The following is a 72,089-nucleotide window of genomic DNA, read 5'->3' as shown; positions in this document are numbered from 1 at the left end:
AAGACTTTGTCTTTACCCAGTTGTACCTTCTGTAGTTCCTTCTCATAAAAGGAACCCTCTAAGCTCCCTGTCATAATCTTTTAACTTGTAGACAGGGGGTATACGCGGTAGACATTCGGTAACTGTGAACAACTCATCGCTGTAGCCTTGCTCATATTTTTTATCCCCGCAACTTGGATATATGTACCATGTCCCCCACTATGAATTTAAAATCAATTGTTTTCTTACGGCGAAGGGGGAACAAACCATACAGATTTTTAAAGACTTGAAAAGAGTTTTCAGAAGCGACCTTGGAGGGCTTCATCCGTATACTCTTATGGTAGCTGTAGTTGTAACCCTTTACTAAATCTTGAATTATATCTGTGTGTTGTGAGCTGTAAAATATTTCCACATCCTCTCCTTCAGAGTTCTGTTAAAGTGTTCAACAACTGAAGCTTTCAAATCCGAACCTGTAGCAAAATGTACAATATTGTGCTTCTTCATGAGTTTCTGAAAAGTATTATTAAAAAAGTATTTTCCGACGTCAGTCTGCACTTTCTTGGGGGCTCCTCCTTCCTACAAGATAGAGTCAAAGGCCCGGGTCACCTCAGCCCCACTCTTATTTGTTAAGACCCTTACAAATGCTATTTTAGAGAAAAAAATCTATAACCGTTAGCATGTAGCGATTTCCATCATTTTTATTTGCAAGGGCCTGCATTTCACATAGATCCGCCTGAAACTGGGACAAGGGATGAGCAGAAAAAACTATATTTCGTGGAAATTGTTTTCGCACAGGTTTATGCAGACTATAAGCATCCTGCTCTGCCAACCATTCATTCACTTGAGCAGCGCCTAACCGGCTACCTGTTTCTTCGGCTATAGCTCTCTGTAAACGCTCCTTACCCCCATTAAAACCTGTTGGGGCTAGGGGGCAGTATTGAGAAATGTGAAAAAAACATGTGCCCATTTTTAACTGCCACCTACACCAACTCAGAAGCTAGGATATGCATATTATTACCAGATTTGGATAGAAAACACTATGAATTTTCTAAAACTGTTTGAATGGTGTCTGTAAGTATAACAAAACTCATATGGCAGGCAAAAACCTGAGAAAACCTGAGAGAAAAAAATAATTTTGTGGCTGTACTATTTTTTTTGAGGCATTGTTTAATAGATACCACAGTGAGAAATGATTCATTTCGCAACTCCTACGGCTTCCACTAGATGTCAGCGATCTTTATAAAGTTGTTTGAAGCATCTATGATGAACAGAGATCGAATTAGAATGCAGGGAAGTTGACGTCCCTGGGATGTCGTCACTTCCATTATTGCCTGCACCTTTGCAATCATGAGACGAGACATTTTTCAAAAACGTTTTTCTAGACACAGGAGAGGTCGGGTTGAAACATTACTGATGTTTCACGTTAAAAATGGCTCTACAGATTGATGCTAAACAACGTTTGACATGTTTGAACGAACGTTTTTTAACTTTTTTAACTTTTCGCCGTGACTTCACACCCCCCCGCGCTACTTTTTAGTAGCCACCGAAGCGCTAACAACATGGAACAACTTGGAGTTATTTGGACATCAATTATGAACTTTGTCAAAAGAAACCACATTTGTTGTGGTCCTGGGATTCCTGGAAGTGCCAATGGATGAAGATAATCAAAGGTAAGGGATTATTGACAATAGTATTATTGATATTACATGGTTACAAGATGATGCTAACCTATATAGCCTAGCCTATTGTTCTTAGCACAGCACCCGGTTTATTGCAACTTGTGATTTCCCAGTAAAGTTATTTTGAAATCTGGCAATACAGTAGCATTTACGAAATGTTAAACTATAATTATTTGAATGACAATATTATAATTTACCAATGTTTTCGAATAGTAATTTTGTAAATTGTAACGTTGTTCACCGGAAGCATTTCAGAGAAGAAAAAAATCTGAATTTTACCGCTACTGTAAAATGCTGTTTTTGGATATAAATATGAACTTGATGGAACAAAAAATGCATGTATTGTATAACATAATGTCCTAGGAGTGTCATCTGATGGAGATTGTCAAAGGTTGGTGCATAATTTTAGCTGGTTTCTGCTTTTGGTGACGCCTGACCTTGAATTGAAAATGGATGTTTGTACTTTTGTGGCTATGTACTGTCCTAACATAATCTAACTTTATGCTTTTGCCGTAAAGCCTCTTTGAAAATCGAACAATGTGGTTAGATTAAGGAGATGTTTATCTTTTAAATGGTGTAAAATAGTTGATTGTTTGAGAAATTGAAATTATTAGATTTTTGATGTTTTGAATTTCCAGCCTTGCTAGCAATCCCGTCTCGGGGTTCATTGCTACCCCGTATCCCCAACAGACCCGGGGTTAGAGGGGGTATAATAAATGTTTTTCAACATCTGCTCCACCATCCTTCTTGCCTCTCTGAGGTACAATAACGTTAATGAGCCCCTTTCAAATAACGACATTTAATTTTAATTTTTAATTTTAATTTTTGCAAACATCCAATATTACGTATACAGACAATTCAGGATTCGTAGCAGGATATTAGTCCCCGTTTTCTCAATGATCCAAGCATGCAACACCCTGTATATTTGGTTTAGATTTACAGGCTTGTGTCGCTGAATTTTTAAAACACACATATCCATTATATAAGTATATAAACAACAAATATGATACATGTTACAATTAATTTATGTTTCAAACAAATTAAGTAAAATCTTAGACAAGGCTGTTTCTAGTTCTTCAGAATCATCCACAAGACGGGATACCAGTTGTGTCCATTGTAGACTCTCGCCCGTATGGCGTAGATGATTCATGATTTGCTCCATTTTTAGCACACGCTCTGCATTAGCCCATGTATTGTGGGTTGTGTAGAATGATACATTGTTCACTTTATTTTCAATAATTTGCTGCATAACACATGTAAGTTCTCTCAAAAGGAAAAATGTATTTATTCTCTCTAACATCGTATGCATATAGTTACTCATTGCTTTACATCTAAATAAAAAAGATGTATTGTTACTAGGCCTCTTGCGGTTTATTGAGCCAGAAAGTCACCACATCAGCCACCACAGCTTCCTTGTGTTTGTTGTCGTCCACCAGGGTATGCCGGATTTCTTTGAATTTCTCGTGGATGTAGATCGCCTACTTCAGTTCATGTAGGAAAGCCTCGGTTACCCCTGCAAACTCTGGGAATAGACGGTACAAGACCCATAAACTCCAGGGCTCTGACCATCGAAGGTATAAACCGGCTGGACCACAGTCTTTTCATCAGCTCCTCAAAATGGATGAAGTAGTACCTTGGTGGGTCGTATAAACATGGATGTCGTCGTTGGCCGGGGTGATTGATCTCACAACTGATTAATTTTTCTCTTATATACTCTCCAATCACCACGTCTAAAAGTGCGGCTACAGAGGCCTTGATGGTGTCCACAAAAATAGTACTGACCACCCCATCAAACACATCTTCAGTCGGTGTACATGTAGGGGGTGTCGGGGGTCTTGCCTGGGGGGAGTAGAATGGAGGGCTGTGAGGCATGGAGTCCTTAGGGTCTGACGTATCAGAGTCCTGGTGTGGTATATGAATATCCATGGTATTTGCTGAAATGAAGAACCGGAGGCTTTATGGGCACTCATTTTATTGTTGAACCAGTCCTTTGGTATCAGGGCGTGGTTAACGCAGCAGCCGCGTACTTAGTTTTCTTCGGGGGCTGACCCTTCTGAGGATGACCCTTCTTGGGGTTCCTTTTGAATCATAATCCTCAGGATTCGTATATATTATGCACTTCCTTAGCCGAACAATGCTCTGCCATCGTTGGCTCTGTACAAAAAGAGAGTCCAACAACTCTAACATTTTCAATTCCATTAGATCCCAACTTTTAAAAGGAATAAGCAACTTAAAATCCCCAGTCAGGCCACCATCACGGATGTTTTGGTTGCGGATTTCCTCGTTGCTGATATAGAACTCCACGCACCCACATGGAAGTCCATTCTTTGTATTTTCACTCGGTGAAATATTCTTCCTGGGGAGTCAGGGGCACCTTCCCAACGGGTCTCGTAACCCGTGAACAAGCTATACCCCTTTGTGATAACTCTCAGTTCGGGACACGCCACCTTGCGAAAAACCTGCAAGGCTTCAAGCCCATAGTCCACTCCTAAAGTCTGGTCAGTATTTTCTTCTCCTTCGGCTATGGTATAGAGTTTCACTCTACAGGCCGGGTAGTCAAACAGATAACCCCATTGCTGGCCATTAGACATCATCACTTGATCTTTCAGCGCAGTTATGGCCGGTATTTGGGTTCTATACATATTTAGAAACCGCTTTTTTGGCGCATTGTATATTGATGCTTTATACTCTGACCTTTCTCTATGTTTCAACCGAGGTCCTGCTTCCGTTGTTACGGTCATCACGGCTGTGCCACTGATCACAAAATCCATGTTTAATTTCTTTAGTAGTTTATCGTGGGCGCTTGTGCTGTTCTAGGGCTTATTTATAATGCGTCTGCCCCACCCCCATCCAATACCCCCGGACATTCCTGTTTCATAGACAACACACCTAAGGTCAATAAAACATGGGGGTGGGGGCCATACTCTGAAACGCTCAAACACATCCCCCCAGTTCAACGAGGTCCCTACACATCAATCATCATGACAACTTCAAAGGAATAGATGCAATATATGCATAAATTAACTTCATATTGGTACCTGGGACGGTAGCGTCCCACCTGGCCAACATCCAGTGAGATTGCAGAGCGCGAAATTCAAAAACACTAAATTCAAATATTTAACATTCTTGAAAATATGTGTGATACGTCAAAATAAAGCTTCATTTCTTGTTAATCCTGCTGCCCTGTCAGATTTCAAAAAGGCTTTACGGCGAAAGCAAACCATGCGATTATCTGAGGACAACGCTCAGCACACAAAACATTACGTACAGTTACCAGCCAAGTAGATTAGTCACGAAAGTCAGAAATGGCAATAAAATTAATCCCTTACCTTTGATGATCTTTGTATGGTTGCACTCACAAGACTCTATGTTACACAATAAATGTTTGTGTTGTTCGATAAAGTCCCTATTTATATCCAAAAACCTCCATTTTGTTCATGTTTTGTTCAGTAATCTAATGGATCAAATGCGGTCACAAGAGGCAGACGAAAATTCCAAATAGTATCCGTAAAGTTCGTAGAAACATGTCCTCAGGTTGTTTTTAGCCTATATAATCGATAATATTTCAACCGGACAAAAGCTTCGTCAATATAAAAGGAAAACAAGAAAGGCATGCTCTCGGTCGTGCGCCGTAACCAGCTCTGAGGACATCCCAGGGTCCACTCACTCAATGTTGTCATTCTCCCTCATTTTTGAGAATAAAAGCCGGAAACAATGTCTAAAGACCGTTCACAACTAGTGGAAGCCATTGGGAACGGAATCTGGGTCCTATCCCTTTAAATGGTGGATAGGCTTTCGTTAGAAAAACAGCCATTTCAAAGTAATGGCACTTCCTGGATGGATTTTCCTCAGGTTTTTGCCTGCCATTTCAGTTCTCTTATACTCACAGACATTATTTTAACAGTTTTAGAAACTTGAGTGTTTTCTATACAAATCTACTAATTATATGCATATCCTAGCTTCTGGGCCTGAGTAGCAGGCAGTTTACTTTGGGCACGCTTTTCATCCGGAGGTGAAAATAGTGCCCCCTACCCTAGTTAACACACACTCTAACACGTGAGAACAGGAACAGGATGTCCTGACAGGATGCCCATATATGGGCACTCCCTAGAGCACGTGATAACTTCCCGCCAGGATATCCTGACAGGATGTACATATATGGGCATACACACGTCACCCATGACATAGGATCATAAATCACACGTTTGATGTGTGCCGTCTACTGTATTCTCTCTTATAAGGTATTACAGTAAAATTATATCATCTACATTCCTATTTTGATCGATTGTCTGCTCAGGACTGTATCTGTATAATGAGCTAACATGCATTTAGTCTACCGTCTAACCACTGCACCAACCGACAAATCAATCGTACAACATATTAATCACACATTTACACACACACATTCACATGCACACACACACCCTCACTCAGACACACACTCACACACATGCAGGTCGACCTCTCATGGGCCCGTTCCCTCTCTTCCCCCTCCAGGGGACCTGATGGGCCGTGTCTCTCGGGGCCATGCTGCTGATGGCCCCTGCCTGTCTGACAAACCCCATCTGGGCTTCAGACACTGATGCTTCGTCCCAATTGGCTGCATCACTACTTTGATGCAGCCTGTACACTTCATCTCACCACTTCCACTGGCCCTGGGGGAGTTCGGTGGTCTGTTTACTTGTATGTGTGTTTGTTTATTACAGCAACCAGAGCCCTGGTCAAAAGTTGCGCACGATAAAGGGAATACGATGCCATTTGGGACGCATCATCGGTCAGATTTCCACAACCAATCAGGTCCTTCTGTACATGGCTCTGTCTTGTTTTTTCCCTGCATACTGTATTTCTGCTAACGGACTGCTTGGCCTTTGGCTCAGATTAGAAATCTACAACATGCTTAGAATGTAACCGAACCACGCTTTTAGTGCCGTAAGTTTAGTATAACACGCTTTATCAAACAAACTATGTTTTGAATTATACATTAACTCTAAAGAGTTGTGTTGGGTTATGAATCCACCTGTTATGCTCTCAACTGTAATACACTACAGTATCATATGTCCTCTGGCAGACTAGGCATATTGCATTGCCTTGGTTATACCCATTCCACACTGTTCACATTAACAGCTATATGCTCCATAGAGAATGGCACATTCCTCTTTGTCTGTCTTCTCTATTTTTATGTCACAGTCTTGGATCATATTCCTCCTTCAATGGATTCATCTAGCCCCTGCCAAGCCCTCGACACATTGGCATTGTACAGAGAAGGGAAGGGAGAAGGGAGTGTCCCCTCACTTTGAATGTGGCATCCACTCTCCCCCTAGCCAGGAAACCAGATCTCTGGGCTTTGAAGAGATGGCGGCCCAGTGTAAATGTCACCCGTGGCCCAGGGGTTGTGCGTTAATAATTGAATAGGAAACTTGACCATCCCTCCACTTCCGTTTCTTAAGAGCAAGAGGGGATGTCTCAATTACCTGTTGTTCAGCAAAACACAGCTCCCTTTTGACCAAATGCCTGATTTGAGAAGAGTAATGTAATATATATATATATATATATATATATATATATTTAATATACATTTAATAAATATGTATATATATTAAATGTAACCTTTATTTAACTATGCAAGTCAGTTTAAGAACAATTTCTTATTTACAATTACGGCCTGCCCCATAAAGGATGGATGGATGGAGGAGGAGAAGAGGAGCAGTTAGATAGAGGGGACAAGGAAAGACAGAGAGTGGTCTGAAGTCAAGATTGAACATTGAGCATTTATCCTCCTTCACATTTTTGTGAAGGAGGATAAATGCCTCAGGGGGTTGGCTGAGTGATTGGATCTTACTTAATTTGATTGAATCTTAGTCTGCATCCCAAATGACACCTTATTCCCTACAAAGTGCACTACTTTGGTCAAAAGTAGTACACTACTGTATGTAGGGAATAGGGTGCCATTTGGTATGCATCCTTGGTGTCTCAGTGATTGTATGGAAGTCCTGGCTGCATTCTTTACACACATCAGTACCTGACTCACATGGTAACTATCTACATCATGGCACCATGTGTAGCAGAGATAGCATAAAAACAATAAACATAATACAGACAGGCATACCATATGCCAACATACACAGACAAAATACACACATAAATAAAAGATGTCACAGTCACCTTGCTGCTGGCTTGGCCTGCATCATAACAACACTCCTTCATAGAAGAGAGAAAGACCGATAAAGACCATTTATAACCCTCTTTGACTCCCTCCCTCCCTCTCTCTCTATCTCCGCTATGTCCAGTAACCAGACAGTAAGGCTTGGTGATGTGTAGTGGAAGTGACACAGCCCACTGGGCAAAAACTGTTTGAAACTGTTTGTTTCTAAGTCATAATTATTTTTTTAAATCTATGTGATGACATTGGAAACTTACTGGATTTGCAAAAAGTCATCAACATAAGGGAATTATTTAACTGTCACGTATACGCAGGGAGTCAGGAAGCAGGTGCAGAAGGAGAGTTTAATAACAATGATGCAAGGCAAATGAACAAAACAGGGGCTGCGTCGTCAACATGAAAACAAGCCAGTACTACCTGATGACTGAGGCTACTGAGGGCTAAATAAAGGGAAGGTAATCAAGGTGATGATGAAGTCCAGGTGTGCGTAATGATAGGATGCAGGTGTCCGTAATGATGTGGAGCAGGTGTGCGTAATAATGGTTGCCAGGGCCGGTGGTTAGTAGACCGAAGACGTCGAGTGCTGGTGAGAGGGAGTGGCAATAGGTGTGGCATTAACCTAAATCCAATGACATGGTGTCATTTTTTTGTTTATTTCACGTTGAATTCATGATAGTTGACAACTTAACCAAATGTAAAACCAAAACTAGACGTTGAATTGACGTCTGCGCCCAGTGGGAGTGTTCACTCTGGATTTGCATTGGGAGCTCAGCAGCTCTGTGACAAAGGCATCAGCCCCATAGACACAGTGGTGTAACTGCTCTAAAGCCCTGGGACTTTAAAAGGATCCGTCTGCAGCGCTCACTGTCACGCCTGTGGATCTGTCACTGGTTACTACTCATGGGCTGCATCCCAAATAGCATCCTATCCCCCTTGATAGTACAACTTTCTTTTGACCAGGGCCCATAAGTAATAGGATGCCATTTGGGACGTAGCCACGAAGCACAACAGACTGATACTCCTTAAGCCTGGTTCTAGTTCGCTGAATCATGATGGCCATAAGACAAGCTGTCTGCCATGGACTGAGAAACTATCTATAGAGTTTCAATTGACATGTCTACCAAAAGTGAAGTTCCTTTAAAGATCAACAGCAGTCATAGCAGTTTGTTCAGTCAGACAGACAAGTGATAAGTAAAGGACAAGAAAACTGGACCTCTTTAGAACTATGTTTTGAGACCTTTTGTACACACATAATTACAGTGCTCCAAGTCACTAAAACCTTAGAGTTAGACTATATGGACATACTGTATGTCCCAAAGCAGCATAGTGCTGTTATTGCACAGTCAAGAAACACCAGGAAAATTCCAGTAATGGAATCACTTAGGATTATTTGCTTTCCTAACTAGAAATATTTTCACTAAGCTGACAAGTAGACATGTATTTGTTTGCAGTGGGCTCGATATGTAGATGTATCTCCCTTTCGTTGGCAATCGCTGCTGTGTGTGTGTGTGTGTGTGTGTGTGTGTGTGTGTGTGTGTGTGTGTGTGTGTGTGTGTGTGTGTGTGTGTGTGTGTGTGTGTGTGTGTGTGTGTGTGCGGTCAGTATGGTTTTCTAACTGAAGTCAGATGTGACAATCTGGTCATATGACACATTTAGAAATAAATGCTCACTGAAAGGGATAATAAAAAAACACAACCTTGCTTCTATACTTCTGTACAAATTCTGTTGCCATTTGCAGATCCCCACAAATCTCAGACATTTAAAATGACTTTGACTGCGTTGCAAACGGCACCCTTTTCCCTATGTGCATTTACTTTTTAGTCATATAGCAGACGCTCTTATATAGAGAGACTTACAGTAGTGAGTGCATACATTTTTCATACTTTTTGGTACTTTTTGAGCAATACTGGAGCAGTGAGCCACACGGGATGTATTTCACTACTTTTGACCAAGGGTTGGGGTCCCATTTGGGATGCACGCTTCGGAAAAAAATAATTAAGACATAAATTAGTATCTTGTGACAGACTGCACATGAGACTTGGTTCTGGGTTCCAAAAATAATCCATAAATAAAAGTCAATGTGACATTTAGGGCAATAGTTTGTAGACATGGACCTCACTGAGAAGCACGCAATCTAAAGCTGCCGCTCAGCCTAAAGGAAAACAGGTAATAAAACGGACGAATCGGGAAAGCTCCCTTAGGAGCAAGGCGCATCTTGATGTGTAGCTTGAACATGTCAGCTGTTTTGAGTGGTGACCATCTGGGGTAGTGTGTAGTATCTGCGCCTCAGAGATGTCTGTTTAAGGGTGCTTGCTGCTTGAAATAGACTTCAGCAAGTAACTCTCCAAGTGCAGTGCAGTACCTCAGATTAAAACAGCTTTAATGTTCTTACTTAATTAATATTGTTTGTAATTCATTCTTCAATTATCTTAAATCTGACACAGATTATAATCTTAAAACTCCATAACACTTCAATCTGCAAAATTGAGCTAAATAAATGGAAATTCTACAGCACATTTTGCTTAGATACAGCATGAATTATGATCGAATATATTCATTTCTTTCCATAAGAGTATGCACACCCCCAGATAAAAATATGTAACTCTATTTATTGGCATCCCACTAATACAGTTGAAGTCGGAAGTTTACATGCACCTTAGCCAAATACATTTAAACTCAGTTTTTCACAATTCCTGACATTTAATCCAAGTAAAAATTTCCTGTTTTAGGTCAGTTAGGATCACCACTTTATTTTAAGAATGTGAAATGTCAGAATAATAGTAGAGAGAATGATTTATTTCAGCTTTTATTTCTTTCACCATATTCCCAGTGGGTCAGAAGTTTACAAACACTCAATTAGTGTTTGGTAACATTGCCTTTAAATTGTTTAACTTGGGTCAAACCTTTCGGGTAGCCTTCCACAAGCTTCCCACAATAAGTTGGGTGAATTTTGGCCCATTCCTTTGGACAGAGCTGGTGTAAATGAGTCAGGTTTGTAGGCCTCCTTGCTCGCACACACTTTTTCAGTTCTGCCCACAACTTTTCTATGGGATTGAGGTCAGGGCTTTGTGATGGCCACTCCAATACCTTGACTTTGTTGTCCTTAAGCCATTTTGCTACAACTTTGGAAGTATGCTTGGGGTCATTGTCCATTTGGAAGACCCATTTGCGACCAAACTTTAACTTCCTGACTGATTTCTTGAGATGTTGCTTCAATATATCCACATAATTTTCCCGTCCTCATGATGCCATCTATTTTGTGAAGTGCACCAGTCCCTCCTGCAGCAAAGCACCCCCACAACATGATGCTGCCACCCCCGTGCTTCACAGTTGGGATGGTGTTCTTCAGCTTGCAAGCCTCCCCTTTTTCCTCCAAACATAACGATGGTCATTATGGGCAAACAGTTCTATTTTTGTTTCATCAGACCAGAGGACATTTCTCCCAAAAGTACGATCTTTGTCCCCATGTGCAGTTGCAAACCGTAGTCTGGCTTTTTTTATGGCGGTTTTGGAGCAATGGCTTCTTCCTTGCGAGCGGCCTTTCAGGTTATGTCGATATAGGACTCGTTTTACTGTGGATATAGATACTTTTGTACCCGTTTCCTCCAGCATCTTCACAAGGTCCTTTGCTGCTGTTCTGGCATTGATTTGCACTTTTCACACCAAAGTAGGTTAATCTCTAGGAGACAGAACACGTCTCCTTCCTGAGCGGTATGACGGCTGCGTGGTCCCATGGTGTTTATACTTGCGTACTATTGTTTGTACAGATGAATGTGGTACCTTCAGGCGTTTGGAAATTGCTCCCAAGGATGAACCAGACTTGTGGAGGTCTACAATTTTTTCTGAGGTCTTGGCTGATTTCTTTTGATTTTCCCATGATGTCAAGCAAAGTGGCACTGAGTTGAAAGGTAGGCCTTGAAATACATACACAGGTACACCTCCAATTGACTCAAATGATGTCAATTAGCCTATCAATTAGCATATCAGAACTACACAGGAGGATCTTGTCAAGGCAGCTGGGACCATAGTCACCAAGAAAACAATTGGTAACAAACTACGCCGTGAAGGACTGAAATCCTGCAGCGCCCGCAAGGTCCCCCTGCTCAAGAATACATATACATGCCCGTCTGAAGTTGAACATCTGAATGATTCAGAGGACAACTGGTGAAAGTGTTGTGGTCAGATGAGACCAAAATGGAGCTCTTTGGCATCAACTCAACTCGCCGTGTTTGGAGGAGGAGGAATGCTGCCTATGACCCCAAGAACACCATCTCCACCGTCAAACATTGAGGTGGAAACATTATGCTTTGGGGGTGTTTTTCTGCTAAGGGGACAGGACAACTTCACCGCATCATTTGATGGGGCCATGTACTGTCAAATCTTGGGTGAAAACCTCCTTCCCTCAGCTAGGGCATTGAAAATGGATCGTGGATGGGTATTCCAGCATGACAATGACCCAAAACACATGGCCAAGGCAACAAAGGAGTGGCTCAAGAAGAAGCACATTAAGGTCCTGGAGTGGCCTAGCCAGTCTCCAGACCTTAATCCCATAGAAAATCTGTGGAGGGAGCTGAAGGTTCGAGTTGCCAAACGTCAGCCTCGAAACCTTAATGACTTGGAGAAGATCTACAAAGAGGAGTGGGACAAAATCCCTCCTGAGATGTGTGCAAACTTGGTGGCCAACTACAAAAACGTCTGACCTCTGTGATTGCCAACAAGTAATGTTTTGCAGATGGGTCAAATACTTATTTCCCTCATTAAAATGCAAATCAATTTATAACATTTTTGACATGTGTTTTTCTGGATTTTTTGTTGTTATTCTGTCTCTCACTGTTCATATAAACCTACCATTAAAATGATAGACTGATCATTTCTTTGTAAGTGGGCAAACGAACAAAATCAGCAGGGGATCAAATACTTTTTCCCCCCACTGTACACACATTCACAAGCAATGATTTCACTGAAAACCATTCCTAGTGTCTTTTTGCTAAATATTTTTTTGATAAATGCAATTCGTATCTTCACAGAGTTTCAGCTCTCTTCCCCTCACATCTCAAGCAGAGTCACGAGTTCCAGAGTCACAAAAAAGTCCCGTGCATCAGCAAACCCAGAGTTCACACAACTGGTCCAAAAACATAACACAGCTTCTAATTAGGGCAGCCACCCCCTCTGCACGATATACCTTTTCCAGCTGAGCAACCGAAAAGCAACAGTGTTTGTTAGGGAGAGTAGGATTCCCATTAGCCATGCCATTGTTAGCCAACGAGGCTAGGTAGCCAGCCACCGGAGGCATGTGCACCAGCTCCCTCCATCCCTTCCTGGTCCATGAAGGGGGCACACCCATGCAGCATCAGCTTAGCTGAAGAAGGGGTTGGACCAGGTTGTTGTCAATTCTTCATCAGGGCAGCTACTTCCCACCGATTCTTGATTACTTCTGCCGTGGTAGTGAACATAGCCACTTCACCTCCAAATGCATAGCCTCCCTGTGGCACAGTTCTATGACTGATGCGTTGGATACTAGGTTTGGTGGCCGTCCCGGAACTAAGTCCTCTTTGTTACCCGAGAAACCCCTGGAGCCATCCAGAGACACCAAGTCGTCATCCGAACCTGGGCCCTGTATGTATCCAGCCATCTCACTATCTCCCTATTGGTATGCTAGTTCCACCTGTTCTGACCACAGACCCAAGTCTCTCTCTGCTTCCTGCACCTTGGTCCCAGCGGAGGTACCGGCATCCAGGAAAGGAAAGTTGCCATCGGTAACGCCAAGCTTCCTCAAGAATGCTACACATCATTCAAGGGAGTTTGCAAGCAGTACGTGACAATGCGCACACAGACTGGTTCGAGCGAGGACCACCTGAGCGTGTTCCAAACCGAGACAAACTACACATACAGTACGTAAATAGTGAGCATTTCAGAGAAATGCTATAACCGCATGACTGAGAGCATGATCTCGACCCCGAACCCGGCTTAGCCATCATCGTCTCGGTCACTTAGCCATATTACTCATTGCGCTAGCAAATTAAAGAATAACTAATTGTTCAAAACTTAAACTTCTGCACAGAACATCCAGGGGGTGAGTACGGTCTACCACTATGGGACAGTTTAGTTGCCGTAACGTAAGACTCATTTTCCAATTGTTTGTTTCAGTAGCGTGAATCATTCCTGTTCACACCAAGGTGAAGAGCGGAATAATTAAAGGAATGAATCCGAGCCTCACGCTTATCACCTGTGGAAGGCAGGTCTTCCAGCGAGGTGTTGATTTCATTGGCCTTGTCAGGCGTGATTGTAGATCCTTCAACTGAGATTGCGAATCCTCATAGTATGTTGTACCGAAGTTGACTGACTGAAACGGAACCCAATTTAAATTTTACTCATGGTACCGCAGCAAACTCCCTGAAACAATAATTCCAAGGCCGATGCCTATCTACAATCCATGGCGGAAAATGCCCTTCATGCAACAGAAAAAATGTCCAGCATCATGAAATAAGTCCTCAGTTCCCTTGGAACAGGCCATCATCTCCAGCTCCTGATTCAACGAAACCTAGGCTAGCGCTTGTTGAAACGACAATGGCTAGTATGTTCTCCACAGCAGCAGGCAATCTCAGGTAAATTCGACATAGATATTTAACTTGACTTTCTCTAGACTTGGAACAGGTCATTAAAATAAGCAAAAGTATTTTTGCTAAATCCAATTTGTATCTTCACAGATCTCTTCCCCTCACATCTCGAGTAGTCACGAGTTCCAGAGCCACAAAAAAGTCCAGCGCAACAGCAAACTCACACTTTGCACGATTGTTGCAAAAAACTCAACAAGGCTTCTAATTGGCTAAACCAAACCAGGTTACTTTAGTTCACATCAACGTAAAGGTCAACCTAATTAAGTGGACCACACATTAAAGAATTCAACCAACTTGACTTTTAAATGATTGCCATGTCATTTCTTTGAAGTTTGCGCATGAAAGTAAACACAATTGTTTGATGCAATGCCATTACAAAATAGGCTCTAAAGCAAAGGCTGTAGTAAAACATAGTGTTTCTTATACGTGGTACTTCATGGTTAACAGGGTATTACACATACATTCACAGGCAATGAGTCCACTGAAAACCCTTCCTAGAGCTTTCACAGAGTGGGAGCATGAGGTGCAGTTGGGGGGAGTGTCAACAAATATAGGCCAAAGGCTGCATAGTTTCCCATGCTCAATCAACCAGCAACACACACACACACACACACATCCTCTTCTCCTCTGCTACTCTCTGTCTTTCTTTACACATGTTCTCAGTCACACCCCGTCCGTACTCCGTACCACCACTCATCATCTGACTGTTTATTTTGCAATGTGTGTGTGCAGGCTGTTTTACAGTGTGGAATCCCCCCTACTACTTGGGTTAATAATCATTAGGAGTGAGCAATGCTGACTGGACCCTAATCAGAGCTAGAGTGGCCTCTAAGGGGCTCCGGGGGGCCCCACAACGGGGGCCTCTGTTTTCTGCCACTGGTCCCTTGGAAAGTGATGACTCTGGATGGCACCCTATTTCCTATAGGGTGGACTACTTTTGACCAGAGCCCTACGGGAAACCCTATGGGCCCTAGTAGAAAGTAGTGCACTATATAGGGATAAGGGTGCCATTTTGGATGCAACCTGATTGGGCTGTCCAGCTGCTAATCCAATCAACAGTACTGTAATAATAATAATGATCCTCTCCTCTCTCTGTGTCTGTCTGAAGGCAGTCAGGCTGCAACTGAACTGTGGAGAGGAAAGGGGTATTGTTACAGAGGAATAAAAAATCCCTACACAAACCCTTTAATTCATCCTACTCTTGGAGTCTGTCAGCACTCCAGATCTGTACTGTTCATCACCCAACGTAACAATGCCTGAGAAAGAACTCTCTGGCTAGGCCACACACACACACACACACACACACACACACACACACACACACACACACACACACACACACACACACACACACACACACACACACACACACACACACACACACACACACACACTGGCCATGGCTGTTAAAGCCATTAATTACAGCATAAAACAATAAGACCTCAGGGTCCTGGGTATTGGCCTACCCCATAGAGACTCTGGCCTGGATGAAGTCATTGGGAGAAAGTGTGTTTGAACCCTAAGAGACTGGAGTAGGTTTTGTGTGTGTGTGTGTGTGTGTGTGTGTGTGTGTGTGTGTGTGTGTGTGTGTGTGTGTGTGTGTGTGTGTGTGTGTGTGTGTGTGTGTGTGTGTGTGTGTGTGTGTGTGGAAAGTAGCAGGGCTGGAACATAATCCCACACAGGGCCTGGCTGACTGCAAACACAGGTCCAGGTGATAGGTTTGGCTGAGTGAGTGGGTAACGAGGTTATCTGGACACTGTCCCACAGATAGACAGCCATGACCCCCATCAGCCACAGCCCCGGCTTTAACCCTAACTCAGACCTCATCCACCCATGGCCCCTACAACCCATCCATCCTGGCCTGGCGGAAGAGAGGGGAGGGGGGAGCCCCTGGCAACATCATGCAGGATGGAGAAGAGGTGCCTTGGGCCAGACGAGCATCGGCCCACTGTCAGGCTGGGGATGACAGATCACTGTTTTGTGTGTGTGTGTGTGTGTGTGTGCGTGCATGGCCATCATTTCACATTCTGGTGTAGTCAGGGTTATAAGTTACACCAATCAATAAAGTCCCAGGTGCGCTCTCTCTCTCGAAAATTTAAATTTTTATAGCTCAAAATACTTGAGGGAACTTTTTAATCAAAAGTTTAAACCATAAATAAATGTTTCGAGTGTATGCATATTTAGCACATGTGAGTTGTGTTGGTTTGCTGTTGCTTAGGCCTAATGTGTAATATGTGAGGCTACAAGAGATCACAAATTAGTGTCAAATTCGTCATTGGAACCACTCAATATGATTGGTCATATAAAAACCTTGGGACCCAAATGCATAATGAGTGCTCTAACTCCCCCTTGCTGTGGTCTGGAGCATTGAAGCCGTAACGCTGGGTAGGTAACCAAGTCCCGCGGTGTAAGCTCTCAAATTTTAAAGGAGGAACCACTGTAGCAAACATCTGCGTGCTGATGGATTGGCCTAGTTTGCAAATTTGATACATGCTGTACAACACCTAACATCTAGCTAGCTAACAGGCTTCCAGCTGATGTTAACTAACCCTTTTTCCTGACTTAAATTTTTTTTAATGATTTGAGAAAGCAAATGAGAAAAATCCTATTATAGAAAACCAATGTCAGCTAACTAGTTAGCTATTTACTTTCTTGAATTAGCTTGAAGCTAGCCAAAGCTAGATTGAGCTAGCTAGCTGGATAGATTGACACATTTGAATTGAAGGGCCATTTCAGATTAAAAGAACACCAGCTTGGTTGATACCAAATAAAAACTAGTCAACGACATTTTTAAGTTAGGTAGCCAAGTAACCAAATCAGAGTTTGGTACGGTGGTGCCATGAGAAGAACGTCAATAACTGTCAATGGTAGTGATTGCTAACCGTAGACCCTTTTGAGCTGTTTCTCTGTACATACTGAGTTCAAAGGCAAACTCCCATGCTCTGGGTCATGACAGTGTTATGACCATATTATGACAGGTAATGACAAGTTATGTCAGCTGTTATGACACGGCACATAATATTGCAGATAGATTGTGGCTTCCATCAATACATTTGTCTGCATCATTTCCAATACCCCATATATATACTGCTCAAAAAAATAAAGGGAACACTTAAACAACACATCCTAGATCTGAATGAAAGAAATAATCTTATTAAATACTTTTTTCTTTACATAGTTGAATGTGCTGACAACAAAATCACACAAAAATAATCAATGGAAATCCAATTTATCAACCCATGGAGGTCTGGATTTGGAGTCACGCTCAAAATTAAAGTGGAAAACCACACTACAGGCTGATCCAACTTTGATGTAATGTCCTTAAAACAAGTCAAAATGAGGCTCAGTAGTGTGTGTGGCCTCCACGTGCCTGTATGACCTCCCTACAACGCCTGGGCATGCTCCTGATGAGGTGGCGGATGGTCTCCTGAGGGATCTCCTCCCAGACCTGGACTAAAGCATCCGCCAACTCCTGGACAGTCTGTGGTGCAACGTCGCGTTGGTGGATGGAGCGAGACATGATGTCCCAGATGTGCTCAATTGGATTCAGGTCTGGGGAATGGGCGGGCCAGTCCATAGCATCAATGCCTCCCTCTTGCAGGAACTGCTGACACACTCCAGCCACATGAGGTCTAGCATTGTCTTGCATTAGGAGGAACCCAGGGCCAACCACACCAGCATATGGTCTCACAAGGGGTCTGAGGATCTCATCTCGGTACCTAATGGCAGTCAGGCTACCTCTGGCGAGCACATGGAGGGCTGTGCGGCCCCCCAAAGAAATGCCACCCCACACCATGACTGACCCACCGCCAAACCGGTCATGCTGGAGGATGTTGCAGGCAGCAGAACGTTCTCCACGGCGTCTCCAGACTCTGTCACGTCTGTCACATGTGCTCAGTGTGAACCTGCTTTCATCTGTGAAGAGCACAGGGCACCAGTGGCGAATTTGCCAATCTTGGTGTACTCTGGCAAATGCCAAACGTCCTGCACGGTGTTGGGCTGTAAGCACAACCCCCACCTGTGGACGTCGGGCCCTCATACCACCCTCATGGAGTCTGTTTCTGACCGTTTGAGCAGACACATGCACATTTGTGGCCTGCTGGAGGTAATTTTGCAGGGCTCTGGCAGTGCTCCTCCTTGCACAAAGGCGGAGGTAGCGGTCCTGCTGCTGGGTTGTTGCCCTCCTACGGCCACCTCCACATCTCCTGATGTACTGGCCTGTCTCCTGGTAGTGCCTCCATGCTCTGGACACTACGCTGACAGACACAGCAAACCTTCTTGCCACAGCTCACATTGATGTGCCATCCTTGATGAGCTGCACTACCTGAGCCACTTGTGTGGGTTGTAGACTCCATCTCATGCTACCACTAGAGTGAAAGCACCGCCAGCATTCAAAAGTGACCAAAACATCAGCCAGGAAGCATTGGAACTGAGAAGTGGTCTGTTGTCTCCACCTGCAGAACCACTCCTTTATTGGGGGTGTCTTGCTTATTGGCTATAATTTCCACCTGTTGTCTATTCCATTTGCACAACAGCATGTGACATTTATTGTCAATCAGTGTTGCTTCCTAAGTGGACAGTTTGATTTCACAGAAGTGTGATTGACTTGGAGTTACATTGTGTTGTTTAAGTGTTCCCTTTATTTTTTTGAGCAGTATATTTTCAACTGTGCTGTGATGTTTCATAAAAGTTATGAACTTTTCTATTCTCATAGTTTCTACAGATTGTAAATTAAAGATAGATTAACAATATTGCTAAGAGTATTATTATATTATTGATTGATTGACTATGACTTTTTAAATCACCCAACAGTGCTATTTGCAGAGTTAGCTCCAGGTAAATGTTGCAATTCTTTAGCCATTCCTGAACCTGCGACCAAAAACAAGCTACATATGGACAGTACCAAAACAAGCGATCTAATGATTCTGTCTCTTCGCAGCAAAATTTGCAAAGCTGTGATGGTTGTATCCCCCATATTTATATAACGTTCTACTGGTTTGTATAATAATTTAAATAGAAAAACTCTACGTTTTGAATCCAGCGTTGTTTTGTGTATGAGGTACTGTATCAGTTCAAACCATGTGCCATGGATTCGGTACATCGGAAATCTCTTCAACTATTTTGCAATCTATGGCACACCTGTCAATGTTTTGGTCCTTAAAATAACTGGTATTCTTTTTTATTTATCACAATTTTCAAGTAGAGTGCAATAGCAAAATGCTTTGTCCTTTCTTTAGAACAAAATGCAATTTACCACTTGGCTGTCTATTATTGTATATCACCCTGTCACGGGCCCTCCCAGTCAACAAGATTGCTTGCTGCAGTTGTTCGAGAGATGTCCAGTTTGTAGCTGAACATGCAGCATAGAGAAGACCAGCAAGGGGTCCCTCATCAACATCATGCAGACATGCCCTCGCTGTGAGCATTCCTATGAAACATGGAACAGTCAGCCACATGTTTGCAAGTATCCTGCCAGCAACCTTCACCTGTCAGTGGCAACAGCTTTCACAGGCTCATCATTGATACAAATACAGAAGGCAACCCACTTCATTACTTTGATACATTTGATAACCCAATTGTGAAAGATAATCTATGTAAACTAACATTATTTGTTGTTATTCTCTACTTCTTACATGCATATAATGTGACCAAGCAGTATCTTTCATGAGGGGCCAGGAGCTGATTTACGCTGCTATGCCTTACCTCCAGCCTCACCTCTTGACTGCTCACCAACGGTCGTCGATAGGGTGAACAGAATTAGGTAGGTTTAGTCTGACTTGTTCAAACTTCAACATAGTATATGTTTGTGTGTCAGATATTACCTATCCTAACTGCCATTGGTAATAGAACACAGAAACATGTATGGAGCCAGCACATGGAGACTTACAAGATGATGTGATGAAGAAGATACTGATGTCTCTGAATGGAGAGAGACCTGGCACTCAGCATTAAAACTGTACTAGACACATCTTGTATTGTCTTTATTTATTATTGAAATTAATGGTATCAGTCAATACGGGGAGGGAGAAACCCTGTGTATTTGGCACCAGGATCAGGGAACTCCTGTGTATACTGGACAGCACATAGGAAGGTACAGTTGAAGTCAGAAGTTTACATACACCTTTGCCAATTACATTTAAACTCAGTTTTTCACAATTCCTGATGTTTAATCCAAGTAAAAATCCCCTGTCTTAGGTCAGTTAGGATCAACACTTTATTTTAAGAATGTGAAATGTCAGAATAATAGTAGAGAGAATTATTTATTTCAGCTTTTATTTCTTTCATCACATTCCCAGTGGGTCAGAAGTGTACATACACTCAATTAGTATTTGGTAGCATTGCCTTTAAATTGTTTAACTTGGGTCAAAGGTTTCGGGTAGCCTTCCACAATAAATTGGGTGAATTTTGGCCCATTCCTCCTGACAGAGCTGGTGTAAATGAGTCAGGTTTGTAGGCCTCCTTGCTCGCACACGCTTTTTCAGTTCTGCCCGCAAATGTTCTATAGGATTGAGGTCAGGGCTTTGTGATGACCACTCCAATACCTTGACTTTGTTGTCCTTAAGCCATTTTGCCACAACTTTGGAAGTATGCTTGGGGTTATTGTCCATTTGGAAGACCCATTTGTGACCAAGCTTTAACTTCCCGACTGATGTCTTGAGATGTTGCTTCAATATATCCACATAATTTTCCCGTCCTCATGATGCCATCTATTTTGTGAAGTGCATCAGTCCCTCCTGCAGCAAAGCACCCCCACAACATGATGCTGCCATCTCCGTGCTTCACGGTTGGGATGGTGTTCTTCGGCTTGCAAGCCTCCCCATTTTTCCTCCAAACATAACGAATGTCATTATGGCCAAACAGTTCTATTTTTGTTTCATCAGACCAGAGGACATTTCTCCCAAAAGTACGATCTTTGTCCCCATGTGCAGTTGAAAACCGTAGTCTGGCTTTTTTATGGCGGATTTGGAGCAGTGGCTTCTTCCTTGCTGAGCGGCCTTTCAGGTTATGTCGATATAGGACTCGTTTTAATGTAGATATAGATACTTTTGTTCCTGTTCCGTCCAGCATCTTCACAAGGTCCTTTGCTGTTGTTCTGGGATTGATTTGGACTTTTCGCACCAAAGTAGGTTAATCTCTAGGAGACAGAACGCGTCACCTTCCTGAGCGGTATGACGGCTGCGTGGTCCCATGGTGTATATACTTGCGTACTATTGTTTGTACAGATGAACGTGGTACCTTCAGGCTTTTGGAAATTGCTACCAAGGATGAACCAGACTTGTGGAGGTCTACAATTATTATTCTGAGGTCTTGGCTGATTTCTTTTGATTTTCCCATGATGTCAAGTAAAGAGGCCCTGAGTTTGAAGCTAGCCCTTGAAATATATCTACAGCTACACCTCCAATTGACACAAATGATGTCAATTAGCTTATCAGAAGCTTCTAAAGCATTTACATAGTTTTCTGGAATTTTCCAAGTTGTTTAAAGGCACAGTCAACTTAGTGTATGTAAACTTCTGACCCACTGGAATTATGATATAGTGAATTATAAGTGAAGTAATCTATCTGTATACAATTGTAGGAAAAATGACTTGTGTCATGCACAAAGTAGATGTCCTAACCGACTTGCCAAAACTATAGTTTGTTAAACTTCATTGGGATAGGGGGCAGCATTGGGAAGTTTGGATGAAAAGCATGCCCAGAGTAAACTGCCTGTTACTCAGGCCCAGAAGCTAGGATATGCATATAATTAGATTTGGATAGCAAACACTCTGAAGTTTCTAAAACTGTTAAAATAATGTCTGTGAGTATAACAGAACTCATATGGCAGGTGAAAACCTGAGAAAAATCCAACCAGGAAATGGGAATTCTACAGTTTGTAGTTTTTTAAGTGAATGCCTCTCCAGTATCCAGTGTCTGTGGGGTCAGATTGCACTTCATAAGGCTTCCAGTAGATGTCAACAGTCTTTAGAAGTTGTTTCAGGCTTCTATTGTGAAAGGGGAGAGAATAAGACCACTCAGAGCAAGTGGCTCAGCTGAAAGCCATGAGTTGTTTATCGTGCGTGGCCATGAGCACGCCGTTCGTTCTCTTTCCTTTCTAATGAAAACGGTATTGACCGGTTGAAATATTATTGAATATTTATGATAAAAAGATCCTAAGAATTGATTATAAACATCGTTTGACATGTTTCTATGAACTTTAATGGAACTTTTTTGACTTTTCGTCTGGATGTTGTGAGCGCGCTTTGTGCTTTTGGATTACTGAACTAAACGCGCGAACAAAACAGAGGTATTTGGACATAAAGAGGGACTTTATTGAACAAAACAAACATTTATTGTGTAACATGGAGTCCTAGGAGTGCCACCAGATGAAGATCATCAAAGGTAAGTGATTAATTTAATCGCTATTTCTGACTTTTGTGAGTCCTCTCCTTGGCTGGAAAATGTCTGTATGGTTTTTTGTGGCTAGGCACTGTCCTAACATAATCGCATGGTGTGCTTTCGCCATAAAGCCTTTTTGAAATCTGACACAGCGGCTGTATTAACAAGAAGTTTATCTTTAAGCCTATATATAACACTTGCATCTTTCATCAATGTTTATGATGAGTATTTCTGTAATTTGATTTGGCTCTCTGCAATTTCACCGGATGTTATTTGAGACAATGCATTACTGAACATAACGCTAGCGTCCCACTAATCCCAGAGAAGTTTTAACAAGAAATTTGTGGAGTGGTTGAAAAACAAGTTTTAATGACTCCAACCTAAGTGTATGTAAACTTCCAAACTCAACTGTGTATGACCACTCTGGCATGTTTGCCAAGGTAATCCAATTACCACCAGATAACGTTTTTTATTTAACTAGGGAAGTCAGCTAACAACAAATTCTTATTTACAATGACGGCCTACCCCGGACGACGCTGGGCCAATTATGCACCGCCCTATGGGACTCCCAATCACAGCCAGATGTGATGGAGCCTGGATTCAAACCAGGTACTGCAGTGATGCCGCTTTCACTGAGATGCAGTGTCTTAGACCACCGCGCCACCCGGAAGTCAAATGCCGATAGGCACAGTGTCTGTATTGGCTGGGAATAACAATGAAAGATGAAAGGTGCACATTGTTATATTAGCAGAACACTGCTTCTGTGGTATTATGTAAACAATTGTTTTTTCTACATGGACCTGTTACTACATTTAAAAGTTATCAAAACACTTAGTTTAGAATATCTTCATAAATTCAGCAATTGCGTTCTTCTCATATTACTCTATAGGCTACTGACCTATTCAAAGCTTTTTGGATTATTTGTTGTGATTGAGTGGGGGGAAACAGCTGAAGGCAAGGTACTGACAGATGGGTGTATCTTGGTGGTGGCAAGGACTTCTGTCATGGCCACCAGCATTTTTTGAGGAGCAAGCCAAAAAATGAAGGCAATTCATTTTAACAATTCAAAGATGTTCTGAAGCTTGTATTCAATTGCCCCTCAGTGTTGCAGACAACAAGCTTCACGTGGGGATTTATGGCTGATTTAAGATGAAATTGTCAACCCTGTTGCAGTCAACCCAGTTCCTTTATTTGGCACTAATTTTCTATTTAACCTCTTGAAATGGGAAAAGTGACTTTTGTTAAGTTGAACATGTGCTCTTTGTGACAATGTTAAAATTAGGGGGGGAAGGGGAGGGGGGAGTTACACGAAAATATACTCATTTGGTGGAACGGCCCATGTAGTGTTTTTACTCCTGTCTGTCTGGTTGTTGTTGGTTTAATTCAATATTGAAATTGTTGTTGTAAATTTTGGCCAGGGACACTGATTCTCCCTGGTCCTGAGCCAGACATCAGCTCTCCAACAACTAGACCAAGGATAAGTCCCAAATGGCACCATATTCCTATATAGTGCACTATTTTTTACCCGAGCCCTGTGGGCCCTGGTCAAAAGCAGTGCACTAAATAGAGATTAGAATGCAATTTGGGACTAGATTTTCTCTCTGTCTTGGCAAGAGGGCTAATTAATACACAAGAGCAGTTTTGTCTGAAAATGGATTGTGTTGTGCTACACTAGTTTTTCTTTTTTTTCTTCTTCAGCTAGATCATTATGTTCCTACTGTACCACTTGCTTGGGCCCAGATCTGTACATAGCCCTATAACTCCTACGACCATATATACACAGCACAAACCGATCTGGTACCAGGCTAGCGAGTTGGCTATGCAGCACAAACAGACCTGGGACCAGGCTTAGTTGGCTATACACCACAAACAGATCTACGACCAGGCTAGTGGTGCAGTAGGAGCATACGTGATCTTTCAGTACCTGCAGTTCTGGAACGGTGTAATTGCTATACAACAGTAGAGATGCTGGTACTGTGCAGAATACTATCTCACCCTGTTACAACATGTCCAACAAGCCTTTGTTCCATGTCTGCTCTTGACCAGACCTACTGCTTGGGTATGTAGGGCTCCCGAGTGGCGCAGTGGTCTAAGGCACTGCATCTCAGTGCAAGAGGCATCACTACAGTCCCTGGTTTGAATCCAGGCTGTATCACATCAGTCCGTGATTGGGAGTCCCATAGGGTGGCGCACAATTGGCCCAGTGTCGCCGGGAGTAGGCCATCATTGAAAATAAAAATATGTTCTTAACTGACTTGCCTAGTTAAATAAATGTGCAAAATGGCAATAGCTGCCTGTAGTCAACAGAGAGTTAGTTTTCATACTGTGTGCTGCTCTGTAGGGCAATGAGTGAACTCATGTCCTCATAATAAGCTCTTTAGCACCATCTAGTGGAGCAAAGCCTTGTCTTCATTTTATGTCTGATGACAGAGCACTAGAATGTAGGCTATCCTTGAAGCTCTTAGTCTAAAATAGTGAATCACATGAACATGACATTCATTCACCATAGAATCACAGTAATGTAACAAACATACTGTGCACTCAATAAAGCTGTCATCAGCTCGTCAATGAATAGGGTATCAGTTGACAATAAATCCTTATATAATCAGGTGTATTATTTCAGAGGCAGCTGTTGCTCTTGAATTCAGTTTCTGAAAAATCTCTGACACTCATGCCCTAGGGACTGTTCTATCTAAGAACTCCACAGTATCAGGCAGGTCTGTGTCCCACATGGAACCCTCTTCCCTATATTGTGCACTACCTTTGACCAAATCCCTATGTGCCCTGGTCAAAAGTAGTACACTACATGGGGAATAGGGTGCCATTTTGGATGCAAGCAGGGAGAGTGAATCCAAAGGCAAATGCAACCAACCAATCATTACCTGTATGACAGCATTGTGAGACACGCACGCACACACCCTGAACAGTACTCTCCAGCTTTGGTCTGATTAATTTGATGCTCCTGACAGATCTGTACAGTGTTAGCCTCTGGTGATGGGAGGAGAGGGAACCAATGCAATGTTTTTTAGGAAGTCAGGACAGGGAAGGAGAGTCGTCTATCACAGGGTACAAAGGTCATGTCTGTGAAAGTTGTGACCTCTACGTAGCCAGATGGTAAGCCACTGTAAAAATGTTGGCTGAGGAAAGACAAAGTAGCTAGTTTGATGTACTTTGCACTTTGACAGAGGCACTATGACTATGAAAACATGTATCAGGGGAAATGGTTTCAAGGTTTGGGTTTGAGGTTAATGTTTTTGCTTACTTTTGATCTCTCCTAGTTCTCAACTAGCCCTAGCATTCCTTTCCATTCCTAAAGTCAAAATGGAGAGTTTTAAAAATGCGCTGTAGCCTAAGTCCTAACTTCAGCAAGTCTTGGAGGGCAGTCAGAAGTTGAAAAAACTGCTTCTTTATTGTTTTCATTGAGTTTGGCTTCTTGCCATCTGATGAACATGTTGGAAGGGGTAGTAGTTGGTAGATTTTTGTATGAGAGTTTTGGTGTGGATGGTGGTCAGGGAGGCCAGCCCGCGATCGTGGATCGGTGTTGGTAGCTGACCTCCAAGTAGGGTCAGACCCCGGTTGCAAACGTGGTTGTGCTGAGCCTGCTGGCAGGGCCAACCCCCGGCCGTAGGCCGATGTTGTACTGGCCCTCCTGCTGGCGGGGACAGCCCCCGGTCGTTGACCGGGGTTAAACTGGCCTGCCTTTTTGCAGGAAGCCTGGTGGGTAACTCAATGGGGTGGTGGGTCAATGGCTCAGCATGAACTTCCAGTGTGAACTGCTTGTTAGGCAGATATACAAAGAAGTGAAGATGGATGCCGTTTAAATACTATGAAGGTGGTTGATTAAGCAAGGGTATTCAGGTGAGTGAGGCAGGCTTTTGGCTAATGAAGATTGGATGCAGGTGAGCAGAATGGCATGGTCCCAGGCAGGTCACTCGTAATACAAGTCAGTGTTCCACATCCATCCATGTCTGAAGACATCGGGAGATGGTGTGGAAACTGGTCACTAGGGGCAACAGTGAGCGCTGTTAGCTTCAAGTAGGTTTCGGTATGCTAGGCAGTGTGGACGGGGAAGGCGGATAGGTGTGAGCATCTGATTCCAAAGGTTGCATAATCAAATCCAGTGATAGAAAGTTGTTTTTGATATTTAGGTTTAATTAAGCCTACCCCAAACCTTAACTCAACCATACAGAGTTAATGCCTAACCATAAGAATTCTGAGTTAATGCCTTAACTTAACCCTAAACACTTCGAAATGTGATATTTGCAACAAACTGTGAATTAGATGTGTCCTCTGAAATTTTAAGCTCACTTCCCAAAACGACGCTATAGACTACACATAAGTAAAACCAATGCATTTCGCAGGTTTAACAGATAGATAAGCGACCTTAACCCAAAACCTATTGACCTCGCCAAGGGGTTCGGACCTCTTGGCGTGACGGTTAATGTGCTGGCTTGACTGTCACTGGACCTGTGTTCCAGTCCACGGTCGGTGCTACCCCCGAATTCTCTACATTGGTGTCAGAAGTGAGATGGTGCTCGTGTGTCACGACTTCCGCGGAAGTCGGCCCCTCTCCTTGTTCGGGTGGCGTTCGGTGGTCGACATCACCGGCCTTCTAGTCATCGCCAATCCACTTTTCATTTTCCATGTGTTTGTCTTTGTCTTACACACCTGGTTTCAATCCCCCAATTACTTGTTCATTATTTAACCCTCTGTTCCCCCCTGTTTGTTTGTGAGTGATTGTTTGTTGTATTTGTGGGCTTGTGTTTGTATTTCTTGAGTAAAATTACGTGTATTACTCATCTCTGCTGTCCTGCGCCTGACTCCTCTGCACCAGCTACACCCAGACCTATTACATCGTGAGGGCATCGGTGAGGTGTGAGGGACTTGGCAAAGAAGAGTGTTGCGACATGCTCTCCCAGAAAGGGATAAGGTAGTGGGGTTAAAGGGGTCTACACACCTTATGCAAATGCAGTGCAACGGAATAAATGATTGTCATTTTACATTACAAAATGTAGTACAGAGTCCTTGTAGTACAGAGTCCTGCCTACGCTGCTTGCATAGTCCTGCTACAGAGTTTTCTTCCACTCAAATATTGTTATAGACTGTAAGGAGAGGGAAGTAGCTAGCTAGTGTATATCATGTCAGAGGTCTCCAACAGGTCAATCGCAAGCTACCAGTAGCTCGCAGCACACCTATGAGTAGCTCGCCAAACAATTCTGAAAGTACATGCAATTTTCACCTGTTCCACCTTCAAACTATCATAAACAAATCTCACAAGTGTCTGTTTTCTTCCAGACCACCCCAATTTTGGGGGATTTAAGCATTGACATGGACTCAAAACATCCAATTCCATTGTTTCTCTATGAACAATTTTAATTTTGACAGTGAAAAACAAAAACAATCGAAAACCAGGAATATTTTTGCTGATGGAACATAATTTGGGTAAATATAAAACTTAATTTGGGCCACCTTAAAGTTGTTTATTAGCCAATTAAAAAAATGAACAATTCTGAACTTCTGAAGTGCAGTTTGTCATGATTAATTTTTCTGAGTGACTCGTTCATTTTAGTCATTAGTTTGAGCTGCTTGTCTCAGTGAGTCATACAGCAGGATTGATACACGCTCCTTCGGCTCAGTGGCTCCGGAGACATTTTCTGACCAACAACTGTCATATATTTTTGTCATTCATGCTGTTGTCTGTGCCTAACAATGTTTGTGCCATGTTTGAGCTGCTGCCATGTTGTGATGTTGTCATGCTGTGTTGCTATCATGTTCTGTTGCTGCCATGTTGTGCTGTTGTCTTAGGTCTCTCTTTATGTATTGTTGTGGTGTCTCTTTTGTCTTGATGTGCAATTCGTCCTACTTTTTTTATTTTATCCCACAGGAGGCCTCTTGCCTCTTGCTAGGCCGTCATTGTAAATAAGAATTTGTTGCTAATTGACTTGCCTTGTTAAATAAAGTTTAAATAAAACAATAATCTATATATATATACAGTAGTAGTCAAACGTTTGAACACACCTACTCATTCAAGGGTTTTTCTTTATTTTTACTATATTCTACATTGTAGAATAATAGCGAAGACATCAAAACTATGAAATAACACATACGGAATCATGTAGTAACCAAAAAAGTGTTAAACATATCAAAATGCAGTGCTGTGAAAAAGTATTTGCCCATTCCAGATTTCTTATTTTTTTGCACATTTGTCACACTTAAATGTTTCAGATCATCAAACAAATTTGAAGATTAAAGATAACCCAAGTAAACACAAAATGCAGTTTTTAAGTGATCATTTTATTTATTAAGGGAAAAAAGCTGTCCGAACCTTCATGGCCCTATGTGACAAAGTAATTGCCCCCCCTTGTTAAATCATGAAATTTACTGTGGTTAATCACATTTTTTGGAAAGCTGAGTTCAATTTCACTAGCCACACCCAGGCCTGATTACTGCCAGACCTGTTGAATCAAGAAATCCCTTAAATAGAAACTGTCTGACAAAGTGACGTAGGCCAAAAGATCTCAAAAAGCAAGACATCATGCCGCGACCCAAAGAAATTCAGGAACAGATGAGAAACAAAGTAATTGACATCTATCAGTCTGTAAAGGGTTATAAAGCCATTTCTAAAGCTTTGGGACTCCAGCGAACCACGGTGAGAGCCATCATCCACAAATTGAGAAAATTTGGAACAGTGGTGAACCTTCCCAGGAGTGGCCAGCCTACCAAAATTACCCCAAGAGCGCAGCGACGACTCATTCAAGAGGTCACAAAAGAACCCACAACATCTAAAGAACTGCAGGCCTCACTTGCCTCAGTTAAGGTCAGTGTTCATGACTCAACCATAAGAAACAGACTGGGCAAAAATGGCATCCATGGCAGAGTTCCAAGGCGAAAACCACTGCTGACCAAAAATAACATAAAGGCTCGTCTCACTTTTGGCAAAAAACATCTTGATGATCCCCAAGTCTTTTGGGAAAATATTCCGTGGACTGATGAGACAAAAGTTTAACTTTTGGAAGGTGTGCGTCCATTACATCTGGCGTAAAAGTAACACAGCATTTCAGAAAAAGAACATCATACCAACAGTCAAATATGGTGGTGGTAGTGTGATGGTCTGGGGCTGCTTTGCTGCTTCAGGACCTGGACGACTTGCTGTGATTGATGGAACCATGAATTCTGCTCTCTACCAAAAAATCCTGAAGGAGAATGTCCGGCCATCAGTTCATGACCTCAAGCTGAAGAGCACTTGAGTTCTGCAGCAGGACAATGATCCAAAACACACCAGCAAGTCTACCTCTGAATGGCTTAAAAAAAATCAAAATGAAGGTTTTGGAGAGGCCTAGTCAAAGTCCGGACATGAATCCGATTGAGATACTGTGGCGTGACCTTAAAAAGGAGGTTCATGCTCGAAAACCCTCCAATGTGTCTGAATTAAAACAATTCTTCAAAGAAGTGGGCCAAAATTCCTCCACAGCGATGTGAAAGACTCATTGCCAGTTATCGCAAACGCTTGATTGCAGTTGTTGCTGCTGAGGGTGGCACAACCAATTATTAGGTTTAGGGGGCAATTACTTTTTCACATAGGGCCATATAGCTTTTTTCCCCTTAATAAATACAATTATTACTTAACTGCATTTTGTATTTATTTGGGTTATCTGTGTGTAATATTAAAATGTGTTTGATGATCTGAAACATTTAAGTGTGACGAAAACAGGAAGGGGGCAAATACTATTTCACAGCACTGTATATTTTACATTCTTCAAAGTAGCCACCCTTTGCCTTAATGACACCTTTGTACACTCTCAGTCAGCTTCACCTGGAAATGTTTTATTTTACTAGGCAGGTCAGTTAATAAAAACAAATTCTTATTTTCAATGACAGCCTACTGGCAAACAGTGGGTTAACTGTCTTGTTCAGAACAACAGATTTGAACCTTGTCAGCTCGGGGATTTGAACTTGCAACCTTTCAATTGCTAGTCCAACACTCTAACCACTAGGCTACGTTGCCACCCCAGGAATGCTTTTCCAACAGTCTTGAAGGAGTTCCCACATATGCTGGGCACTTGTTGACTGCTTGTCCTTCACTCTGCAGTCCAACTCATCCCAAACCATCTCAATTGGGTTGACGTCGGGTGATTGTGGAGGCCAGGTCATCTGATGCAGCACTTCATCACTCTCCTTCTTGGTCAAATAGCCCTTACACAGCCTGGAGGTGTGCCGGGTCATTGTCCTGTTGAAAAACAAATGATAGTCCCACTAAGCGCAAACCAGATGGGATGGCGTACCGCTGCAGAATGCTGTGGTAGCCATGCTGGTTAAGTGTGCCTTGAATTGTAAATAAATCACTGACAGTGTCACCAGCAAAGCACACCCACATCTCCTCCTCCATGCTTCACGGTGGGAACCACACATGCAGAGATCATCTGTTCACCTACTATGCGTCTCACAAAGACACGGAGGTTGGAACCAAAAATCTAAAATTTAGACTAATCAGACCAAAGGACATATTTCCACCGGTCTAATGTCCATTGCTCATGTTTCTTGGCCCAAGCAAGTCTCTTCTTATTATTGCTGTCCTTTAGTAGTGGTTTCTGCAGCAACTCGACCATGAAGGCCTGATTCACGCAGCCTTCTCTGAACAGTTGATGTTGAGATGTGTCTGTTACTTGAACACTAAAGCATTTATCTGGGTTGCAATTTCTGAGGCTGGTAACTCTAATGTTTAGAGACATTTTCAATCAATCATATTCAATCAAACCCTATCCCAGTCTGTTGTCCCCACATGCTTCAAGATGGCCACCATTGTTCCTGTTCCCAAATCAAATCAAATCAAATTTATTTGTCACATACACATGGTTAGCAGGTGTTAATGCAAGTGTAGCGAAATGCTTGTGCTTCTCGTTCCGACCATGCAGTAATATCTAACAAGTAATCTACCAATTCCACAACTACCTTGTACACACAAGTGTAAAGGAATGAATACGAATATGTACATAAAAATATATAAATGAGTGATGGCCGAACGGCATAGACAAGATGTAATAGATGGTATGGAGTACAGTATATACATATGAGAGGAGTATTGTAGGGTATGAAAACATATAAAGCAGCGTTGTTTAAGGTGGCTAGTGATACATTACATCAGGATGGCAAGATGCAGTAGATGGTATAGAGTACAGTATATACATATGAGATAAGTAATGAAGGTTATGAAAACATTATATAAAGTGGCATTGTTTAAAGTGGCTAGTGATACATCTAATTACATCAAGATGGCAAGATGCAGTAGATGGTATGGCGTACAGTATATACATATGAGATGAATAATGTAGGTTATGTAAACATGATCTAATATAAATAATATAAAGTGGCAAGTGATAAATTGATTACATCAATTTTCCCATTATTAAAGTGGCTTGAGTTGAGTCAGTATGTTGGCAGCAGCCACTCAATGTTAGTGATGGCTGTTTAACAGTCTGATGGCCTTGAGATAGAAGCTGTTTTTCAGTCTCTCGGTTCCAGCTTTGATGCACCTGTACTGACCTCGCCTTCTAGATGTTAGCGGGGTGAACAGGCAGTGGCTCAGCTGGCCTTCCCTGTGGCTCAGTTGGTAGAGCATGGTGTTTGCAACGCCAGCATGGTGTGTGCAACGCCAGGGTTGTGGGTTTGATTTCCACGGGGGGCCAGTACAAAAAAAAAAGTATAAAATGAAATGTATGCATTCACTACTGTAAATCACTCTGGATAAGAGTGTCTGCTAAATGACAAAAAATGTAAGAAAATGTTGCTGTCCTTGATGATCTTTTTGGCCTTCCTGTGACATCGGGTGGTGTAGGTGTCCTGGAGTGCAGGTAGTTTGCACCCGGTGATGCGTTGTGTAGACCTCACTACCCTCTGGAGAGCCTTCCGGTTATGGGCGGAGCAGCTGCCGTACCAGGCGGTGATACAGCCCAACAGGATGCTCTCGATTGTGCATCTGTAAAAGTTTGTGAGTGTTTTTGGTGACAAGCCAAATTTCTTCAGCCTCCTGAGGTTGAAGAGGCGCTGCTGCGCCTTCTTCACCACGCTGTCTGTGTGGGTGGACCATTTCAGTTTGTCTGTGATGTGTACGCCGAGGAACTTAAAACTTTCCACCTTCTCCACTACTGTCCCGTCGATGTGGATGGGGGGGTCCTGCCAAAATACAGACTCAAATCTCTGGCCACTTAATAAATGGACTTATTAAAGGTATCACTAGTCACTTTAAATAACGCCACTTTAATAATGTTTACATATCCTACATCACTCATCTCATATGTACAGTATATATTGTATTCTATACCATCTACTGCATCTTGCCTATGCCTCACGGCCATCGCTCATCCATATATTTATATGTACATATTCTTAATTTTACATTTGTGTGTATAAGGTAGTTGTTGTGAATTTGTTTGATTACTTGTTAGATATTACTGCATTGTCGGAACTAGAAGCACAAGCATTTCATTACATTCGCATTATTAACATCTGCTAACTTTGTGTATGTGACCAATACAATTTGATTTGATTTAATGAACTTATCCTCTACAGCAGAGGTAATTCTGGGTCTTCCTTTCCTGTGGCGGTCCTCATGAGAGCCTGTTTCATCATAGCGCTTGATGGTTTTTGCGACTGCACTTGAAGAAACTTTCAACGTTTTTCCAAAATGTTCCGCATTGACTGACCTTCATGTCTACCTTGTCACAACTGATTGGCTCATAGCATTAAGAAGGAAAGGAATTCCACAAATTAACTTTTAATCAAGGCACACCTGTTAATTGAAATGTATTCCTCATGAAGCTGGTTGAGAGAATGCCAAGATTGTGCAAAGCTGTCATCAAGGTAACGGGTGGCTACTTTGAAGAATCTCAAATATAAAATGAAGATTAATTTCTTTAACACTTTCTTGGTTACTACATAATTCCATATGTGTTATTTCATAGTTTTGATGTCTTCACAATTATTCTACAACATAGAAAATAGTAAAAATAAAGAAAAACCCTTGAATTAGTAGGTGTGTTCAAACGTTTGACTGGTATAGGCACACAGGAAAATAGATTGTGCTGCTGGCTGCATAGAGAAGAAAAATAAATGTTTCAAACTGAAATTGATCGCATTGTGCAAGAATTAATGCAATTAATTGATTATTGAATGTTATGCTGGACACAGGTTTGTAGAACCAAAACATACACAGCCTCTGCTGAAAAAATTTGAAAGTGAGAATTAATCATTTGGGGGGGGCTGCAATTCATGAACGATTGTGCTTATCTCTCACAGCAGTGAAGTAATACATTCCGCCAAGAGTCATTCACAATATTGTCTGGTTGCGGCCACAACTAGACCTTGTTTCAAATGTATCAAGAATAATCGTATTTGTATGCCTAGCAATCAACAAATGTACACTGCTCAAAAAAATAAAGGGAACACTTAAACAACACAATGTAACTCCAAGTCAATCACACTTCTGTGAAATCAAACTGTCCACTTAGGAAGCAACACTGATTGACAATACATTTCACATGCTGTTGTGCAAATGGAATAGACAACAGGTGGAAATTATAGGCAATTAGCAAGACACCCCCAATAAAGGAGTGGTTCTGCAGGTGGTGACCACAGACCACTTCTCAGTTCCTATGCTTCCTGGCTGATGTTTTGGTCACTTTTGAATGCTGCCGGTGCTTTCACTCTAGTGGTAGCATGAGACGGAGTCTACAACCCACACAAGTGGCTCAGATAGTGCAGCTCATCCAGGATGGCACATCAATGCGAGCTGTGGCAAGAAGGTTTGCTGTGTCTGTCAGCGTAGTGTCCAGAGCATGGAGGCGCTACCAGGAGACAGGCCTGTACATCAGGAGATGTGGAGGAGGCAACAACCCAGCAGCAGGACCGCTACCTCCGCCTTTGTGCAAGGAGGAGCAGGAGGAGCACTGCCAGAGCCCTGCAAAATGACCTCTAGCAGGCCACAAATGTGCATGTGTCTGCTCAAACGGTCAGAAACAGACTCCATGAGGGTGGTATGAGGGCCCGACGTCCACAGGTGGGGGTTGTGCTAACAGACCAACACCGTGCAGGACGTTTGCCATTTGCCAGAGAACACCAAGATTGGCAAATTCGCAGGTTCACACTGAGCACATGTGACAGACATGACAGAGTCTGGAGACGCCGTGGAGAACGTTCTGCTGCCTGCAACATCCTCCAGCATGACCGGTTTGGTGGTGGGTCAGTCATGGTGTGGGGTGGCATTTCTTTGGGGGGCCGCACAGCCCTCCATGTGCTCGCCAGAGGTAGCCTGACTGCCATTAGGTACCGAGATGAGATCCTCAGACCCCTTGTGAGACCATATTTTCCTGTTTCCGGTCACAACTTGCAGACTTGTTTACGCTGCTGTGCATTTTTGTTGCCGATCTTACATTGCTACCTAACGGTTTTTACTTTTTCATTACCGTATATTTTTTACTTTTTACCCTCACTCAACTTTTTTCATTCAACTTTCTTACCCCGGAGGTTTTATCTGGACATGGTTCGTCAGGACTTCAAACAGCCGAAGCTAAGTAACATTAACATGATGCCTTCTAATTGCAGTCGTTGTACTTATAATATACAGGAGAACGATCGCCTTACGGCAAGGATAGCTGTGCTGCAAGCCCAGCTTCAGATGCAATCGTTAGGCAAGGGTAATTTCAGTGTAGGAAAGGATGAAACAGCGTCTGTGCCACCAGCAAGTACAGATAGTAATGTTAGTATAAACCCCCTCGCACGGTCCCCGCAGCCGGACAACTTTCTCATGGCTTCTGGAGGGAAACGCTGTAGGAATGCTCAACCGGTGTCGCTTATTCAGCCGACAGAAACTTTCAACCGGTTCTCCCCATTAAGTGAGTCCGAGTCGGAGGCCGAGACTTCTCTGGTCTCTACTCCTCCCGCTGTGGGGTCTGAGACGCCGACGGCTCCCACCATTAGCTCTGACAAATTGAAAACCCTAGTCATTGGCGACTCCATTACCCGCAGTATTAGACTTAAAACGAATCATCCAGCGATCATACACTGTTTACCAGGGGGCAGGGCTACCGACGTTAAGGCTAATCTAAAGACGGTGCTGGCTAAAGCTAAAACTGGCGAGTGTAGAGAGTATAGAGATATTGTTATCCACGTCGGCACCAACGATGTTAGGATGAAACAGTCAGAGGTCACCAAGCGCAACATAGCTTCAGCGTGTAAATCAGCTAGAAAGATGTGTCGGCATCGAGTAATTGTCTCTGGCCCCCTCCCAGTTAGGGGGAGTGATGAGCTCTACAGCAGAGTCTCACAACTCAATCGCTGGATGAAAACTGTGTTCTGCCCCTCCCAAAAGATAGAATTTGTAGATAACTGGCCCTCTTTCTGGGACTCACCCACAAACAGGACCAAGCCTGGCCTGTTGAGGAGTGACGGACTCCATCCTAGCTGGATGGGTGCTCTCATCTTATCTACGAACATAGACAGGGCTCTAACTCCTCTAGCTCCAGAATGAAATAGGGTGCAGGCCAGGCAGCAGGCTGTTAGCCAGCCTGCCAGCTTAGTGGAGTCTGCCATTAGCACAGTCAGCGTAGTCAGCTCAGCTTTCCCCATTGAGACCGTGTCCGTGCCTCGATCTAGGTGGGCAAAATTAAAAATGGCGGTGTTCGCTTTAGTAATCTCACTAGTATAAAGACCTCCTCCATTCCTGCCATTATTGAAAGAGATTGTGATACTTCACATCTCAAAATTGGGTTACTTAATGTTAGATCCCTCACTTCCAAGGCAGTTATAGTCAATGAACTAATCACTGATCATAATCTTGATGTGATTGGCCTGACTGAAACATGGCTTAAGCCTGATGAATTTACTGTGTTAAATGAGGCCTCACCCCCTGGTTACACTAGTGACCATACCCCCCGTGCATCCGGCAAAGGCGGAGGTGTTGCTAACATCTACGATAGCAAATTTCAATTTACAAAAAAAAACAATGACGTTTTCGTCTTTTGAGCTTCTAGTCATGAAATCTATGCAGCCTACTCACTCACTTTTTATAGCTACTGTTTACAGGCCTCCTGGGCCATATGCAGTGTTCCTCACTGAGTTCCCTGAATTCCTATCGGATCTTGTAGTCATAGCAGATAATATTCTAATTTTTGGTGACTTTAACATTCACATGGAAAAGTCCACAGACCCACTCCAAAAGGCTTTCGGAGCCATCATCGACTCAGTGGGTTTTGTCCAACATGTCTCTGGACCTACTCACTGCCACAGTCATACTCTGGACCTAGTTTTGTCCCATGGAATAAATGTTGTGGATCTTAATGTTTTTCCTCATAATCCTGGATTATCGGACCACCATTTTATTGCGTTTACAATTGCAACAAATAATCTGCTCAGACCCCAACCAAGGAGCATTAAAAGTCATGCTATAAATTCTCAGACAACCCAAAGATTCCTTGATGCCCTTCCAGACTCCCTCTGCCTACCCAAGGACGTCAGAGGACAAAAATCAGTTAACCACCTAACCGAGGAACTCAATTTAACCTTGCGCAATACCCTAAAAACATCTGTCATAAGAAACTAGCTCCCTGGTATACAGAAAATACACGAGCTCTGAAGCAAGCTTCCAGAAAATTGGAACGGAAATGGCGCCACACCAAACTGGAAGTCTTCCGACTAGCTTGGAAAGACAGTACCGTGCAGTATCGAAGAGCCCTCACTGCTGCTCGATCATCCTATTTTTCCAACTTAATTGAGGAAAATAAGAACAATCCGAAATTTCTTTTTGATACTGTCGCAAAGCTAACTAAAAAGCAGCATTCGCAAATGGAGGATGGCTTTCACTTCAGCAGTAATACATTTATGAACTTCTTTGAGGAAAAGATCATGATCATTAGAAAGCAAATTACGGACTCCTCTTTAAATCTGGGTATTCCTCCAAAGCTCCATAGTCCTGAGGCTGCACATCTCTGCCAGGACCTTGGCTCAAGGGAGATACTAAAGTGTTTTAGTACTATATCTCTTGACACAATGATGAAAATAATCATGGCCTCCAAACCCTCAAGCTGCATACTGGACCCTATTCCAACTAAACTACTGAAAGAGCTGCTTCCTGTGCTTGGCCCTCCTATGTTGAACATAATAAACGGCTCTCTATCCACCGGATGTGTACCAAGCTCACTAAAAGTGGCAGTAATAAAGCCTCTCTTGAAAAAGCCGAATCTTGACCCAGAAATTATAAAAAACTATCGGCCTATATCGAATCTTCCATTCCTCTCAAAAATTTTAGAAAAAGCTGTTGCACAGCAACTCACTGCCTTCGTGAAGACAAACAATGTATACGAAACGCTTCAGTCTGGTTTTAGACCCCATCATAGCACTGAGACTGCACTTGTGAAGGTGGTAAATGACCTTTTAATGACGTCAGACCGAGGCTCTGCATCTGTCCTCGTGCTCCTAGATCTTAGTGCCGCTTTTGATACCATCAATCACCACATTCTTTTGGAGAGATTGGAAACCCAAATTGGTCTACATGGACAAGTTCTGGCCTGGTTTAGATCTTATCTGTCGGAAAGATATCAGTTTGTCTCTGTGAATGGTTTGTCCTCTGACAAGTCAATTGTAAATTTCGGTGTTCCTCAAGGTTCCGTTTTAGGACCACTATTGTTTTCACTATATATTTTACCTCTTGGGGATGTCATTCGAAAACATAATGTTAAATTTCACTGCTATGCGGACGACACACAGCTGTACATTTCAATGAAACATGGTGAAGCTCCAAAATTGCCCTCGCTAGAAGCCTGTGTTTCAGACATAAGGAAGTGGATGGCTGCAAACTTTCTACTTTTAAACAAAACAGAGATGCTTGTTCTAGGTCCCAAGAAACAAAGAGATCTTCTGTTCAATCTGACAATTAATCTGGATGGTGGTACAGTCGTCTCAAATAAAACTGTGAAGAACCTCGGTGTTACTCTGGACCCTGATCTCTCTTTTGAAGTACATATCAAGACTGTTTCAAGGACAGCTTTTTTCCATCTACGTAACATTGCAAAAATCAGAAACTTTCTGTCCAAAAATGACGCAGAAAAATTAATCCATGCTTTTGTTACTTCTAGGCTGGACTACTGCAATGCTCTACTTTCCGGCTACCCGGATAAAGCACTAAACAAACTTCAGTTAGTGCTAAATACGGCTGCTAGAATCCTGACTAGAACCAAAAAATTTGATCATATTACTCCAGTGCTAGCCTCCCTACACTGGCTTCCTGTTAAGGCAAGGGCTGATTTCAAGGTTTTACTGCTAACCTACAAAGCATTACATGGGCTTGCTCCTACCTATCTTTCCGATTTGGTCCTGCCGTACATACCTACACGTACGCTACGGTCACAAGACGCAGGCCTCCTAATTGTCCCTAGAATTTCTAAGCAAACGGCTGGAGGTAGGGCTTTCTCCTATAGAGCTCCATTTTTATGGAATGGTCTGCCTACCCATGTGAGAGACGCAGACTCAGTCTCAACCTTTAAGTCTTTACTGAAGACTTATCTCTTCAGTAGGTCCTATGATTAAGTGTAGTCTGGCCCAGGGGTGTGAAGGTGAACGGAAAGGCTGGAGCAACGAACCGCCCTTGCTGTCTCTGCCTTGCCGGTTCCCCTCTTTCCACTGGGATTCTCTGCCTCTAACCCTATTACAGGGGCTGAGTCACTGACTTACTGGTGTTCTTCCATGCCGTCCATGGGAGGGGTGCGTCACTTGAGTGGGTTGAGTCACTGACGTGGTCTTCCTGTCTGGGTTGGCGTGTACAGTGCCGTCTTCCTGTCTGGGTTGGCGTGTACAGTGTACATTGAGCAGTGTACATTGCTTAAAGCACATTCTCAGACAGTTCCAGTAAGCCCCTGTGGTAAATGACGTAAACAAGAGGCTTGAAGAATCAAGACTCTTTAGAGTTTTCAGTTCATCGTCCGCCGGTAGGGAGTCCTGTGTGCTCTGGGCATTACTGATTCAAATGAACGCTTGTTTTGAATGAACGAGTCTAAAATATCTTCTCATCACTATCCTGAACACTCTCCCATGTCCCAGACAAGTTTCAAATTCTCACTGTAGTTTCTAGCCACAAGTATAAACTAGTTAGCTGGGAAGGGCTCATCAGGATGAATGTCTGAACTGAATCCATTCCTCTCCACTCAACTCTCAGTTGCGTGACATACGTCATCAATTTGGGCACCAGGCATGTATAAATTGCAGTATTCAGCTAGTCTTCTATTCAGTCTTGACAAACGATAGTCTTGACAAACGATAGTCTGAATCATTTTACAGATGATATGCATATTAGGGGGCCGACTCAGACTAAGGGTGCTTTCAGGTATAGCCTTCTATTTAAAAAATAATTTCAGTCCCTTTTAAAGTGAACTTAGGAACAACCTTAGGAAATGTAGCCTTTCCTATGCATGTTTTCCTATGGTGCGTAATGCGCTCTACAGGTGTGGTTACCTTGCCTGGCCAACATATTTCATTCAATAGGATTCAGAATATTAGGAATCAATGAAAGAAAACCATCTAAAAATATGCATGTTCCTCTACGTTTCAGCACCAATTGGTAGATTTTTGTAGATTAGCTCGGGTTAGAAAAGTATTTATGAATCATAAAAAAAAAGTGCTTTGGAGAGCCTTTGCGCACATAATATATTGACAAATCAAAAATACAGTGGGTTTTATTCATCCTAAAAGTTGGCATATTCAAGTCAATCTATGAAATATTGGAAGGTGAGAAAATTGTACAAAAGGAGTTTAATAATAGTCCTATAAATCTACCCTAATCCTCACTAATCATGAAACTGTAATGACAATGATCCAGTCGTCATGAACCATGCGCCAAACTCCAGGTTTAAACTGCTATGAGTGGTCTTAGTTCCATAAGGATTCAAATAGGCTACATGTACCAAATGATTGCACAATGTTAGCCTAATATGATCCACTAATGCTAGCAACACTCAGGAACAACTACACCGTGTAACTGAGGAAAGAAATGTAAACGGAATAGAATGGAATGGAATGATGCAAAATGTAGGCTACAAATTGAGGGAAACTAAAACGTGACAGTTATAAATGTATGTGGGTGTTACACTGACTGTGGCTCCCAATGATGGCTAATACAAATTGTAAAAAAAAATTCTAATAAAATAACAGAAAAGCCTGGGCATATAATTAAAACAGTGCGCATAAATCAACTTGGGAGGTTCAGTGCTACGGAAGCCTATAGCTAGGGTCGCCAAATTTCATACCAGCAAATTATGAGGACGTACAATTAAAGTTCTGAATAATGGCACAGCTATTTATAGCCTACTTCACTACAGGGCCACAAATGAATACATGTCATGTTGACATGATTTTCAGTTTGCTTCCATATGACTGGATTTACATTCATCTCCAGCGATCACAAGGAAAAATCATCTGAATTGCTATTTGTAATTACAATCCTACAATCCACTCAGACCACTCCCAGACAAAGAAATGTATCTTTGCTAAGAAGCAATTTTTTGTATTATTATTTATTAAAACAATCACAGTAAGGTACTTAATTGTTGCCCAGAAATGATTTGATATTGAGATAAAAATGGCTGCATTGGATTTTTATGTTCAAGGTCAGAATACTGTAGAGAGAAAAGTGCATAAAAGGGGAATAAAGTTCAATTTACCAGCACGTAACTCAGGTCTGAATTCACCCCAAAACATGATCATTATTTCATAATACGACCCAATCCAAACAGCAGGTGGCAGTAGTGTTACATGAATTGTTTTACGTAATTTATAATCAGGGAAAACCCTATTCATGATGGCCCATTACCATTATGCAAGCAGCAGGATATTATGCAGGCAAATGATAGCAGATTAAATATATATATATATATATATATATATATATATATATAATGGTGCAAAACAATTGTTTTTCACAGTATTGCAACTGCCTTTGAATAAATAAATGGATAACTTGACACACTGTTATTTTCAAAATTGTATTATCTATACCACCATTATTTTTGACAGTTTACACACATACTGGTATGTTGAAAGCTACTGTGTAGGCTATATTTAGAGAAATACACTTTTAATAAAATGCAAATATTACAATTACTCAACAGTTTACAAAACATAAATTGGTCTCTTGTGCTGACCAACAGGTTTATTAAAAAGTTCTTGTGACTCCTTACTCTACCCACTCCATTCACTGCAATGCAATACACTGTATATGAATGACGTATTGGCTTATAGAGAAAAAAACGATTATTTTTGCCAAAGTAAGGGTTAAATACCCATCAGCACTTTCTACTCCACCCATTGGTCCCAACGCAATACACTATAGGGGCCTATACATATTGGTAGGTGGGGTAGAAAGTGTTGCTGGGTATTTAAACCACCATATATAGATTCTACAGACCCTACTGAGTAATCCCAACCCCACTTTTACTCCAGCATGTATAATAGTTTTTTCTCTAAAGCCCAATGTTCTGAACATTGTATTTTTCAACCAAAAAAATAGAAGTATATTTGTAATTTTTTTACATAAAGTCCGTCTTGCATTTGCTTGTAAGCACAATAAAAATGGACATTGATTTAAAATGTAATATCTTTTGAGTTAGTTATCGCTCTCGTTGGTTGGCCCTCGCTTCATACTCATAGCCTTCCCTGTGGCTCAGTTGGTAGAGAATGGTGTGTGCAATGCCAGGGTTGTGGGTTTGATTCCCATGGGGGGCCAGTACAAATAAAATTGAAATGTATGTATTCACTACTGTAAGTTGCTCTGGATAAGAGTGTCTGCTAAATAACTCTAATGTTCAAAAAATATATATAAATACTTGTTGCCAAACCCACTGGCTACAGGTTATCTACAAGTCTCTGCTAGGTAAAGCCCTGCCTTATCTCAGCTCACTGGTCACCAAAGCAGCACGTGCTCCAGCAGGTATATCTCACTGGTCACCCACAAAGCCAATTCCTCCTTTGGTTGCCTTTCCTTCCAGTTCTCTGCTGCCAATGACTGGAACGAACTGCAAAAATCACTGAAGCTGGAGGCTCATATCTCCCTCACTATCTTTAAGCACCAGCTGTCAGAGCAGCTCACAGATCACTGCACCTGTAAACATCCCATCTATCTACCTCATCCCCATACTGTATTTATTTATTGTGCTCCTTTGCACCCCAGTATCTCTACTTGCACATTCATCTTCAAGTTCTCTCACGTCACCCCGCTCCTCCGCTCTCTCCACTGGCTTCCAGTTGAAGCTCGCATCCGCTACAAGACCATGGTGCTTGCCTACGGAGCTGTGAGGGGAACGGCACCTCCATACCTTCAGGCTCTGATCAGGCCCTACACCCAAACAAGGGCACTGCGTTCATCCACCTCTGGCCTGCTGGCCCCCCTACCTCTGAGGAAGCACGGTTCCCGCTCAGCCCAGTCCAAACTGTTCGCTGCTCTGGCACCCCAATGGTGGAACAAGCTCCCTCACGACGCCAGGACAGCGGAGTCAATCACCACCTTCCGGAGACACCTGAAACCCCACCTCTTTAAGGAATACCTGGGATAGGATAAAGTAATCCTTCTAACCCCCCCCTTAAAAGATTTAGATGCACTATTGTAAAGTGGTTGTTCCACTGGATATCATCAGGTGAATGCACCAATTGTAAGTCGCTCTGGATAAGAGCGTCTGCTAAATGACTTAAATGTAATGTAAATGTATCTTCTGCACATCTACCATTCCAGTGTTTAATTGCTATATTGTAATTACTTCGCCACCATGGCCTATTTATTGCCTTAACTCCCTTATCTTACCTCATTTGCACTCACTGTATATAGAATTTTTGTTTTCTTTTGTTCTACTGTATTATTGACTGTATGTTTTGTTTATTCCATGTGTAACTCTGTGTTGTTGTGTGTGTCGAATTGCTATGCTTTATCTTGGCCAGGTCGCAGTTGCAAATGAGAACTTGTTCTCAACTAGCCTACCTGGTTAAATAAAGGTGAAATAAAAATAAATAAAAAATCCACATAGCAATGTTTTGAAATGCGGCCTTTTATTTTGAAGGATTCGTCATTACTATACTAAATTGACGTCATCTTTGGTGCTGCTTGCAGAATACTAGTTCTGAGCGCTCTAAACGCATGCAAATGGCGTCTTTCCAGACTCACACAGAACAACTGATTTTGATAAGCGCATCAACCACTGGAGCTTTCTATTATTATTTTGAATACGAGATAGTGTTTCAATGTTGATGTAAATAATAATTGAGCCAACCTGCAACGATTTAAGGACGTCTGAAAGGGATAGTATGGATGGAAAACAAGGCTCATGTTATTCCTCAAGAAAATTGACAAACGAAAGTCTGAATCCAAGGTAAACCTGGAAACATAACATGTTGTTACATTGTAAATATTACAGAATAGGTTTTCATGTTTGAGAGTCTCTGGTCTCAACGGGTTTGCATTAACGGAATGTAGCCTAAGATTGTTACCATGGTTACTTTACAGATATTTGTCTGAAAGAAGTTACTAAAAAAAGATATGCAATATTCTCTACAAGACACAATGTTCAATACTTCCTTTACCAGTTGTACATGCTGTAGGAGATGGGGTGTCCACAGGAAAGTATTGTTTACCCAACTTTTTGCGGCGCCGGTAGGTTCTGTCGGTGTATTTTCAATCTGTTGACACATCCGTGATGCCCAATATGTAAACGATAGCCTAATGTAACCAAATGTAGTTGACCGAAGCATGTTTCCTCGCAATCAGCTGGAAGTGTTTGCTGTTCGTTTAGGCTCTGCCATATTGTGCAAGTGTTTGTCACGTGTGTATTGCATCAGTATTGGAAATACCAACGATATACAGACCTGAAAGACTGATTGATAATAATACTCTGTGGATATTTTGTCTCATATTCGTACCTGCCAAAGGACCAACAACACGTATAACCGGCAAAGTATCACTTTATTAAGCATTCTGGCTTGTAGAGGTTGTGAGAGAACTTAAATGATCCAAACGCTCATTTATGCCCAAAGTAGAATTCTATGCAATTCAAAGTTGGGTCTTTAGGCTAGGGATGGTATGAATTGGCTGGCCTATGTAGGATAATGTCAACCAAATAATTATTCTGGCATACAGTAGTGGCCATTGCTTGTATAACCTCTGCAGGTGGTGATTCATGTTTTAAATATGTACAGGCTCAATGTTTTGGCCCAATGGTGTATATCAGGGATCATGAACTAGATTCAGCCGCTGGCCAATTTTTTTTCTTGAATGGATGGTCAGTGAGCCGGAACATAATAACAAACCATTTGTAGACTGGAAATTGACCACAAGAGGCCCCAACAGATAAAGCATAATCATTTCAAACCTTGCTTACATTTTGTACTGTATATGGTCATGTATATCTCTCTATTATGTGTGGGAATACCTTGAAACAGATTTCCCAAATTAAAATCAGTTGGAGCTGATTTGCTGGTGTTTTTAGTCCTTTTTTTTGCTCAGCAAACTTGGAAGCACAAATAAAATCACCCGCTGGGGAACCCAGGTGTATGCATCAGTGTTCTTCTGGCTTCATGTTGAGAGCCAGTGTGAAAGAAACTCAAACATTGAGAATGGGGTGGTGTTCTCCCTCCTTACAACACCAGCTGATCAGAATCTCCAAACCAACCCCATCATGGACAACTGTGTCAGCAACAGGTAATTGAACGCTTGAAGTTTTAGTTAAAATAGTGCAATGTATTGGGAATAGCGTGCCATTTGGGACGCACAACGTGACTCGACATTCCATGGTTACGTCATGTCTCACCAGCCAGTGAGGTATCACTCCCTTACCTCGTAGCCTACTTGATAGGCTTTCCTCCACACAATGCCCTCCAATGCTCAGACATGCCTATTTGCTTTAGCTGGAAACCTGCAGACACAGAAAAGCCTCTTGGACCACCGGCCTAGTCTGACTGAAGGTACAGACAGCTAAGTCTTTTATATGGGATTGTTACCATTTCCTTAGAAGCAAATTGGAAGGGAAAAATGGGGACCTCTGGTCAAAAGTAGTACACCATAGCCAATATGGGTCCCATTTGGGACTCCGTCTCTTATTCCTCTGAGTCCCCTCTCTCTGAATTGCAGTTGTATACACTACCGGTCAAAAGTAATAGAACACCTACTCATTCAAGGGTTTTTCTTTATTTTTACAATTTTCTACATTGTAGAATAATAGTGAAGACATCAACTTTGAAATAACACATGGAAGCATGTAGCAACCAAAGAAGTGTTAAACAAATCAAAATATATTTGGGATTCTTCAAATAGCCACCCTTTGCCTTAATTACAGCTTTGCACACTCTTGGCATTCTCTCAACCAGCTCCACCTGGAGTCTTTTCCAACAGTCTTGAAGGAGTTTCCACATATGCTGAGCACTTGTCTCAGCCTCCAGTATTTATGCTGCAGTAGTTTATGTGCCGGGGGGCTAGGGCCAGTCTGTTACATCTGGAGTATTCTCTTGTCTTATCCGGTGTCCTGTGTGAATTTAAAAATGCTCTCTCTAATTCTCTCTTTCTCTCTTTCTTTCTTTCTTTCTTTCTCTCGGAGGACCTGAGCCCTAGGACCATGCCTCGGGACTACCTGGCATGATGACTCCTTGCTGTCCCCAGTCCACCTGGCCATGCTGCTGCTCCAGTTTCAACTGTTCTGCCTGCGGCTACGGAACCCTGACCTGTTCACCGGATGTGCTTGTTGCACCCTCGACAACTACAATGATTGTTATTATTTGACCATGCTGGTCATTTATGAACATTTTAACATCTTGACCATGTTCTGTTATAATATCCACCCGGCACAGCCAGAAGAGGACTGGCCACCCCTCATAGCCTGGTTCCTCTCTAGATTTCTTCCTAGGTTTTTGGCCTTTCTAGGGAGTTTTTCCTAGGGAGTTTTTCCTAGCCACTGTGCTTCTTTCACATGCATTGCTTGCTGTTTGGGGTTTTAGGCTGGGTTTCTGTACAGCACTTTAGATTTCAGCTGATATACGAAGGGCTATATAAATAAATTTGATTTGATTTGTTGGCTCATTTTCCTTCGCTCTGCGGTCCGGCTTATCCCAAACCATCTCAATTTTAGTTGAGGTCGGGTGATTGTAGAGGCCAGGTCATCTGATGCAGCACTCCATCACTCTCCTTCTTGGTAAAATAACCCTTACATAGCCTGGAGGTGTGTTGGGTCATTGTCTTGTTGAAAAACAAATGATAGTCCCACTAAGCCCAAACCAGATTGAATGGTGCATCGCTGCAGAATTCTGTGGTAGTCATGCTGGTTAAGTCTGCCTTGAATTATAAAAAAAATAATTGACAGTGTCACCAGAAAAGCACCATCACACTTCCTCCATGCTTTACGGTTGGAAATACACATGCGGAGATAATCCGTTTACCCACACCGTGTCTCACAAAGACACGGCGGTTGGAACCAAAAATGTCCAATTGGAATCCAGACCAAGGACATATTACCACCGGTCTAATGTCCAATGCTTGTGTTTCTTGGCCCAAGCAAGTCTCTTCTTCATATTGGTGTCCTTTAGTTGTGGTTTCTTTGCAGCAATTTGACCATGAAGGCCTGATTCACTCAGTCTCCTCTGAACAGTTGATGTTGAGATGTGTCTGTTACTTGGACGCTGTGAAGCATTTATTTGAGCTGCAATAATCTGAGGCTGGTAACTCTAATGAACTTACCATCTGCAGCAGAGGTAACTCTGGGTCTTCCATTCCTGTGGCGGTCCTCATGAGAGCCAGTTTCATCATAGCACTTGATGGTTTTTGCGACTGCACTTGAAGAAACGTTCAAAGTTCTTGAAATGTTCCATATTGACTGATCATGTCTTAAAGTAATGATGGACTGTCATTTCTCTTTGCTTATCTGAGCTGCATTAAGACAGAAATTCCACAAATTAACTTTTAACAAGGCACACCTGTTTATTGAAATACATTCCAGCTGACTACCTCATGAAGCTGGTTGAGAGAATGCCAGGAGTGTGCAAAGCTGTCATCAAGGCGAAGGGTGTCTACTTTGAAGAATCTCAAATATAAAATATATTGTGATTTGTTTCACACTTCTTTTGTTACTACATGATTCCATATTTGTTATTTCATAGATTTGATGTCTTCACTATTATTCTGCACCGTAGAAAACAGTAAAAATAAAGAGAAACACTTGTATGAGTCCCGTGTGGCTCAGTTGGTAGAGCATGGTGTTTGCAACGCCAGGGTTGTGGGTTCGTTTCCCACAGGGGACCAGTACGGGGAAAAAATGTATGAAATGTATGCATTCACTACTGTAAGTAAAATGTAAATGTAAGTCGCTCTGGATAAGAGCGTCTGCTAAATGACTAAAATGACTAAATGACTAAAATGTAAATGAGTAGGTGTTCTAAAACTTTTGACAGGTAGTGTATCTCCAACAACCATCAACCAACCATGCAGGGGAGTGGAGTACCTTTAGTGAAGGAGGGCGGTGCAGCTGGATTAGTGTAAATGGAGCTGAAGAATATTTGTTTATTTAATGAGTAGTGAGACAGGCCAGGGTTCCAGTGCTGAATCCTGAACACTCTAGGAGCAAAAATGTCTGACGCAAAGTGGTAGGCCACACAAGCTCACAGAATGAGACTGCTGAAGCGCATAAAAATGTCTGCCCTCAGTTGCAACACTCACTACGAGTTCCAAACTCTCCCTGGAAGCAACGTCAGCACAATAACTTTTCGTTGGGAGCTTCATGAAATGGGTTTCCATGGCCGAGCAGCTGCACACAAGCCTAAGATCACCATGAGCAATACCAAGTGTCGGCTGGAGTGGTGTAAACCTTGTCGCCATTGGACTCTGGAGCAGTGGAAACGCATTCTCTGGAATGATGACTCATGCTTCACCATCTGGCAGTCCGACGGACAAATCAGGGTTTGGTGGATGCCAGGAGAACACTACCTTACCTGCCCCTATGCGCGTAGTCCTAAGTTTTGTGGAGGAGGAATATTTGTCTGGGGCTGTTTTTCATGGTTCAGGCTAGGCCCCTTAGTTCCATTGAAGGGAAATCTTAACGCTACAGCATACAATGACATTCTAGGCCCTTTCCTGTTTCAGCATGACAATGTTCTGCTTGGTCTCTGGTATTTTCTTAAGTACGTTACTGTTAGTGAACCTTGTGCTCTGGTAGACTGGAAGTCATTTCAGTTATGTCATACCTGCAGGTGGAATATGGTGGTCTACATCCCAAATGGAACCCTTTTCCCTATACTTTTCTGATCAAAAGTAGTGCCCTATCTAGGGAATAGGGTGCCTTTTCATGCAACCATGGTGTCATACTGTACTGGTAAGCATGGTAAATGTTAGAAAAGTCAGTCTTTTAAGCAGCTTAAATATGTTTGTGTCACTGACCATGAAGCCTGAAATGGCAGCGAAAAGTGAGAAATCCACCGATGAGCTGTTGAATTCATGATTAATGTCAAGTTCAGCTTTCGCTCATTTGCGCCTTGCAAACTTTTTAGACAGAAGGCTTCATTCATTTTATATGCACTGACAGCAAAGGCTTAGCTCACTGTTGAATCTTCATTCAGAGATTAAATATATTAAACTAGTCTCATCATTTCTATATTGAAAATGTAAAGATAGTGAACACATTGCATCCCTTTATGGTCCTATAGTTTAATAACCTTTGTTTGACCATAAAGCGATTGTGTCTACAGTACATCATGCAGTGGGCATAAAAGTGATGTAAAGAGTGTTTTAGTAAACATACAAATATTAATTACATTCCTGATGTAATTTCATACTATTCTGTGAAGATATTTAATTGTGTTATGCCGTTGATTTCACTAAGTGCGTAGTTTAATTAACCAGGATTCTCTTGGGACTTTCTGGTTGTCAGCAAATGTTGAGATCCTATCAGTGCTCATCCTTCCATGGAGGGAGGGGGGAGATGGGTGGCCTCCACTGTCTTTGGATGCATCTATTCCCAACATGGTGCTCATCGTGCACTACTTTTGACCAGGGCCTATAGTGAATAAATAAGGGTGCCATTTGGGACGCATCCTAGCATACAGACAGGAAGACCTTAATTCACCGATAAGGGAAAGGAGGACACCTAGTCAGTTGTACAACTCAATGCCTTCAACTGAAATGTGTCTTCTGCATTAAACCCAACCTCTCTGAATTAGAGAGGTGCGGGGGGCTGCCTTAAAATTGACAGATTTTTACCTTGTCAGCTCGGGGATTCGATCCAGAAACTTTTCAGTTAATGGCCCAATACTCTAACCACTAGGCTACCTGCCGCCCCGTTTGCTTCGCCACAACAAACAGATTCCCTGCAGTGTTTTAGTGATTCACAAAGGGAGAGATCTCACTTGACTGTATTTGGGTTGATCTCTGAAAAGGCAAAAGAGTAATTGCAGTCAATTTGCCCGCACACTCGAGAGAAGAGATGAGAACACCTTTTTATAATTAAAATGGTCTCTCTGCAATTGCCTCTGGTATTTGTATCTACGTAGGTTATTTTGTGCACTGATGTCTGTACTCCGCAATAAGTCAATGTAGTCTTGCTCTAGGCTAGTAAGACTCCACCTGGGAAATAGTCCAGACGTCCTAGAGACATAGAGAAGCTCCCTGGGGTATTGTTTAGATTTGATAAGATTAGATTTTTTTATTGTCCTCTGGGGAGGAAATACATTTCCATATGCTCGTACATAGACCACCAACAACATACACCCAGTCATAATATTTACAATACCAAACCAAACTTCTCTACTCCCAAGACGGCAGATTAAACAGACCGGAGATTAAGACTGCACGTAAACAGTAGAATATAGTCCATTAGCTGTTGAGTGTGTTTAAAGCTGTGGGGGTGAAGCTCCTGAACCGGGCCTTCTGGCAGCGAAAGGCTGAGAGGGGACTCTTTCAAAAGAGTGGTGGAGTGTTGTATGTCTCATGGTATGGTGGGGTATGGCAAATGGGAAAACTTTGGGCACCTCTTATCTCCTGAATGTTTTGGCATTCAGGTCCAGAAAGGGGTGCGGTCAAATAGTGATTGAAATCAAATGGAATGACCCTAACAATACATTTTGTTCTTGCTTAGTCTTTGCAGATATTGATATCAATATAATTCAGAGAGGAGCTACATACAGTGCCTTGCGAAAGTATTTGGCCCCCTTGAACTTTTCGATCTTTTGCCACATTTCAGGCTTCAAACATAAAGATATAAAACTGTAATTTTTTGTGAAGAATCAACAGCAAGTGGGATACAATCATGAAGTGGAACGAAATTTATTGGATATTTCAAACTTTTTTAACAAATAAAAAAGTGAAAAATTGGGCGTGCAAAATTATTCAGCCCCCTTAAGTTAATACTTTGTAGCGCCACCTTTTGCTGCGATTACAGCTGTAAGTCGCTTGGGGTATGTCTCAGTTTTGCACATCGAGAGACTGAAATTTTTGCCCATTCCTCCTTGCAAAACAGCTCGAGCTCAGTGAGGTTGGATGGAGAGCGTTTGTGAACAGCAGTTTTCAGTTCTTTCCACAGATTCTCGATTGGATTCAGGTCTGGACTTTGACTTGGCCATTCTAACACCTGGATATGTTTATTTGTGAACCATTCCATTGTAGATTTTGCTTCATGTTTTGGATCATTGTCTTGTTGGAAGACAAATCTTCGTCCCAGTCTCAGGTCTTTTGCAGACTCCATCAGGTTTTCTTCCAGAATGGTCCTGTATTTGGCTCCATCCATCTTCCCATCAATTTTAACCATCTTCCCTGCCCCTGCTGAAGAAAAGCAGGCCCAAACCATGATGCTGCCACCACCATGTTTGACAGTGGGGATAGGGTGTTCAGGGTGATGAGCTGTGTTGCTTTTACGCCAAACATAACGTTTTGCATTGTTGCCAAAAAGTTCGATTTTGGTTTCATCTGACCAGAGCACCTTCTTCCACATGTTTGGTGTGTCTCCCAGGTGGCTAGTGGCAAACTTTAAATGACACTTTTTATGGATATCTTTAAGAAATGGCTTTCTTCTTGCCACTCTTCCATAAAGGCCAGATTTGTGCAGTATATGACTGATTGTTGTCCTATGGACAGAGTCTCCCACCTCAGCTGTAGATTTCTGCAGTTCATCCAGAGTGATCATGGGCCTCTTGGCTGCATCTCTGATCAGTCTTCTCCTTGTATGAGCTGAAAGTTTAGAGGGACGGCCGGGTCTTCGTAGATTTGCAGTGGCCTGATACTCCTTCCATTTCAATATTATCGCTTGCACAGTGCTCCTTGGGATGTTTAAAGCTTGGGAAATCTTTTTGTATCCAAATCCAGCTTTAAACTTCTCCACAACAGTATCTCGGACCTGCCTGGTGTGTTCCTTGTTCTTCATGATGCTCTCTGCGCTTTAAACGGACCTCTGAGACTATCACAGAGCAGGTGCATTTATACGGAGACTTGATTACACACAGGTGGATTCTAATTATCATCATTAGTCATTTAGGTCAACAATGGATCATTCAGATATCCTCACTGAACTTCTGGAGAGAGTTTGCTGCACTGAAAGTGAAGGGGCTGAATAATTTTGCACGGCCAATTTTTCAGTTTTTTATTTGTTAAAAAAGTTTGAAATATCCAATAAATTTCGTTCCACTTCATAATTGTGTCCCACTTGTTGTTGATTCTTCACAAAAAAATACAGTTTTATATCTTTATGTTTGAAGCCTGAAATGTGGCAAAAGGTCAAAGTTCAAGGGGGCCGAATACTTTCGCAAGGTACTGTACACTGTGTGTAGTGGTAATTCAGCTAGCCCTGACGTTTCAGCTGCTGCCTTTCTCAAGGGATACTGGTAGGAATGGTTAGAAAGCCCTGGCCAGCCTGGCAGCTTGTTAATTCTGACTGGTCAGTGGAGGCTCCTCATAGGAGGAAGGGGAGGACCATCGTCCTCAGTGAATTTAATAAAAATAGTGAAACATTAAAGTTATCCGGCCTTTTTATATATTTTCAAGTCACCAAATAATTGATTTAAAATGCACTGTTTTGTAATGAAGGTCTAGAGTAGCCTCTATAGCACTCTGTAGGGTAGCACCATGGTGTAGCCAGAGGACAGCTAGCTTCTTATTTTTAAACCTAAGTAATTGTAGTGTGTGATATTTTTTACCAATTGAGAACTTTGGTCTAATTTCCTGAGATCAGGATCTTCTCTGGAAAAACATTTATTTTGGGGGTTTACCGCCAGGGCCCAGGTCTGGCAGTACTACTCTAGCAGGTCCAAGCTCTGCTGTTGGCCATGTGCTGGGGGATGACTGCAGGCACAGGTCATCTGCCAAGAGAATGCATTTAACCTCTGAATTGTGGAGACTTACACCAGGGACTGGGGATTTTTCTAGAATAATGGCCAATTGTATTATTTTTTTTATTTTTTTTAACCTTTTATTTAACTAGGCAAGTCAGTTAAGAACAAATTCTTATTTTCAATGACTGCCTAGGAACAGTGGGTTAACTGCCTTGTTCAGGTTGCAGAACGACAGTATTGAAGAGCGTGGGGCTGAGATTGCAACGCTGGCAAAGGCCCAACCTTGTTTTTTTATTTTTTTTATTTAACCTTAATTTAACTAAACAAGTCAATTAACAACAAATTCGTATTTAAACTTGAACATTGGCCTAATTCTGCCCTTACACAACTCTGCATGCAGGGTTTCAATGAGGTGTTTGTCCCATGGGACAATCTTGTTTTTCTCATGTGGACCCCACAACTTGCTGCCATAATGTTATGGTTAAATAATAATATTATTTTCTTGACAATTTTGAAGCTGGATATATTGCCAGTATACATTGATTTAATTATGTGATATGTTTTGGGCTCCCGAGTGGTGCAGTGGTCTAAGACACTGCATCTCAGTGCAAGAGGCATCACTGCAGTACCTGGTTTGAATCCAGGCTGCTTCACATCCGGCCATGATTGGGAGTCCCATAGGACGGTGCACAATTGGCCCAGCGTTGTCCGGGGTAGGCCTTCATTGTAAATAAGAATTTGTTCTTAACTGACTTGCCTTGTTAAATAAAAAATGTTTTACCCCCTACACCTCTTTGAATACCTTTTGTAAAACAGTCCTATATGCCAAATAATCAAATGCTTTTGGGAAGTCAATAAAGCAAGCATACAATTATGTCTTATTTTGGTGGACATGTTTATATATCAGGATTTAAATATGATCGGTCGTGCGACGTTTTGGTATAAATCCAATTTGGCTTTTACTGAAGATATTGTGCTTATTAAGGAAGTTTAGAACTCTTACATTTTATAATATTACAAAATACTTTCCCCAGGTTACTGTATACACAAATGCCTCTAATTGTAACATGCTGACTAAACCGGGCGCACACATGTTGCTTTTGTCCACCCACACCAGATGCGATCAGGACACGCAGGTTGAAATATCAAAACTAACTCTGAACCAAACCGAGTTAGTTTCTAGTAATCTCTCCTCCGTCAGGCTTCTTCTTCTTTGAACTTTACATGGCGGTTGCCAACCAACTTTAAGGTGCCCTACCACCACCAACTGGACTGGAGTGTGGACCTCAGTTCATCTTTCAATCACCTACGTGGGTATATGCTCCTAAAAACCAATGAGGAGATAGTGGAGGTGGGACTTGCCATGCGTCACAAATAGAACCAAGTTTTATTTTAGCGCCTTGTTACGCAGACGAGCAGTATGGATGCAATGATTGAATATATATATATATATATGTGTGTGTGTACATTTATTTTGCGACGCGGGTGGTGTGGTCAGCATGTTAGGGTCAAATGTTTCTCCGTTCTTAAAGATTTGGGTTATGAGTCCTTGGTTCCAGATGTCAGGGAAATAACCTACACTCAGGATCAAATTAAATAGGTATAGCCAATAGAAATGTTGCACAAGTGAATTTGAGCATCTCATTTAGGATGCCATCAGCTTTGCATGCTTTTTTAAATTGGAGGGCCTGAAGTTTCTTATAGAGCTCTTGCTCAGATTTTGATTGAATGGATTGGAAAAAGCTATAAAGGACAATCTCTCATGAATTTGCCGTTGTCCTGCGTTTGCATCAATTTAAACAGTGTGGTAGAGTTTTAAAATGAGTTGTACATATGTCACCATTTTGTATTGCTAACTAAGATGTTTGGTGCAGTGTTTGTAAATGGAAAACAATTGCATGAAAATGAGTCGTCTCTCGTTGAATGACAACAAAGACTACTGAAGAATCCCTGCTGTTGACCAATCACAGACGATGGCGCATAGACTTCGAGCTAACGACTTCGGGCTTGTCTCAAGAAAAATGTTTGTGTGGAACAAAAACAAACATGTTGTCTTAATATATATGCAGAAACTCTTCTGAACTGTTTCGGCTGGGAAGCATGCGGACGCCTTTACGCCATGTCTCCTGCAGAATGATGACATCTCCATCTTTCAGATTATTTATTTTTTAATTTAGGTTGATGAGTTCAGGCCCTGAATCTTCCACTTGTTAAATGATAGCGATTTCATGTTACAAAAATACAGTAACTACTAAATTGTTGAGTGAGATAACAAATGTTTGCTGTTATACATTGTTTATCTTTTATTTATTTTTATTAATTGAACAAGTTAACTTTGTGTGCAGTTTAGTGCAGATGTGCTGGAAGAGCTGTTTAATCTCACTTAATCCTACGGAGTTCTCCTGTCCTCTGTGATTTGTTGAGTGGTGAACAACGTGCACATTCTGGATTAGGGCACACCCTCTTGTGATGTCAGCATTGACTTTCTGGATGGTACGGGGATGAGTCTTTCCTTCTGTGATTTTATTTAGACTGGAAATAAAAAAAGGGGGGGGGGGTCTGCTGGTGCTATTAGCCTGCCTCAGTAGCCATGTTGCTATAGTTGCCACCAGAAAACAGTTGGAACTAGCTAGTAAGCTAACAGACGTGTGAATTTAGCTAGCTAACCCGATTTAAGATTGCTCTTTTAACATGCACTCTGTCATCTTTTTCTCTTGGGTTTATCTTCAATTGTACAATTTTATAACATCTTTTATTTTATTTTTTGCTCATTTCATTGTGTCCATCTCACTCTTAACTTAACAACCAAAAAGTTATAAAAAGTCAAGAGCTGTTCTTCTGCGTGACTGACACGCCTGACACCCAAACTGATATTTAATTTCAGAATTTATAATAAAATAAAATTAGGTTAAGTTTAGGGTCAGAGTTTGGTTAGGGTCAAGGTGTAAGGGTCAGTTTATGGGTTTTGCTAGTTGGTTTCTCTCTCTCTCACACACTCCTTCTCCCTACCTATCTCTCTAGCGGGGTGGCAGGTAGCCTAGCGGTTAAGGGTGTTGGGCCAGTAACCGAAAAGTTGCTGGTTCGAATCCTTGAGCCAACTAGGTGAAAAAACTGTCTGTGCCCTTGAGCAAGGACCTTAACCTGAATTGTCCCTGTAAGTCTGTTTTCTAAATGACTAAAATGTCATGTAAAATGCATCTCCCTATGTGTCAAAGTTGTTACTAGTGTTCTTTCCCTCCTGCCAGTATCCAAGCCAGGCTGGATCTGAGAGATCATCTTGTTTTGTGTAATTGTCTCAGTGCTGCTTCCTTTGTTGTTCTCTGCTGGTCAAGCAAAGTGGATTACTCTCCTCTATTCCTCTCCTCCTCTTTTGAAGGCTATGTGCTGCTTCCTGTTGTAATCCAATTTATAGACACAAATTGAGGAGACCTACAGTACATTTCACTTTTCTGACAGGCCAGATTATCTAGATTCAGGAGCCAGTGGTGTTCTTTTATCTCTCTGGACTTCTGCTAAGGGAATCAAAGAAGTCTCGCGCTCTCTCACAAATGACGCAAGATTTTGTTCTGGGTTAACCACGATTAAGTTAACACTGCTTACTCAGATGGTGTTAAATGTTAGTTGGTTTTGGAAATACTTTGCTGGCAGTATTGTAGCCCAGGTGTGGATGGATTGCAATTTGCAATCAGTTTCCATTGCTCACTATTTCCCCTTGTTACAATAGTGATACACCTGAAGTAAATATGTATAAAATAGCAACAGCCACTTTATGCCAAGGAAGTATCTTAGTCATGACACTGAATTTGTCTAGGAATATAAAGGCAGGCCTGATGCATGTTTAAAAAGGTGATATAAAAAGTCAAATTATCCCAAGTAACACTTTGTCCTCCAACAAGCCAGTGTTTAGCCCGTGTTTCCCTCCAGCCATTAGAATATGTTGCATTTACACCGTTATGTGTTCCCATTCATTCTGTTGGTGAATCTGTTTCCTTTGCAAAGTGAATAATGACTTTACTGGAAGACTTGAGTCCCATAATAATGTATTCCAATATGCCTAAGCAGGGCAGCCTTCATCTGTACACACACACACACACAGCATTCATTCATTTGATTATGGAGACGTTGATAAATTGATTTAAAAATGAGAGCTGAACATAATGTGTGTTGGCATCTCAGTGCTGTATAGTATCCTGTTCTATTACTGCAGGTGACAGCCTGGTAGTCTGCAGTCATAATGGGCCTGCTGCCTCCAAATGTAAGATTCCCTCCATCCCACCCGTTCATCACTTATCTGTGTATTAATGTGATAACACATCAGGGTGATATCTTAATTTCACAATCCAGACCTCAAATAGGAAGCACATCAACTCAGCAACCACAGAGGTTTTCAATTTCAACACCGAGTCAAACAGATCGAGAGCGAAATATGTGCCTCTTGTAGCGCCACCGTGTGGTCAAGCTGAATGTGCGTGCATATGTTGAGTCTTGACAGGGTTTGGAAGATGTGAACCATATTTGTGTACAATACAAATATCCATGTCTGATTTATAGACACAGGCCTATGTTTTGTTCTGAAAGGGGAAGAACAGTTCAACTAAGCTCAACAAGCATTAACTTTTATTTTTTTTAAATAATCAATGGGTGAAAGTCTACACACCCTTGAACAGTTTTCCCATTTGAGACTCTCCTTTACTGTCCAGCCACACCAGCGTAGGCTCAGAGTGCCAGCCTTCAGATTTACATTTTGAGTATTTGGTGCACGGTGGCGGAAGGTGGAGACAGTCTATCGGAGAGGCTGAGGTTGGAGAGACAAAAAATAAGATGTCTTGTAGAGCACATCACTTGACAAGGGGTTCAAGTGAGGAATGGGTTCCGCTGGAAACAAACACTGCTCATTCAACCTATAGAATGTTGTTTTACATTATACTTACTACCAGTGGAAAGTTAAACATGTATTGTAAACCAGAATGGATGGACTGTAATTGTTGTCCAACGATTAATGTTATTATGAGTGATAACTGTTGTCACCCACATGTTTCTGGCTGTGAACAGTGAGTATTTGGCGCATGTTGGTGGAAGGTGGAGACAGTCTGGGAGGTTAAGGGTCTGCAGGCAGGAAGATAAACAAGAAGATGCATTGTTGAGCACATCGCTTTACATGCGGTTCAAGTGAGGAATGGGATCTGCTGAAAACGAGTCATTCAACCTACAGAATATTTAACATTATACTTATAGTTTTTTAGTTTTTTTTTTAGATTTGCTTTTCAATTAAAGTAGTCTTTACACTCTTGAAGTTTTTACATTTGGGATCGACTCGGACTCAAATGTGAGTCAATGCCAAGTCCCCCGAGTCTCAAATGGAGTAGGCCCAAACCCACCACGTTGACTCTCTAGCCTGCCTCAGTGGCCAGATTGACTCCCTCTGAATTCTGTGTTTTTAAAATGGATTATTCCATTCTTTGATTTTATTTAGGCTACTAGCCTGGTTACTACCCGTAAAAAGAAGTTGGAACTAGCTAGTAAGCTAACTGACAAATTTCAATTCAGCTAGTTTTATACTGATAGAATGTACAACTTTAATACTGTCATAAGAAGGTTCCGGTCCATTCCAGTATTCTAATTCTAAATTCCCTGTTTATACAACAGTAGGCGTAATCCTAGATGCCTACGTTCCAGTGTTGTGTATTTCACTATTTTTGTTTTATAGTACACTACATTTGACCAGAGCCCAAACGGCACCCTTTTCCGTACGTAGTGCACTACTTTTGACCTGAGTCTTTTGACCAGACCCAAGTGATACATGGACCTATGGGCCCTGGTCAAAAGTAATGCACTAAATAAGGAATAGGGTGCCATTTGGGAAACCGCCACCGAGATCCCCATGTACTGTAGCTATTTGACTCTATTCCCTTACAGCCTGTAAGGAGTGCAGATGCTTGAAGCCATAAAGCAGGGTGATGAGAGACTTAATCCATATCTGTGTTTGTCTCTATGTATTTCTCTCTCTTGCAGATGGAATGCATGGTGGTAGCAGAGAGCATGCAGAGGTACAGGAGGCTGCAGTTTGAGAGAGGTGAGTGGACAGGCAACATCTTAGGTTTCTTCCTAGGTTCCTGCCTTTCTAGGGAGTTTTTCCTAGCCACCATGCTTCTGCATTGTTTGCTCTTTGGGGTTTTAGGCTGGCTTTCTGTATAAACACTTTGTGACATCTGCTGATTGGTCATTTGATTGGTTGATTGACAAGCTGTGGGAGTGGTGAGAGAGTTGAGGAGTCACTGGTTATTCATCAATGTGACTCCCTCCTTCCTTCACTGTAGACCTATCTTAACCTCTGAAACATTATAGAAGACTCTCAGAGAGAAGAGACTGAGAGTGGACTCTGGACAGGTCACAGCTGTGATTGCTGACCCAGTGACCCTTGAACCTTAACCCTTACCATACAAAGGCTGTAGAAGTAGAGAGAATGGAGACACTTGACTGTTTATTCAGCTTTCTCTTTCCACTTTTTAGGCCTGCCTTTAAAGGTATAAGGCTCTCAGAGAGAAGAAGAGAGTGGTAGGCTGGCAGCTTTTTCTCTCCATCTTACTAATCAAATTCAGTTTGACTGGATTTGTGTTGGATTTAATTGGCAACATCCTCAGAAAAACAATCCCAAGACATCTGGCTCATGAATAATGGTGGATGAGCACTTTCTCATTTCAATGGAGCCACACACACACACACACACACACACACACACACACACACACACACACACACACACACACACCCACAGCAGTTGTTATGTATCCTGTACTAGATGAGTGAGGCTTTTATTTTGACTCCTGTCCACAGAAGAGTTCCCAGATGATTAGCATAATTGTGATAAAAGAGATCAAACCAGGACAAATAATCATACTTTCTCTCAGAATAGCTTTTATTAAGATGCCAAAGATTGTCAATTGAAAAAGTATTTAAAAGCTGTGCTAGTAGTCTTGTTCTACTTCTATTGGGTGTTCCATTCCCACATTGAGGTATGAGGTCCCAGCCATAGATATAGAATGACTAGTATGTTCTGTGATGAATGGACCGGCGGCCATATTGAGTGTACCAGTAATTCTATTTCTATGATGCCAGGCAGCTCTGTCCCTGTGTGATGGGAGAAAAAGTAAGGAAAATGGACTGAAGGTGGATTACCTGAACTTATCCAATAAGAAATCCTAATTTTAGTTTTCCATTACAAAACGTTTTGCTACGTAATGAATACAGTCCTGTCCCTGTGTGTGTTCCACAGAGGTGCTGTTGGACCCATACCGGACCTGGTGCCCGTCCTCGTCGTGCCAGGCAATGGGCCAGCTGAAGGAGATGGAGTTGCCACAGCTGGTCCAGTGCTCTGTGTGTAGGCTGGAGTTCTGCTCGGCCTGCCGGGACAGCTGGCATAAAGAAAATGCCTGCCAGGACAACACCTTCCGACCCGGGGAGACCAGGTAGGATATTACTGCAACACACCTGTACACTATACATACCTATACGCTAACACTGTACACTATCACACCAATACCAGGGGTTGGAACCGGTTCAGGGAACAGAACAGAAAACCGAAAGTCATCTGTTCTGGAATATAACCTTTATTTTCAAATCTTGAGAACTGGTTAATAATATTATTTTTCATTACAAAAATATTCCTAATGTCTAGTATATAATTATGTTATTCTGTGAAGTATAAAGCTAGTAATAACCTAAATGCATTCCAATGCATGTCATGATGTTCATTGCTTTAAACCAAGCCCCCTCCCTCTATGTCCACCCCTCTCTCTTGCACCCTCCCCACCCGAGAATTTTTGGTCGCTTCTGCGTGAATTGGTGAAGTAAATTAATGAGCTAAATGTAAAAACATTGTTGATTTCACAGGTAACATTTTTTTATGAAAAGGAACTATATATAGAGAATATATGAACCGTGTATTTTTGGGGGGGGTAGGTTGAACCATTTCAGAACTTTACTTTCTGGTTGGAACACCAGCACGGAATGAACAAAATAGGGGTTCTGCTTGGAACGGAACAATTTTGGTTCCAACCCCTGACCAATACACTATTACACCTTCCTACCTGGGGTGACCAGGTAGGCTTTTACAGGTAGGCTTCAACACAACACTGGATAACACAACACTCCTACTGTAGACTAGTGATACAACAACACTAAGGAGGACTACACAGGATAGGTTCAGTAGGAAGAAAACGTTTCGAAACTGAGTGAAGTGGGAAGGTTCTATCTGAATGTGCTCAATAACACAGCCCAATAAAGACTCAATGACGCAGTGATTTTTAGCTGTTCTTGTTGCTCTTGTTATTCTTGACAGTGCAGTATGTACTGGTCTATATACGTCCCACCTTGACGTCTCTTGTCTTTCAGTTCCTTCTACAAGAGCGGTGGCGACGCGCTCATCAAGCACTGTCCCAAATGTAAGGTGTACATCGAGAGGGACAAGGGCTGTGCTCAGATGATGTGCAAGAGCTGTAAGCATACCTTCTGTTGGTACTGCCTGGGGTCTCTTGAAGTGACTTAACCAACCAACATTGAACAGACACACACACACACACCCTTCTGCTGGTACTTCCTGAGCCTGCAATAGAAAACACTAATACTAACACTCTAGTGATCTATTGAATTGTTTGGGACCTGCACAAAGTGACCAAGCAACAGAGTTTAAAAAAGCACATGCCACATATGATGCAATGTATATATATTTTTAAATAATCTGATTTTATACAAACTTACTTACATACAGTACATGTATATATCTTGGCCAATGTCAATTTTTCCAATGGATCTGCCCACACATTTAACCATGACTTAACACATTTAATCCAGGATTTAACCCTGATAGTGATTCCTACTCTCTCCAGGATGACCTCCTCCTGATGCACTATGACAAAGGGCCGTGCAGAAACAAACTGGGCCTCTCCAGAGCTTCAGTTATCTGGCACCGGACACAGGTACTGTATTGTAAAAATGACACATTAGTTGACTTTAGCTCAGCGGGTTAACACAGGCTTTTGGTATGCTGGAGTCCCAGGTTCGAGCCCAGTCAGTCACACGGGCTAGCTGTGGCAGCAGTATCTACTATATGTCCTATGGTACAGTTACAGATACTTTGAAAATGAGGACCTGTATGTCATTGAAAAGAAAAAGGAAAAATTATTATCACAAATGGGTACTAAGTGACATAAAAAAATCCAGCCACTCATGTAGGTTTGAGGTTTAAAGTTATGTCTGTCACGGAAGGAGGTCTAGGAGAAAGTCTCAGACAAAATAGGGATGAACATTTAAAAAAGAGTATTGATAAGTGTGTGTGAATATATCTGTCCCCACTAGTTCCTCTAGGTCTTACGTAGGTTTAACGCCACTATAAGGATGCCCTAACTGCTTCATCAATATTTTAAAGGGGTTGTTGAAAGCTCTGCTCCCATTAGACTCAACACAATGGACACTAAGTGATGTATGTATATATCTGTGATGTCAAAGAGGAAAAAGCAAAAGGATGATTCAGTGTCATAAACACTGTGGACGCCAGCCCTGTCTCACTGTACATTTTATGTTTTGGGAACTACTTCCCCCTTGTGGATAGTCAGTGTACTACTGCTCAGGCAAATGAGAGATTGAATACATTTTGTGTTGGTGCACCATTGTACTGTACATCACTTCTCTCTGATATCTCTGTGATGTTTGGGTTAAAACAAGCACATTATGAATCCCATGTTACAACTAGTGATCTAAAAAGGTCTTAGATAAATTTGCTTGCTAGTTAGTGTTGAAGAGGGTATATAGTAAAAGCACACTTCCACATCTCTCTCCAGGTGGTGGGGATTATTCGCTGGCTTCGTGCTGCTCCTGCTGTTGGCGTCTCCCTTCCTCCTCCTAGCCTCATCCTTCATTCTGTGCTGCAAGTGTAAATGCAGTAAAGGGGATGACGACCCTCTGTCAACCTAACCAACCCCACCCTGGGCACAGTCATGCCAGCTTACCTGACAGACAGGGGCACCAGGCCTGTTGGTGAACTTGGTGGTTGGTTAGTCACCCCCGTATTGGGTTTTTGTCCCTCCCACCTGCCCAGTGGACTCTTAGGGATTGGTGGATTGGTCGCTGGGGCAGAGCAGTACAGGTAGATGAGGAATACAGCCAGCATGTTTGGTTGAGAGGGCACTAACTCTGTGGTTCTGTTGTGATGTTCCATGTGTTAAGAATGGCTGGGCCTGCAGAGGAGAGAACGGAACACAGCACCAGTCAATGTTGGCTGTTACTTCAGAGGGCTTGGAAGATATTCTCAATATGGGATCATGTATGTGTGTCGGGTTCAAGGTTAAGTTTTTTTTTTTTTGTCTTGTACATCTATCTTTGCTTGTTTTGGGGGACTGCAAATAGAAGTTTGGTATATTTGGCGGGAACAGCCTTGGCTATCAGCCACGGTATGTGGAAGTGTCTCCTTCAAGTTTATAAGGATTTCTTTGGGGGTTATTTATTTACCAACCCCTTCTGCCTTCCCTCACTCTTCAGTTTTCTATACAGACCTGGTTTTCATATACTTGAAAAATTGATTCAAATACTTTGAGCATTTGCTTGAGTCTGCCTGGTTTTCAGTTTTGGGAATTTTCAATTGGTTTATTAAGCCAGGTAAGCTCAAACAGGCACAGATAAAGTATTTTTAACAGATTTGAAGTACTTCTATTTCTATAAGAACATAAACAATGATTGTAGATGTTCAGTTTGTGTCATTTAAGCTTAACCTCAGAGGACTCACAACATCCCTAGACTATATTATGAGTGTTTTGTTTTGTATTATAGACTCGCTAGGAAGTAATTGTACACCCGATGTCACAGGAAGACCAAAAAGATCATCAAGGACATTACCCACCTGAGCCACTGCCCGCTATCATCCAGAAGGCGAGGTCAAAGCTGGAACCGAGAGACTGAAAAACAGCTTCTATCTCAAGGCCATCTGACTGTTAAACAGCCATCACTAGCACATTAGAGGCTGCTGTCTATAGGCATAGACTAGGAATCACAGGCCACTTTAAGGAATGGAACACTAGTCACTTTAATAATGTTTACATATCTGGCATTACTCATCTCATATGTATATACTGTTTTCTATACTATTCTATAGTCTCTTAGTCACTTAATGTTTACATATCTGGCATTACTCATCTCATATGTATATGCTGTATTATATACTATTCTACAGTATCTTAGTCACCTAATAATGTTTACATATCTTGCATTACTGATTACTCATCTCATACGTATATACTGTATTCTATAATATTCTACATTATCTCGTTCACTTAATGTTTACATATCTAGCATTACTCATCTCATATGTGTATATACTGTATTCTATACTATTCTACTGTATCTTAGTCCGTTCCGCTCTGAAATTGCTCGTCCATATGTATATAGTCTTAATTCATTCCTACTTAGATTTGTGTGTATTGGGTATATGTTGTGTAATTTGTTAGATATTACTGCACTGTCAGAGCTAGAAGCACAAGCATTTCGCTACACCTGCATATCTGCTAATCACGTGTATGTGACCAATAAAATGTGATTTGATTTGATAAAAAGATGTGAATGTTGTTCAGCGTAACCTACAGGTTGAACGTCTACTGTATGGTTGAGGATGTTGTATGTTCTACTCTAGGTCAACCTTGCCAACACTTAGAATTGACTCGTTCTCCAGAAGAAGACTATTTGTAAACCTTTAGCATTGAATCATTTGCTTAAATCCAGGGGGGATGGTGCAACATTGATCTCTCAGTATTTCTATCAAACACAGTAGAATAAACAGCATACAGGCAGCTGAGATGTAGCAAGCGGGGTTGGGGCCAATTTCATTTCAATCAATTTAGGAAATAAACATTCCCAATTTCAACTTTGCTCAATGCATCTCTATGGGAAACATTTGAAATTGGAATTTCAGTTTACTTCCTGGATTGACTGAATTGAAAACAAATTGACCCCAACCCTGGTAGCAAGCTTTAATGTCCACCAAATAACCCCATCTGTAGCAGTTCAACTTCTGTCCATTATTCTAGCAGTGAAACCCTTTACCCCTTAATGAGTTCAACTTATCTTCTTATATTAGACAATGTACTTGAGTTGATGTAGCCAAGGTGCTATAAAATGCCTTTACAATCTACTTTGATAGGAGTGTGATTGATTCACACTCCCTTTGTTTTTACCAAAATGCTCTTATTTGATATTGTACATTCCAAATATATTCTGTTATATAACCTACAATTTGTCACATACGTACTAGCATTGTTCTGTTACCCCTTGACACCAATTATGTTTAGAAAGACTTAATTGCTTATCAGAACAGTAGCTTTTCTTTAACTAATTCAGTGGCTTGTAGGCTATGCGTGGAAGCCAGGAGATGCTAAACGTGTTAATTGACAGGCCAATTACCATGAGACCGGCAGTTATTTGCTTGACAATCACCGGCTGACTGCCACAGCACTAGTTGTACCGAAACAAAAGTTCTGTGCACTTCTCTGCACGCCCTTCTTTCTGAAATGAACAATCTGGGCTCTTCTATTGATTTATCACTAGTCTTCATTTAGTACACGATAAATTAACAATATTCAACATATTCTGGAGGCCATCTTCGGTCTCAGGAAGGAGAACTATTTAATCAGCGTACAACAAGATGCCCAGGAATATATCCGCAACTTCAACACCAAGTTTAGCATGTTTGATTTGTAGGGCTAGAGCAAATAATGTGGGTGAGTAAGTCTCTGCTTTACACCATAAGGGGTTGGAAACTCTAGCTCTTGATTTCCTCTGTGGAGATGGGAGAACATCCCAGAAGGACAACCATTTCTGCAGTACTCCACCAATCAGGCCTTTATGATAAAGTGGCCAGACGGAATCCACTCCTCAGTAAAAGGCACATGACAGCCCACTGGGAGTTTGCCAAAAGGCACCTAAAAACTCTCAGACCATGAGAAACAAGATTCTCTGGTCTGATGAAACCAAGATTTAACTATTTGGCCTGAATGTGAAGCATCACGTCTGGAGGAACCTGGCACCATCCCTACGGTGAAGCATGTTGGTGGCAGCGGCATGCTGTGGGGATGTTTTTCAGCAGCAGGGACTGGGAGACTAGTCGGGATGTAGGCAAAGATGAACAAAGCACTCAGGACCTCAGACTGGGGAAAAGTTTCACCTTCCAACAGGACAACGACCCTAAGCACACAGCCAAGACAATGCAGGAGTGGCTTCGGGACAAGTCTCTGAATGTCCTTGAGTGGCTCAGCCAGAGCCCGCTCTTGAACCCGATCATAAATCTCTGGAAAGACCTGAAAATAGCTGTGCAGCAAACGCTCGCCATCCAACCTGACAGAGCATGAGAGGATCTGCAGAGAAGAATGGCAGAAACTCACCAAATACAGGTGTGGCAAGCTTGTAGCGTCATACCCGAGAAGACTTGAGGCTGTAATCGCTGCAAAAGGTGCTTCAACAAAGTACTGAGTAAAAGGTCTGAATACTTATGTTTATGTCATATTTCAGTTTATGTCATATTTCAGTTTTTTTCTTTCTATAAATGAGATTTTTTTCTAAAAAACAGTTTTTGCTTTGTCATTATGGGGTATTGTGCATAGATTGATGAGGGGAAAAAATTATTTAATTGATTTTAGAATAAGGCTGTAACCTAACAAAATGTGGAAAAAGTAAAGGGGTCTAAATACTTTCCGAAAGCACTGATATACATACTCTGTGTAAGGACCAATGCTGGAGACGAGAAGCAAGTACAGGGAGTAAACATTTAATGGAAAACGAACATTTAAAAAAAGAACAGCGTCTGGAAGGGGGGTAACAAAACAACATTATGACAATAATGCTGACATGGGGAACAAAACTGAGGAACAGACAGATATAGAGGGGGCAATCAACAACGTGAAGGAGTCCAGGTGAGTCCAATGAGCGCTGATGCGCGTAATGATGGTGACAGGTCTGCGTAATGAAGAGCAGCCTGGCACCCTCGAGCGCCAGAGAGGGGGAGCGGGAGCAGGCGTGACACCCTGGCTTTTCTAAAGTCATTCTCTTCATCAGCAATCTGACCAGACAACCTGTTATTTAGAATGCAAAAATACAATTTACATACAGTGCAAATAAGACTTATCCCTCTATAGTTCAATGGGATTTTAGGGTCAGTTTTGGAAGGATTTGGAGATGGGCTTGATTATGGATTTGTACCATACAGATGGAATAATGCCATTCTGAAAACAAGCCTGGAAGAGTTCAAATAGTATTTGGAACAATTTAGGTGACTTCAAAACTTCATAAGACAAATCATAAATTCCTGTAGCTTTCTTTGGTTTAAAATTATTTAAATCTCCACAGAGGTAAATAGCATCAACCTCAGAAAAAGTTTACATTTGAGGCAGCAGGTGGCTAGAGAAAGAACTAGAATCCCGTCCCCATGTAGAGCCGTTAGTAGGCAAATAAGAAGAGAAAATAACAAACCAATATTTTCTGATATTCGATGCTCAGTCCCATTATGCCATCCACTGATTTGTCAGTCACATTTACTTTATAAGACTCAAGTATCTTGTTTCTAAACAAAAGTCCAACTACACCATTAACTCAACTTTATGATCTCTTAAATGTGTTTTCCTATTATGTCAAAACCAAGTGTACCGGTCCATTTAAATTGAATGCTGTCTTGTTAGATGTGTCTCATTCGGGAATATAATGTGAGGATTCAGTGAAAGTAACGTAAATTGTCTTAGCTCACAGTTCAAATCCGTCCAACCTTTAATGTTCCACTGAACAAGAGTAAACTGGTCGGCACTTACTGGCTGGGCACGTGAGTCTCAGTCCTCCTCTAGCCATCCTTCCCGACTACCGGGCCCCTGCTACCATCATCAGGACCAGATGAGGCCATTTCATCCTAGATAGACCCTGCTGAACCTTTCGTCACTCTTTAGCTTTTGTTTCTGCCGATTGACAGCCACTTTTTCCTGGACAGACCGCAGTTCCAGCTTGATCACGCCTGAGTATTTCTATAGCGATATATACTCTATTTACGAACCTTTTAGTTAAACGTTTGGCACAATACACACACGTATTTCAACGCCTGCGCATGTGTAGGGGGTAGTCATTGCCATACATGACTCACATAGAAAGACCACAGGGCATTATAGAAAATGACATGTGAGATGAGCTATCTGCACTGTACAGGCTTCGGATCATAACAGGTGCAGAGGGAAAGTAAGATAAGATGATGTTTCAGTGCAGTTATCTCTAATATAATTCATAGAGTGGGGGCACAATATACAGGGGGACTACAAATAATGTACAGTAAGACTATATTACACAGACATTGTAATGCATGCTTGATGAAAACGACATTATCACCACTTGGAGTAAAGTATGACTGAAGTTTATACCTGGGAAATAACCACATCTGAATAGTAAACAGACAGACCACCAGCATCTGCGCCTTTAAAGTCAGTCATCTGAAGAGGACACCAAACCCTCTCCGGACCTCTTGATACGAACAGGCTCCCCCAGACCAAGTCAGGAAGTGGCAACATCTGGTGCATGTGGTCTAAACCGGGCATGGGCAAAGGGGGCACAGGATGCAGCATCTGGTGCTGCCGCCCTGGACCACGCATGGCCTGGCACGGGAACCCGCTGGGGCAGGTGGGCAGCTGCCTCACATGGCAACAGTTCACCACCAAGCCTAATCAATTCATGTGCCTCTCCACCGACCACCTCAGCCATCTGTCTGGGCCTGGGCCACACACCACACAGGAGTACAGCAGCACTGCCATGTTCACTCCGGTCCACACAGAACCTACAGAACACACCATCAGAGGCTAGATTGCATGTTGTTATCTTACTAGAGATGTTGCAGACAGTGCTGGTACAAAGGAATGATGCGATTATTGCGTCTTGATTTCAATGTAGGCTACTGACTGGAATTCTGAGGATTGTGAGTAGGGAGCTGAAATACTATGTTACGGCCACAAGGGGGCATTCTAAATCTAGGATTCTTAAAACCACAGCATTAAATACTGTGCCCAATTGCTCACATGGACGCTAACTTTGTGTGAGTATAAAGAGTATCTGTTTAGCCAAACTTTTAGTTTTTCACTAAAAATCTGCTTACAGAATATCTCTCACTTTCATCCTTTCATCCATGTGCAGAATCTCCTCCAACTAAACTGTCACAACATTCACAGCAGAACAGCAGGAGAGAGCAGAGAGCTGGACCTGAGGGACTTCGTTCATATCCCCAGGTGAGCTGCTGGAGGGAGCTACTGGACAGCCTGCCAGTACAACCCTGGCTTGGCCTGAGTTCAAGCAGCCAGAGGTACAACTGGGCCATTGACTGTCATAGACTCTGACAAGCACATGTGCGAGGGGTGGGGGTGGGGGGGGAACAAAGTGAGTAGGGATCAAAGCAGAGCATTTTATCTCCACTACAGAGCCCCTTGCTGCATTTTGTATTCTGCCAATCTGTTGAACCAGCCGGATTAGAAAACCCACATGGGCAGAGATGGAGGCAGGATTTGGTCTTAGGAAACAAATAGCTGTGCTCAAATAACACACACTAAACAACACTATGACAAAAGTAAAGATTTGGACAATTGACGTGGAGGTGGTTCCCTGACCTCATGTAGGACTTAAAATGTAGTTATGTAGTACACTCTTAGAAAAAAAAGGTGCTATATAGAACCTACAAGGGTTCTTTCGACTGTTCCAGGTAGAACCCTTTGGTTCCAGGTAGAACTTTTTGGAGTTCCATGTAGAACCCTTTCCATAGAGGGTTCTACATGGAACCCAAAAAGGTTCTACCTGGAACCAAAAGGGGTTCTCCTATGGGGACAGCCGAAGAACTCTTTTGGAACACTTTTTCTAAGAGTGTACTAATGAGAATATGTCAATTAAATTACTGGATTTATACTGTTGGTTTATTTAAAGAACTACAATTAGAGAAGAAGATGGAGCCGGAGGGGGTGGCTGCCGTTTTATGCGTTCTTAAAACCAACCGTGCAATTTTGTTTGTTTTTTAGCATTGTTTGTAACTTATTTTGTACATAATGTTGCTGCTACCATCTCTTATGACCGAAAAGTGCTTCTGGACATCAGAACAGCGATTACTCACCTTGAACTGGACAAAGAATTTTTCTTTAATGAGTCGGACGAGAGGGATTTTCTCCAGACACCCGAACAGACCCTCATCCCCGTCATTCGCAGGAGAAAGAGACGGAGGTATCGCGGAAGGAGATCGGGGTGCCTTGTGAGGATCCAGCGACAAGTGGCTAATCTGCCTTTGCCATCGGTACTATTGGCCAACATACAATCGCTGGATAATAAAGTGGACTGATTACAACCACGTATATCCTACCAACGGGACATTAAAAATGTAATATCTTATGTTTCACCGAGTCGTGGCGACATGACGACATAAATAGCATACAGCTGGCGGGTTATACACTGTATTGGCAGAATAGAACAGCAGCTTCTGGTAAGACAAGGGGTGGCAGTCTATGTATATTTGTAAACAACAGCTGGTACATGATTTCTAAGGAAGTCTCAAGGTTTGACTCGCCTGAGGTAGAGTATCTTATGACAAGCTATAGATCCCACTATATACCGAGAGAGTTTTCATCTATAATCTTCATAGCTGTCTATTTATCACCACAAACCGATGCTGGCACTAAGACCGCACTCAATGAGCTGTATACGGCCATAAGCAAACAGGAAAACGCTCATCCTGAGGCGGCGCTCCTAGTGGCCGGGGACTTGGACTTTAATGCAGGGAAACTTAAATACGTTTTACCTCATTTCTACCAGCATGTTAAATGTGCAGCCTGAGGGAAAAAACTCTAGACCACATTTACTCCACACACAGAGATGCACACAAAGTTCTCCCTCGCCCTCTATATGGCAAATCTGACCATAATTCTATCCTCCTGATTCCTGCTTTACAAGCAAAAATTAAAGCAGAAAGCACCAGTGACTTGGTCAATAAAAAAGTGGTCAGATGAAGCAGATGCTAAGCTACAGGACTGTTTTGCTAGCAGAGACTGGAATATGTTCCGGGGTTCTTCCGATGGCATTGAGGAGTACACCACATCAGTCACTGGCTTCATCAATAAGTGCATTGATGACGTCGTCCCCACAGTGACTGTACGTACATACCCCAACCAGAAGCCATGGATTACAGGCAACGCTGAGCTAAAGGGTATAGCTGCCACTTTTAAGGAATGGGACTCTAACCCGGAAGCTTATAAGAAATCCCGCTATGCCCTCCGACGAACCATCAAACAGGCAAAGCGTCAATACAAGACTAAGATTAAATTGTACTATCCGGCTCCAACGCTCGATGGATGTGGCAGGGCTTACAACTATTACAGACCACGAAGGGACGCACAGCCGAGAGCTGCCCAATGACACAAGCCTACCAGACACCGAAACATGCATGAGGGCATCAGCTGTTCCGGTCAACTATGTGATCATGCTCCCGGCAGTTTCACTTCACCAACAAACTAACATGGTCCAAGCACACCAAGACAGTCGTGAAGAGGGCACAACAAAACCTTTTCCCCATCAGGAGACTGAAAGGATTTAGCATGGGTCCTCAGATCCTCAAAAGGTTTTACAGCTGCACCATCAAGAGCATCCTGATGGGTTGCATCACTGCCTGGTATAGCAACTGCTCGGCCTCCGACCGCAAGGCACTACAGAGGGTAGTGCGTATGGCCCACTACATCACTGGGCCAAGCTTCCTGCCATCCAGGACCTCTATACCAGGCAGTGTCAGAGGAAGGCCCTACAAATTGTCAAAGACTCCAGCCACCCTAGTCATAGACAGTTCTTTCTGCTACCGCACAGTAAGCGGTACAGGAGCGCCAAGTCTAGGTCCAAGAGGCTTCTAATCAGCTTCTATCCCCAAGCCATAAGACTC

At 42.2% G+C, this 72,089-nt stretch overlaps 1 protein-coding gene across 1 annotated transcript; it reads left to right on the top strand.

Annotated features, from left to right (window-relative positions):
• Positions 1 to 43,959: 43,959 nt before the first annotated feature.
• On the top strand, positions 43,960 to 63,772 carry rnf144ab (ring finger protein 144ab). Its single transcript, XM_029754983.1, has 6 exons — positions 43,960 to 44,208; positions 59,141 to 59,201; positions 60,402 to 60,594; positions 61,520 to 61,664; positions 62,014 to 62,108; positions 62,965 to 63,772. Exons 1-6 carry the CDS (start codon positions 44,164 to 44,166, stop codon positions 63,095 to 63,097), a joined length of 672 nt encoding a protein of 223 aa, XP_029610843.1. The 5' UTR covers positions 43,960 to 44,163; the 3' UTR covers positions 63,098 to 63,772.
• The last annotated feature ends 8,317 nt before the right edge of the window (positions 63,773 to 72,089 follow it).

Source organism: Salmo trutta, chromosome 1 (assembly GCF_901001165.1).
Source record: "Salmo trutta chromosome 1, fSalTru1.1, whole genome shotgun sequence".
Lineage (NCBI taxonomy): Eukaryota > Metazoa > Chordata > Actinopteri > Salmoniformes > Salmonidae > Salmo > Salmo trutta.
The sequence above is the reverse complement of the archived record's forward strand: the minus strand, read 5'-3'. Positions and strand labels throughout refer to the sequence as shown.

Bases quoted from the DNA above. Each gene is read 5' to 3' on its own strand.
- rnf144ab (XM_029754983.1), top strand. From the start codon at position 44,164: ATGTTATTCCTCAAGAAAATTGACAAACGAAAGTCTGAATCCAAG. The intron at 60,595-61,519 runs GTAGGATATTAC...CTTGTCTTTCAG, and splicing joins TTCCGACCCGGGGAGACCAG to TTCCTTCTACAAGAGCGGTG. The intron at 61,665-62,013 runs GTGACTTAACCA...TACTCTCTCCAG, and splicing joins ACTGCCTGGGGTCTCTTGAA to GATGACCTCCTCCTGATGCA.